The 72089-nt window shown below is 38.1% G+C and overlaps 1 protein-coding gene, 1 long non-coding RNA gene, 2 other non-coding genes and 1 pseudogene across 8 annotated transcripts; 2 read left to right on the top strand and 3 right to left on the bottom strand.

The window, feature by feature from the left end:
• Nucleotides 1–22643: 22643 nt before the first annotated feature.
• On the bottom strand, nucleotides 22644–33244 carry LOC140803207 (calmodulin-binding protein 60 A-like). Of its 5 annotated transcripts, none has more exons than XM_073158941.1 (6): nucleotides 31892–33244; nucleotides 26138–26181; nucleotides 25790–25978; nucleotides 25143–25440; nucleotides 24409–24569; nucleotides 22644–23771 (listed from the first exon to the last, which is right to left on the bottom strand). In XM_073158941.1, the coding sequence occupies exons 3-5, from the start codon at nucleotides 25886–25888 to the stop codon at nucleotides 24421–24423; spliced, it is 546 nt and encodes a 181-aa protein (XP_073015042.1). In that variant the 5' UTR covers nucleotides 25889–25978; nucleotides 26138–26181; nucleotides 31892–33244; the 3' UTR covers nucleotides 22644–23771; nucleotides 24409–24420. The 5 variants fall into 5 exon arrangements, with proteins under 5 accessions (XP_073015042.1, XP_073015040.1, XP_073015038.1 ...); XM_073158939.1 differs by lacking the exon at nucleotides 22644–23771 and adding an exon at nucleotides 23852–24066 and having other exon boundaries at nucleotides 31892–33243; XM_073158937.1 differs by lacking the exon at nucleotides 22644–23771 and having other exon boundaries at nucleotides 24074–24569; nucleotides 31892–33242.
• On the bottom strand, nucleotides 30057–30187 carry LOC140804128 (small nucleolar RNA Z247). Its single transcript, XR_012112086.1, has one exon. It is a non-coding gene; the product is annotated as a small nucleolar RNA Z247 (small nucleolar RNA).
• Nucleotides 33245–38684: 5440 nt separating the features above from the next.
• On the bottom strand, nucleotides 38685–39573 carry LOC140803034 (uncharacterized). The gene is made up of 3 exons (XR_012111735.1): nucleotides 39293–39573; nucleotides 39043–39213; nucleotides 38685–38962 (listed from the first exon to the last, which is right to left on the bottom strand). It is a non-coding gene; the product is annotated as an uncharacterized lncRNA (long non-coding RNA).
• Nucleotides 39574–59991: 20418 nt separating this feature from the next.
• LOC140804114 (small nucleolar RNA R71) lies at nucleotides 59992–60097 on the top strand. Its single transcript, XR_012112073.1, has one exon. It is a non-coding gene; the product is annotated as a small nucleolar RNA R71 (small nucleolar RNA).
• An 8340-nt stretch (nucleotides 60098–68437) lies between these two features.
• On the top strand, nucleotides 68438–70630 carry LOC140803206 (uncharacterized; annotated as a pseudogene).
• Nucleotides 70631–72089: the final 1459 nt, after the last annotated feature.

Below are 72089 nucleotides of genomic sequence, written 5' to 3'. Positions count from 1 at the left end.
ACACTTTCACCTACTAACCGATCTTTCACACTTTCGTGTTGTTCTCACACATACACACACACACACACCACCACTCAAATATAGTCTTGCACAAAGACGTTAAACTTGTGTATGTAGTCTTTGACACACAGACGTTAAACAAGTGTTGCTAGAAGGTGATGCCTTCAGTCTATGCTAGGAGTTCAGTTGAGACAGTTGTGTAAGTCCTAAGCTGAGTGGGTTTGTAGAAATAGTTGTATAAATCAAATTCTTCTAGTGGATCCTACGCGAGGTGGTAGAAGGGATGACGTAGGAGCAGTTGAAGTCTCTGAACATCTATAACATATCTTGTGTATTTAACTGATTAACTATTGTTTTCAAAATGACTTAATCAGCTAGAGCATCTGTCAGTTCAGTTTTCCCTATAACTTAATTGACATATGCGATAACTGTTGGGATCGATTAAGGGGGTAATTGTTGAGCTACAATAGCTCGGTTATTGAAATATTGAACACCGATGAATTAAATTGAGTTTGATTTTCAAACCAAGCGGAAGAAACTCGAAATAATCCTTTATAGAAACCGATTAAACATTTTGTAAATCATTTAAAATATATGAAAGTTGAATGAGTAAAAATATTTTAGTTGAAGCATTTTATAAAACACTTGATATCCAATATTTGATATTTGAAGAATACATAAAATGCTTCAAAAATGTGTCTTTAAAATAATGGAAATGATAAATAAATAAAATAAACAAATAGTCACCAATCTGTTTATGGATGTTCGGAGATTTCAGACACTCCTACGTCACCTCTTCTTCCCCTTGGGAAGGATTCACTAGAAGACTTTAATTAATACAGCTCTTTGTACAAACCCACTCAGCTAGGACTTACCTACTGCCTAAACTGAACTCCTATCACTCAAGTTGTAGGAATCACCTCACAATCAGCATATTGTTTAATGTCTCATATGCAAAGACTACAAACACATTGTTTTACGTCTTTGTGTGAAGACTCACTCAACTAAACTTTGAAGTTCAACTCTCTAGTATATGCGTGAGTGATTGTGTGTGAGGAATTTATCCTTTATAGTGTACATCTCAAATGTATCCTCACAAAAGGGGTTGTGCTATCAACTAGTTGATTTCTTCATGCTAACTGCCCATGCTTTGAATACACTTCAAAAGCTCTTGTTTGATCTTCAAGATGTTGTATTTATAAGCTCCAACAATGATATATACATCAGACACAAGAATATAACCGTTTGAAAAGTTTCTATACTGTTTCTATAATTGCAACGGTCAAATTCGCCTTGCTGGACATTTTCCCGACTGGTTAACTCTAGTCAACTCAACTGGTCATTCAGTTCAATTGGTTAGCAGCTGGTTCAGTTCAGTTGGTCAGCAGCTGGTTCAGTTCAGTTCAGTTGGTCAACTGCTGGTTCAGTTCAGTTCAGTTGGTGTGCTGAAATCAATCTAGCTGATTTCAGTTAGTGCAGAATCAGCAGCTTCATCATCTTTTATCAGCATCTTATGCTTCGATTAGGATTTTTACTTTTGAAGATGATTTGTATATCTTCTTCTTATCTTTCCAACGCATACTGAATCGCTTCATTCCAATAATCAAGCTGAGAGATATGACCAAAATAGAGCGGCTGCTCATTCCCAATTTATTGTTGTTTTCGTGCAATCAGTTCGGTAATCGAGCAATCAGTTCGGTAATTGAGCGATGAGTTAGACCTTGATAACATCCGAATTTGCCCAACTAAAATACGAATTGTTCCAAATTATGTTTTCTGATCAGTACAATTGGCGGAATGTCATTTGAATCCTCCAGTTGAGAGATATCAGCAAAATACCGAAGCTTGACAGAAATTCAGTTTGTGCAGAATTCAGTTTCAGGTTGCTTCTTGTTTTAATAACTTAACACTTGAGTAAGTATGTTAAAAACAAAATAACAAGTTTTGTTAATTTCAAAATCAAGATTGCGAACATGAAATATTCCAACAATAACTGATTCTTTTCTTTTCAGTTATTCAGTTTATATAAGTTATTTTTCTATATAACAGATTTCTTCACGAAGGTTTACTTCGAGTTTCTTCCGCTTGGTTTTTAAACCAAACTCGATTTCATTCATCGGTGTTAACATTCTTAGAACACGAGCTATTGCAGCTCATTGATTTATTGTGTGTGAAGCATCTTCGAATGTGCTAGCACACGATCCTTCAATTGATATCGGAGCAAGTTGTTCTAAGAAGAACATTTGAAAAAAAACTATGTTTTAAAATATTTTATTTAAAATAGTGTTAAAAGTTATTTAAAAGTAATTCATACTATTTTCATAACTATTTTAAAATGTTTATCTATCACTCACTGCGAAGGGTTGAGAGGATTAGCTCTGCAACTAACATTGTCGCCACTTCTCTAGACTCTGAGCTTTGGGGTTTTAATCAGCCTGCAGGGTTCTGAGCTTTACCTGCCAAGATGCATAGCTAAATTGTTCTGTAAAAAAGATTTCAGCTACAAAGCCTTCCAGGTCAGCTGCTCTTCAGACGAAACTCATCCATGGTGAGACGTTGGTTGATTTAATCACAAACTATATTCCGCTTGAGCCCAGTTTGAGTCAGCTCGACCAGTTGGGTAGTACAGAGATCAAGTTCAAGGCAAATTAGTTCGTTTCTCTATCAAATTGAACTCACGAACAATGCACCGTTTCAAGCAGTCAAGACAACCAGTTGTTGGCATATCCAGTTCTGTCATACATAAACCAACTAATAACTGATGTTATTTAAAATATGCTATTGTAGTAGCAATTTTCCTTACAACTGATGTATGTACTCAAATGTATAATACAATGAAGTTTATTTTATTTAATAAACATCATGTTTATCTAGTTGTGTTTCGCTATGACTGAATGGATATTTCCAAACTTCTTGTCTACATTGCTTGAATTATTATAATCTCTAAATGAGTGCTTAGTTAATTTCCTTAAAATAAGAGTTTTTAAATTCAGTTTTTGAGGAGGAGTTTTCTTACCCTCAAAATGAAGTTGTTTTTAAAATATTCTTAAATTCAGTTCTTGAGAGGGAACGTTTAAATGTACTAACCTTCGAACTTTAAAAGTGTTTTTATTTGTTGTTACCGCTTTAGCTGTTCAAGTTTTGAGATCATCAAAAAAGAGGAGATTGTTGGAACATTTCATGTTCGCAATCTTGATTTTGATGTTAACAAAACTTGTTATTTTGTTAATAATGGTTTATCATAGTGCGCAGGATATTGTTAGGCAATTCAGCAGAAGACTTTCAGAAGCCCGGCCATCTGATGAAGTGATCAACTGATGGAAAGTCCAACTGACCAGTTCAACTGAACTAGTGTAACCAGTTAAGCTGACGAGCTAACTAATTTCACCAGATCAGTTCAAGACCAGTTCAAAGCATTAGTCAGGAATCAATCAGTATGGAGAACATGACAAGCTTATTCAATGGAATCCAGCTGTGCGTACTCGATAAATTATCTGTACTATATGTTGTACAATGAATGGACGTTGTAGCAAAGATTAAAGTCGAGATATTCCTAGAGACTTGTCGGAAAAGTCGAGACACAAAGTTCTAGGTACAAATTCAAGCTGCAAGAGATACAATTATTGAGTCTCATTGTACGATCAGTTTTGAAACATCTGCCTTTCTTATTGTTTAAAAAGTACTAGGAATATTTTTTTAAAACACTAAATCTCGGCCAGTAACATAAATATATTATGCCAAATATTTTGCATCCTTTTAAAACCATAATTCAACCAACTAAGTATTTAAAAATCAAAGGGACTGCCAAAACATGAAATCTTCAACTATTTTACCAACCTAAAAAGCAATAGCCGTGAAATGTACCGTCCTCTCAAAAACCACTCTAAAGCATAAATAAATGGTCTTAAAATCTTTTAGCGTAAAATCGTAATCATGTATCACAAGTGCGGAATCCTCGGGTTGTGTGCACCTTCAGTCCAGCCAAATCAAGTGTCAAACCTCCCTCAACCTCACCTGCATCCATCACACCTAGTGGGTCTAAAAACTCAATACATCATGATAACAAGTATACGTATAAAAATCACATGCAACAGTGAAAATACTTATACGTAAAAATAACATTTTCATGACATGCAACATGAACCTTAACCTTTTCCTTTTTCCTCAACATAGCATGACATAAACTTTTTTCATGATCATAAATATTATCCTTTCATTTATTGAATTCAGATCGTTAATTATGACTTTCCTCAATCTTCAAAAAGTCGATGGATCCATCTACATGAAAGCACAGTACTGGGTGGAGGGGACATCAGCGACACAAGATCGTCAACTGAGCCTTAGCCTATCCTCAATCATATCCTCATATCCTCAATAGTCGATGGATCCATCTACATGAAACCACAGTACTGGGCGGCGGGGACATCAGAGACACAAGATCGTCAACTGAGCCTTGGCCTATCCTCAATCATATCCTCAATAGTTGATGGATCCATCTACATGAAACCACAGTACTGGGCGGCGGGGACATCATCGACACAAGATCGTCAACTGAGCCTTGGCCTATCCTTAATCATATCCTCATATCCTCAAAGTCACAATTACTTCACTTTCATCAATGGTTTAATATTTCCACCACTTTATAAAATCATGCAAGAATATCATTTTTCCTTTGAAACCAAGCATGCAACATGTATTTCAAATGTCAACTTTAAATCATAAAAATCCATGGACATTTAAAATCATAATACAACATGTAAAACTTCATAAACAATTAAAAATAATCGTAATAGCATAAGAACATCATTTAGAGCACTGCCATGACGTTTACTAATTTTTAGGTGTAAAAAGACTATTTTACCACGAGACGTAAAATTCCTCGACTTTGAATTTTTCTTGAATTCATTGACTCTAACATGTCCCAGATAATTATTTAAGCTTAAATTAAAATTACATTAATTTTATTTAGCTTAAAAACTAGGCTTTTAAATTAATCTTTAAATAGTCGTTTTGACGGTGTTTTAATCCCGAAAAATCCCAAACTTTAATATAAAATTCCTAAATTCGAAATTTAGTCTTTATATTATTTTAGTCCCCATGAACCACGATTCGACCCCCGTGAGCCGTTTTTCAAGTTCAGGAAACCCTAATGTGACACCTAATCTTTGACCCCAAGCCATCTTCCGATTTTCTCGAGTCACCCCCGAGCCATGTTGATCCAAAACCTTACCCACATCCAGAGTCACCTACTGGACCCTCATATCACTTAGAAACCTTTCCCAAAGCCAAAAACGAAGCACCAACCAACACCCCAAATCTGGCCGAGAGTTGCACTTTGAGTGGACTCTAACTTTGTGCACCTAGTTAGAGACCTAGCCGTCTACCCAGCACCCAAACCAAACACCAGTGCACCTTAACATGACCCTAATGAGTCACCCTTACCCAGCCCACGAGCCCTGGACCGAGCCTTTACCCCTCTGCAAGCCGCGCAACAATCTGCGCCAACCTGCACAAGCTCTTGAGGAGGACTCCTCCCAACCCTTCTAACCCGAGTCCTATCTTGGTTAGGACTATTCCTCGGCACAACCAAACCCTAGTCCAGCCCTGAACCCAACCCAAGACCAGCCCTCCCCTTAGAACATGAAAGCCGAACCCCTGATCTTCTTGACAGCAAAAAAAAAACAATTTTCTGTGCATAGCTTGTGGTGCAGCGATTTGAGTGAGTTTAGGACCTTTTAAATTTGTGTAAAAACATCTCTTGATCATGTCCTAACATCATGTTAGCCTCTTACATGCATGAAACAATTTATGGAATCCAAACTCATGGATTTATCCCCTATAAGTGCAATAATCCGAAAAATTCAGTAAATAAAATTCATGTTCTTCATGCATACAATCTTTAAAACAATATTATGATATGATGGATGAGAAAAGAAGATATATGGCGTGCCTTTGCGTTTTATACGCACGAATTAACGTTGACGACGAAGAACAGAGTTAAACCTTTGGCTTGATCTACCTTGAATCCTTCGAATTTCCTTCTACTTTATTGTGTATGTGTGTATCGTGTATGGGGGTGGTGGGGAGTGTTTCAGAATTTGTGGAGTGTGTGGCCGTGAATTGATGTTGCAACTGTAGGGTTTTAGGTGCTTTTATATATTATATACACTAATTAAATTACTAACTAGGCTTAGGCCTATTAAGCCAATCAAATTAAGCCCATTAGTCTCAATTAGGATTTAATTAAATCATAAAAATGGTTTTGATAAAATAGGTTTGTGAATTTAATAGCCGGGTTACTAAAAAATTCGTATTTTTCTTGAAAAATCAACACCGATAAAATTTACATCCCGGTGTATAAATCAACTCAAAACCCATTATTTTCAAAAATATGAAAAACCATCAACCATATTTTAAACAATTAAAAATAATTATAAAAACATTTTACGTCTTCAGCCCTCGGTCTCCGTTCCTCGATCGCAACTCGAATAACCTTTAAAAATATCTTTTAATTCAACCATGTAGAAAGATATAATTTAAAGATGCAAATATACACAACATAATTAATTCATGCAATTACAACATTTAATTAAATTACAAAATAATTTAATAATTGCATGCATGTGATTCGCGTGGACCTTAAAATTTTCGAAGCTTTACAATCTCCCCCCCTTAAATTGAATTTCGTCCTCGAAATTCGCTTATCCTTAATAACCCAAAGTTTTGACTTTGTTCTAGTATCCCAAAAATCCACGCTTCCGCTGCGCTACTCTGATAAAACTTAAAATCTAAATGTCCCTACGTCTCCTTGATCCCAAATAAAATTTTCCTTCTAAATCCTTATTTTGCAACTCGCAACTAAAAAAAAACCCATAATGATTTTGTGTTGTTACTATTATAACCTCGAATATCAAATTTTCTTACAATTCCCAATAATAAAAGATGGATGACCATACTTATCGTATGTTTCTTTTCTTATTTTATACCCAAAATATTCATCAACTTATCATATTTCAATCTTAAAATCTCAGATGCATTCGCTAACGCTTAAATATTCAAGCCTAATATTGTTTCATCCTTAAAAACCCATGTTTAACATTCCTTATAACGTTATAAATCAAGATATTTCAAGGTTTTAAATATCTTAAAGTCTAAATCATCAAAATTCTTACCATATAACACATTCAATTCACACTTATTGCTAAACTAGTCCCCAAATTCCCTAATATTTGCAAAATAAATTCTTAATTTCCTCAAAAATCGTCCTAATTATTCCTTAATTTCAAAAATCCTACGATTAACTCATAATTTTTGGCATTCTTATTCCTTTCTATAGGTTTCTCATAACATAAATTTCGAAAATTTAAACTTATTTACCCAAAAGTCAATTCTTATAACCAATCTTACTTTTCATCAAAACTTAAATCTCAATTTATACATTTCTATACTCCTAAAGTCTTTACAAATCCTCGAATCATTATTACTTATGAGTAATTCTCAAAAAATAATTGAACTGGTAACCACGAATCATAAATATTTTCTTAGAAAATCTACATGTCCCAAAAGCATTCATAATATTTACGATTAACTTATGGCCCAAAAAAATTGAACTTCAATACTAAAACCCAAAAACAACAATCCAATTCCACCACAAAACCAACAAGCGTTGAAATCAAATAATTTCTTATTTCATATTGTATCACGTATAAAAATTCTAAATCATATAAAACATATATTACCATGAAGCTATTAAACATGTGACGTGAACATATTATTCATGTAGTCATGCAGGTAACAACATTTAAATCATATAAAGCATGTAAAGCTTACAACTTTGAGGCTTGACGACTGATCTTTCCGACGCTGATGGTGGCACAACCCTTTACAGGACCTTTGCTGTGATACCAACTGAAACGTCTAGCTTTCTTCATGTTTAAAAATTACTAGAATTTTTTTTAAAACACTAAATCTCGGCCAGTAACATAAAAATATTATACCAAATATTTTGCATCCTTTTAAAACCATAATTCACCGAACTAAGAATTTAAAAATCAAAGGGACTGTCAAAACATGAAATCTTCAACTATTTTACCAACCTCAAAAGCAATAACCGTGAAATGTACCATCCTCTCAAAAACCACTCTAAAGCATAAATAAATGGTCTTAAAATCTTTTAATGTAAAATCGTAATCATGTATCATAAGTACGGAAATAGTAGAAGCGTTGGTCCTCGGGTTGTGTGCACCTCCAGTCCATCCAAATCAAGTGTCAAGACCTCCCTCAACCTCACCTGCATCCATCACACCTAGTGAGTCTAAAGACTCAACACATCATGATAACAAGTATACGTATAAAAATCACATGCAACAGTGAAAATTCTTTTACGTAAAAATAACATTTTCAAGACATGCAACGTGAACCTTAACCTTTTCCTTTTTCCTAAACATAACATGACATAAACCTTTTTCATGATCATAAACATTATCATTTCCTTTATTGAATTCGGATCGTTAATTGTGACTTTCCTCAATCCTCAAAAAGTCGATGGATCCTTCTACATGAAACCACAGTACTGGGCGGCGGGGACATCAGCGACACAAGATCTTCAACTGAGCCTTGGCTTATCCTCAATCATATCCTCATATCCTCAATAGTCGATGGATCCATCTACATGAAACCACAGTACTGAGCGGGGGGGACATCAGCGACACAAGATCGTCAACTGAGCCTTGGCCTATCCTCAATCATATCCTCATATCCTCGTATCCTCAAAGTCACAATTACTTCACTTTCATCAATTGTTCATATTTCCATCACTTTATAAAATCATTCAAGAATATCATTTTTCTTTGAAACTAAGCATGCAACATGTATTTCAAATGTCAACTTTAAATCATAAAAATCCATGGACATTTAAAATCATAATTCAACATGTAAAACTTCATAAACAATTAAAAATAATCGTAATAGCATAAGAACATCATTTAGAGCACTGCCATGACGTTTACTAATTTTAGGTGTAAAAAGACCGTTTTACCCCTAGACGTAAAATTCCTCGATTTTGACTTTTTCTTGAATTCATTGCCTCTTACATGTCCCAAATAATTATTTAAGCTTAAATTAAAATTGCCATAATTTTATTTAGCTTAAAAACTAGGCTTTTAAATTAATATTTAAATAGTCGTTTTGACGATGTTTTAATCCCGAAAAATCCCAAACTTTAATATAAAATTCTTAAGTTCGAAATTTAGTCTTTTTATATTATTTTAATCCCCATGAACCACGATTCGACACCCGTGAGCCTATTTTCAAGTTTTTTAAGTTCAGGAAACCCTATTGTGACACCTAATCTTCGACCCCGAGCCATCTTCCGATTTTCTCGAGTCACCCCCGAGCCATGTTGATCCAAAACCTGACCAACATCCTAGAGTACCCTACTGGACCCTTTTATCACCTAGAAACCTTTCCCAAAGCCAAAAACGAATCCCAAACCAACACCCCAAATCTGGCCGAGAGTTGCACTTTGAGTGGACTCTACCTTTGAGCACCTAGGGACCTAGACGTCTACCCAGCACCCGAACTGTAACGAATCGTATTCTTTACTACTTAAAATTTGCGGAAAAATTAAAAATTTTCTTTTAAACTAAATGAAATGCGGAAATGAAATCAAATACGGTCGTCACTACATCCTTCATCAATAAAAATATTTGAAATCGACATCACCAATAAAATTTGCTGAAAAGAAACACTGTTCCAAAAGTCTTGAAACGAAACATGACATCAGAGTATTTTAAACTTGCATAAAAAGAATCGTAAAATAACGTGGGCGGCCCTCGGGTTTAGCCTGCCGCTCAGTCCAAGCTTGCCCCTTGGTCACCACCTCCTGCCTCCTCGTCAACATACTCACCTGCATCGATCAAGTCTAGTGAGTCTAAAGACTCAACACGTATAAACTGGGATAACTAGTACTACGTAATAAAACCGCATGCAACTTCAAAATAGGACATACATAACTTGAAACCTGAACATACGTACATGCATAACTAGACGTGCCATCAACATAAACTTTCATAAACATACTGCATAAGTAAACACACATAACTTGATCATTTTGCGTAGAGGCATGTTTCAAAGCAAATGACCCGTAACATAATTGAGCCTGATCAGACTATACCACAGTACTGGGCTGACAGGGACGTATCCACTGCCGCATACATAAGATCCCCGTTCATAACTTAACGGGCTGGTTGGTCCCCGTTCATAATTTAACGCTTTCCAACCACGATCTAACCAGTTCATAATTTAACGGGCGGATTGGTCCCCGTTCATAATTTAACGCTTTCCAATCCTAACATAATTTGGTCACAAGACATTTAGCATACCTCAAAACTTAAAATATTTCCTTTCCACGTCATACATACTTACTTGGCGTTGAGGGATTCGTTGGTCTTCGACTGGGGCCGTTGCTGCGACGTACTAACATGAAATTGCATAACTTAAACGTAGGAATCATACTTACTCTCAAGTTCAATCATTACTTAGGGCATTCTAAAATTTCCCATAACATGACCTTGATAACCCTTGCACTAAACCATGACATCAAACCTCTAAACCATGACATCAAACCTCAAACATGCTATAATAATTTTCCCAATTTATGAAGGACACGGACCCCGTGCCTACATCCGTGTAGGGGTCCGGGTAGACTCGGGTAAAAAGGTTCGGAAAGAAGGGTGGACACGGACCCCGTGCCAGGGTCCGGGTGGAGGTCCGTGTAGACTCTGGAAAAAGTACATTTCGAATGATATAAAGGAACGGACCCCGTCTATAGGTCCGGGTCAGGGTCCGTGTAGATACTGTGAAGGGAATACTCGGAAAGGAGAGGGGCACGGACCCCGTGCCAGGGTCCGTGTACCTACTGGACGCCGAAACCTGCGAGAAGAAATCTTACACTATGCATATTCAACCCCACAAACAACATGGAACACAAGTGGACACCTCAAGACCCATCCTGGACTACCATAATATTGACTCAAACTTCTACATTTGTTCCCAACAATCACACATCCTAAGCGACACAATAAACTCGTGGACACGAATTTGGCATAACGATCAAACCCTATGACCACCATCGAATACAAGGGCCTAACGGCGCTAACCAACCCATTGAATATCAACCCAACATCATAACAATCATACTTAAATGCAGCAAAGAACGCCCGTCGATCCCCAACGAAGCCTGCAACCATAAAACTTTAGGAACACATCAATATCGTAAGTTTTCGGAAAAATGCAGTTTGAGCAGTCGCACGAAAAACGCCATAACACCCTCAATTTTTATCCAAATAACTCGAATTTTATATCAAATCGAAGGCATCAAAAAGTTCTACAATTTTCTAGTTGAAAGTTTTCTCAAAATCTTGACCCAAAAATCGCAGTATTTGACATGACAGCAAAAACGTGAATTTGGTGATCCAAAAATCGTTTCAAAATTGATCTAAACACGATTGCTCAAACTTCTACGCATCACACATGTATTTTTCGCATAAATAATAACACAACGCATAATATGACAAGATCGATGCATCAAGAACAGAATATACGTGCCTTTTCGATATTTAAAAGTACCGTAATAACGACACCGACGCGGGAAAGAAGCGAGGTTGATCCGGGACGACTTGCGGCTCGACTTTCTTGTAATAAAACTCTCGAAAATTTGCTAGAAGATGGAGAGGGAGGGGGCGGCTGCTCTCTAGAAATAACCCTAGGTTTTCACTCTTTCAAAATAATAAAACTGAATGTGTGTGTGTTATACGGTATTCAGTGTGTGTTTGTGTGTGTGAGTGTGGGTGTGTGAACATGTGTGTGTGCGTGTGTTAAAGAGTAGATTAGGGAATGATTTTTGCTTAATTAAAAATCATTAGCAATTAATTAAAATACTATCTATCCTCTCAACTAATTAAAAGCCCTTAGTGAATTGTACAAGTGATAGACTTTTAAAAGTTTAAAACTCCTAAAATTACTAAATACGTGATTTAAACTTAAAATGCTAAAACTCAATAAATTATTTAAACACCCCATTCCTGACTTAAAATAAAGTACCACATAAAATTTCCAAAATCGTCACCGGTCTCTTCCTCGATCCCGCCTCGAATAATCGCCTGAAATATGAAACTCGAAAGACATTTTAACGTGCATCACAATAAACATGAATTATTTAAAATAATGCATTTCATAATTTATGCATGGCATAAAACTCATTTAAAATTAATTAAATGATTTAATAGTTAAATAAATGCATGGGTAATACGTGTACTGAATTTGGGCACTACACGAACCAACCCCTAGTACACCGTAACAGGACCCTAATGAGTCACCCTCACCCAGCCCACGAGCCCTGGACCGAGCCTTTACCCCTCTGCAAGCCGCGCAACAATCCGCGCCAACCTGAACAAGCTCTCGGGTAGAAGTCCTTGATTTCAAGGACTCCTCCCAACCCTTCTAACCCGAGTCCTATCTTGGCTAGGACTCTCCCCTCGACACAACCAGACCCTAGGCCAGCCCTGAACCCAAGCCAAGACCAGCCCTCCCCTTAGAACATGAAAGCCAAACCACTAATCTTCTGGACAGAAAAAAAAAAAAGATTTTCTGTGCATAGTTTGTGGTGCAGCGATTTGAGTGAGTTTAGGACCTTTTAAATTCGTGTAAAAACATCTCTTGATCATGTCCTAACATCATGGCACCCTCTTACATGCATGAAACAATTTATGGAATCCAAACTCATGGATTTATCCCCTATAAGTGCAATAATCCGAAAAATTCAGTAAATATAATTCATGTTCTTCATGCATACAATCTTTAAAACAATATTATGATGCGATGGATGAGAAAAGGAGATATATGGCGTGCCCTTGCGTTTTATGCGCACGAATTAACGTTGACGACGAAGAACAGAGTGAAACCTTGGGCTTGATCTACCTGGAACCCTTCAAATTTCCTTCTACTTTGTTGTGTACGTGTGTATCGTGTATGGGGGTGGTGGGGAGTGTTTCAGAATTTGTGGAGTGTGTGGCCGTGAATTGATGTTGCAAGTGTAGGGTTTTAGGTGCTTTATATATTATATACACTAATTAAATTACTAACTAGGCTTTAGTCCTATTAAACCAATAAAATTAAGCCCATTAGTCTCAATTAGGATTTAATTAAATCCTAAAAATGGCTTTAATAAAATAGGTTTGTGAATTTAATAGCCGGGTTACTAAAAAGAATTCGTATTTTTCTTGAAAAACCAACACCGATAAAATTTACATCTCGGCATATAAATCACCTCAAAACCCCTTATTTTCAAAAATATGATAAACCATCAACCATATTTTAAATAATTAAAAATAATTATAAAAACATTTTACGTTTTCAGCCCTCGGTCTCCGTTCCTCGATCGCAACTCGAATAACCTTTAAAAATATCTTTTAATTCAACCATGTAGAAAGATATAATTTTAAAGATGCAAATATGCACAACATAAATAATTCATGCAATTACAACATTTAATTAAAATATAAAAGAATTGAATAATTGCATGCATGTGGTTCGCGTGGACCTAAATTTACGGAGCATTACAAGTTTCCCGCCTATAAATAGAAGATCAGTGAAGACCAACAAAAAAGAAGACATATATGAAGTGCGTGAAAAACAGACAGAAAGGGGACGCATATTGCTTATCAGCTTTCAAAAAACAATCAGCCCAGAGGGAGCACTTCATCGTGTTATCAGCTTTTATTAGAAGAACAATTCCCTCAGTGTGTGAGAACCCTTTCGTGTTCTTCACACACACACACACACACACACACCCCACCACTCAAATATAGTATTGCACAAAGATGTTAAACTTGTGTATGTAGTCTTTGACACACAGACGTTAAACAAGTATTGGCTGGAAGGCTTCAGTCTAGGCTAGGAGTTCAGTTGAGGCAGTAGTATAAGTTCTAAGCTGAGTGGATTTGTACAAATAGTTTTATAAATCAAAGTTTTCTAGTGGATCCTACCCGAGGTGGTATAAGGGGTGACATAGAAGCAGTTGAAGTATCTGAATATCCATAAATATATCTTGTATATCTAACTGTTTAGCTATTGTTTTCAAACTGACTTGATCAAGACCTCTATTAACATCAATCTCATACTCACCTGCATCGATCACACCTAATGAGTCTATTGACTCAGCAAAATTTAATCATGATAACAAATAATACATATACATTCACAAGCAAGAGTGAAAACACTTTTACATAAAATAACTTTTTATGACCATAAACTTTAACGTTTTCCTTTCAACATATCATTTCATATTTCCTTTCATCATATGCTTATATGTTTTCCTTTTTATTGAATTCAGATCCTTAATTATGACTTTCGTATTAGTTGTAGGTCGATAGATCTATCTACGTATTACCACGGTACCGGACGGCGGGGACATTAGTGTCACTCTCACCCGTCAACTGAGCCTTGGCCTTACATATCATCGTAGTAGTCACAATCAATTCACCTCATTCAACTTTTCATATTTCCATCCTAAAATTCCATAAATATTTAAAATAAAAATTCATGCATGTATAAATCATTTTTCTTTTAAACCAAGAATGCAACATATCTTTTAGCATTAACGTTTCATCCTAAAATTCCATAAATATTTAAAATAAATATTTTAACATTTAATACAGAACTCAGGGCACTGCCAAGACGTCTAACATTTTTCAGGTGTAAAATGATCATTTTGCCCCTGGAACTCTAACTTTCCGTATTTGTTCTTAGACTTTAAAACGATGACCCAATCATTCTAAACTTAACATTACCTTAAATTGTCATGCCCCGAGCCCGAGCCCGCGCCTGCATGACTGCACGATGGGCTCTATAGCAACTACTTCTTATTCGTCCTCGCTTTACGAAAATGATTAACCCAAGTTGCTATAGAAGTCCATTGTAAGCCATTATAAACTCATTTTAAATCTTTAATTTTTCAGATGTGGGACAAGGGTATCAAAATCACCCCTCCTTCAGAACGGGACGTCCTCATCGCAGCCTGACCCCTCGATCCACCAGCGCCAAGAATCTAGAGGTGGCTCCTATAAGTTCAAGAGGTGGCTACCGTCATGTAGCACTTTGTCCTGCATAGAACTTATTTCCCGGTGTTCCATGCCGGTGACCGGCTCTGATACCATTCTGTCACGCCCCGAGCCCGCGCCTGCGTGACTGCACAATGAGCTCTATAGCAACTACTTCGTATTCGTCCTCTCTTTACGAAAATGATTAACCCAAGTTGCTATAGAAGTCCATTGTAAGCCATTATAAACTCATTTTAAATCCTTAATTTTTCAGATGTGGGACAAGGGTATCACATAAACCATTCCCATAAATATTTATTAGATGTAAACTTAAGCCCCTCGACTAATTTCCCAGTTCGCTTTCAAAACTTAGACGTGCACCCCGATTTTGACACGTATTAACTCGAAACTCTACCAAACTTGCACTAAGACTTAATAACACCTAACTAAACCATATTCAACTCAATTCAATCCCACTAAAGCCTTTGAACAGTCTAGGACGGCTATTGAAGCCTTGCCCATATTTTCGAAACCCTAGTTCCTATGGCCATGCAAGCTTCGACCCTAGCCCTCAAGCAACCCGACCAGCCCCTAATTGACCACCCTAGGACCCTACTGGACCCCTATTGGACCGAACTTGAGAAGCCTAAACCCACAACCCCTTAAACCCGTCCCAAACGTATGCGCACGGCTCCCACACCTCACGCGATCGTCCTAGCCCTTCGAACCAACCATTGTGCAGCCACTCTAGGACTATCATCCAGCCCCCTTATGTCTCCTGGTCATGCCCTAACAACAGCTAAAAACCGTGGCAATCAAAGTGTCCCATGCAAACTCATTATTTTTGTTCAGTTGTGAAGCCTTCGCGTCCATCCCTTATGCCGGCTCCTATATAACTCCTAAACCCTCTGAAATTTGTCCCTTCAAGTTCCCTGCCATGTCAACCCCTTTGTGCATCATTAGGAAGTGGCCCCTGCACTGAACTGAACTGACCGGTAAGTGACCACCGGGTGAAGTAATGTTTGTCTGATCAGACTAATGCCATAGTATACTAGGTGGAACTGAACTGAACCGGTAAGTGACCACCGGGTGATACAATAATCCCATGATAGTGAAATGGCCACAAGCAATATCGCATAATTCTAAAAAAAATGAATATTTTATATTTTTATGCACGTAATATAATTAAATGACGTAATTAAATATCCTGTATTATTTTACCACATGGATTGGATCGTTCCCAGGCTCACTGCGACCTAAATTTAACATGAAAAATATGCAAATGATTTAACTTGACCAAACTTTGTAATTGAATCCAAAAACGAGACAATTACGTCCAATGACTTGGTATTTAATCATGACTCTGTGCCAACCCGAACCATCATTTAGTCATGATTAAAATACATCTAAAATGATGAAATAATGCTCCAAAAATGATGCAAGTCGAAATTTTGGTAAATGGAGACCAAAACATGAAACGCTCTTTCGAGAGTCAATTTGGCACATCACACCGTAAATTCTCGTACGACCTCTAAACTTAACTGAATCACAAACGGTCAAAATCACGACCTTCCTAACTCGATGAGGCACTGTCCAGTCCAAGTCCATAGGCTAAAAGCCAAGCAAGAACTCAAACGATCCTCTGAACCGATGCAGCAAGTTTCTGTCCAGAAATTCCAGCAACCGCACATGTACTTACATCGCTTCGTTTGCGAGACTATTGGTCATTGGGGCTTGAACCACCGACCAGAGCCTCTTCCCAACATCCTAAGGTGTGGCTTGAACCATGGCTAAGGGCCAGAGGCCAACCAAAGTCAACTCCAAACCACCAAAAACCGAGGGACACATGCAGAAATGAAATGGGGATCGAAGGGGCTGTTCTTGTTTTGATTTGAAAAACGATTCCACCATGGACCAAGCCTCGAAGGGGCGACTTGGTCACGTCTTAGTCATAACAAGGAGATGTTCTAACCATGGATATAGCCCCTAGGGCAGCCAAGATCAGATTCATTTCCCTTTGACAGCAACATGAGAAAATCGATCACAAAAAGGGGCATGCTTGGGGAGTTGCTGTCATTTCTGATTTCCAGCATGTATGTGGCTTGAACTAATGGACCAACATGGTCCTAACATATCCTAGCACATGTCTAGATGCAGCTTTGGGAGCCTGGACACGAGCCATCCACCTGAAACACCAAAAACAAGCAAACCGTGAAGCATGAAAGGAAGGGCCGAAAATCTGCACTTCATTTTTTTTTGAAAAAGTGGTCTTGTATTTCGGTTTTGCTTAAATAAAATCATGAGTATGTTGTTTTAAAATACTAATATGGCTTGATTGAAGAGAAAATAAAACCATATACATGCCTTGGTTTCGTTTTGAAAAGAAAACGAACGAATGTGACGACGCGGCGCGGAGGAGACGGAGTGATCTTCTTTTTCTTACTTCTACTCAATTTTCTCTCTTATAATTCCCCAGCTCACTCTCGATTTTTCTCTCTATATTGGCTCTGAAATTTCGAGATAATGGAGAGGGAGGGAATGGTTAGGAGTGATGAAGGGGAGTTGCAATATAGAAGGGATGGCAAGACCAAGTCTTTCTCTCTTTGAATTTGAAATGGTTTGATATCCAAGAGATTTTTGGAGGGATAATGAGGTGCAAATGACCGATTCTACCATGACACAACAAGGCAAGGGAGTTTATAATGGCTTACAATGGATTTCTATAGCAACTTGGGTTAATCAATTTCGTAAAGCGAGGACGAATACGAAGTAGTTGATATAGGGGCTCATTGTGCAGTCACACGGCTACGGGCCCGGGGCGTGACAGAATGGTATCGGAGCCGGTCACCGGCATGAAACATCAAGAAATCAGTGCTATGCGAGACAAAGTGCTACGTGCGTGGGAGCCACCTCTTGAACCTGCGGGGCAAAGTGCTACATGACGAGAGCCACCTCTTGAATCTATAGGAGTCACCTCTAGATTCTCTGCGCTGGTGGATCGAGAGGTCGGGCCATGACGAGGACGTCGCTTTCTGAAGGAGGGGTGATTGTGATACCCTTGTCCCACATCTTAAAAATAAAAGCTTTAAAATGAGTTTATAATGACTTACAATGGACTTCTATAGCAACTTGGGTTAATCATTTTCATAAAACGATGACGAATACGAAGTAGTTTCTATAGGGGCTCATTGTGCAGGCACGCAGCTGCGGCCCGGGATCAGGGCGTGACATTGCATATCTCCGTGTACAACCCTATGATTTGGGATGAGGGATGATCCTTCTAGATTTTTCTAGGAATGTTTTTCCCACTTTTGTTCACACCATATTCATTATCATGTGTTTCATTAATTTAATCATCATCATCGGATTCTTTCAGTCTTAGTGGGGGTGTTATCCTTGGTGTGACAACATCAGACACAACATATGTGTTGATCAACGACTCATATGTTTCAAGCAGGCAATCTACATCATCCTTGATGGTCTTTCTTGCTATATCTCGCACATCATCATGTTTTCTTATATTCTTCAATGCCTTGAAGTTTGTATGACCCAATTTTTTTATTACACAAATCTAGTTCACTTACCTTCGTATGTCTGTAAGCATATTCTTCTGAAATTTGATAGCAATTATTAGCAGATCTAGTACTTGTCATGATACAAGTGTTATTTTTATCAAATACTTCACAAGTCTTTTTGTCAAACTTAAATGCAAGTCATCATCACATAATTTACTAATACTTATTAAGTTTGAGTTAAATCCCTTAACATGAAGCACATTGTGAATTCTAGGAAGTTCATCAATGTTCAATATCCTTTTACCAGCAATCCTTCTTTTTGTGCCACCTCTATAGGTTACTCGGCCACTTCTTAGTTCAACATAATCAGAAAAATGGTCTTTTGGAACCTGTCATGTGGCATGAGCACCCACTATCGAAATATCAGATACCTGAAATATTAGTTTTTAAGGATATATAAACAACAGTACAATAAATTTCAACAATAGGTACCCAAATATTCTTCGCTGAAGGTTTCTTGACGAAGGTGTTGCGATTGGTGTTGTGCGACACTTGGTGCAAAATCAGACTTTCCTCCCAGCTCATTTTGTCGTCCCTCAACTTGAAATAGTAAGGTTGATATGACCATGCTTAAAATAATATTGAAATAAAAAGTGACGTCTTCTTGATTAGGCTTTTGAGCAGTGTCTTGTTTCTTTGTTGGTAGAATTTTGACCGAATGAGTCTCTTTTGGAAAAACGCTATCAACACTTTATTTCACAAAAAAAAGTTGGCTGAGATTTAGAGTTGGATGATTCTGTAACTTCAAACACACTATTGTTAAACCCCAGACCGGCTTTGCTATCCTTTCCCATCATCAGTATGGAGTCTGCTTGGTTGATCTTGAGTTGAACTTAGCAAAAGTTTGCGCCAATTTTTCGAGTTCAGCCTTGATATTTTCCATCTCCAGGTGCTTCTTACTTAAAAACACCTCAAGTTTAGCCACATAACTTTTCAACTCGATGTTTCCTTTGAGTTGATCGAGTTCGATTTGTTCCTTTTGATTCAAACATTATATAGTTCCTCATAGGGTTTCTGTACACTTTCTGAGGTCATTTCTTCTTCATCTACATCATGAATTTATAGATCACTTGGATTAGAGTAATTTGTCATCTGAGGCAGATATAACTTGATAAATTTGGAGAGGTGTTCTGTAACACCGGAAAATCAGTCCACGTAGACCGCATGCATGAAAATTATCAAATTGATAAAATATTTTAATTAAATAATTTTAGATGCATGAATGATATATTTTGAGTGAATAAATGATTAATTGTGTAAAAATTTGTTTGCTTTCATGATTTAAATATTTTCAGATGAATATCGGTGGTTGACCGGAACGGAGATGATTAAAGTGTTAAAGATTTAAAAGCTAAATTTTATTTTTTAGTTAAGAAAATATTTATTTTAATATTTTAAGAATTATTGCGTTTTTAAGATCAAATTTAAATTAATTAGTAGGGGCAAGAGATTTTGTGTATTTTATAAGGGAGTTTTTGGAAATATGTATTTTTAAATATTTTAATTTGAGGCATAATGATTTTATTAATCTTAATGAGCCTAATTAATTATTTAAAAACCAGGACTGATTAAGCCCATTAATTAAATAATTGAAAAACCTTTTTGTTTTTTTATTATTTAAACTTAAACCAAAAGACACACGTACCTAAACACCTACACACACCACGAAACACAAAAAAAACTCGTAAAAAATTTGGAAGGAAAACATCGGCCGAAAAAGGGAAGGAAGGCAAGGAAGTTTTCGATTTTTTTCTCTTTTGTCTTTCGTCTTTCTTACTCGTTATTCCTTCCAACAATGATCACTCGACTCCCTTGCATCTCAAGGTGTGTTTTTTGGTGGGGTTTTGACAAGAAAAAGGGTAGAAAAAATAGAAATTTTCATCCGTTCGTCACCGACTTCCACCCCTTCGGTATTCGTATTTCGAACGTTTTAAACGCAAAGACACGTTTCTAAACCTTATTTTTGCACCATTGAAATCATATTATGTGTGTTTAATCATGTTTACATGAAAAATATGAAATCATCCTTTTATTTTCGTTTTTGTGGCATATACATGATAAAACTTGATTTTTCATGCTTTTAAAATCATGATTATTATGCACAAAGGGGCTGCTATGATAGAGTAATGGGAAAGGACATTTTCCAACATGTTTAATGGTCCATAGATGCAAAGCTAAGGGTTGGACAAGGTGGGTAATAGGGTTGAACGAAAATTGGGTTGTAGAGGGCTATGGTTTCAGTTTGGGTGTCCTTGAAGAGTGTGGCTGCTGGCTGCTGTTAGAGCACGTCCAGGGTTCCTAAGGGGGCTGATTCATGGTCCTAGATAGGTTAAGGAACGGCTGCTGCAAGGGCTAGGGCATGAGACACTAGGCGTTGGCTTATACGTAGTCTGGTTTACGGGTTCTACAGAAGGTGCACACAACCTGAGGACCGTCGCTAGTTTTCCGTAAATATAATAAGTTTATGATTTATTATTACTTAAAGATTTTATTTTTATGATGCTTTTGAAAGGTTTTTGAGAGGATATTAGAGTTAAGTTTATTTTTAAAATAATGTTAAGTCAGGTTGGTTGACGTTTTATGACTTTGTGCTATTACTTTCTTTTGGATTTTCAAATAATAGTTGGTTGGTTTATTTTTAATTGTGCAAAAGTACTTTAAAACATAATTACGTATATTTCAGCCGAATGAATTGGAAAGAAAAAAATTATAGTACTTTTTAAGAAAAACGAGTAGTAGACGTTTCACGCTCTTACCATGATATGATAATTGCAATAAAAAATGAGTTCTGACATTCTTGATCAAGGATTTGATTAAAAGTAATAGGCTAAATTAGGGTTAGCTCGAATAAGAATAAATATTATTATTAATCACATGGAGATGTCAACCACGGCTTTCTATATTTCTGAACCATTGAGTATCACACAAATATCAGATTATGTGTTCCTGTTGAGATAATCAAAGTTCAAGGAGGATGAATTTAGCGACTGTAGTTTGATGGAGATCAAACAAGATACTTATAAAGGAATTTATAAGCTGATTAAATGAGATGGAAGAAATGAAAGTTAGCTTAATTGCTAATTGAGCAAGAAGAGTGAAAATGTCTGTTTTGGTGAAAGAGTTAACAAAACTGGTTGCTGCCAAACATGGACAGTGAAAATCTTGATCTTTTAATTTTTAATTTTCATTGTATGAACATGATTTATATACTTGATACATCGGCTCTTTCAGATCGTAGATCGAGGTTGTAATGACTTCAAAATCATTTATTTAGTGATTTTGAAATTTACTAATTAAATAATAGTAACATTAATGGTGACAACTAATATGCACAAAATTATCATAAATATTTTAGAGAGGTAGATAATTAATTAACTAATAAGTTAATTAAATAAATAGAATAATGATTATATAATTTAATTAATATATCTATACTTGTATTAAATGTGCATGTGTAAATATAGTTTATATATACACTTTATTATATATATATATATATAATGGATTATCAAAAGTTGATAAATACATAAAATAATAATAATATGAGAAATTTAATTAATGAAAATTAAGAGTCCTGATGACATTCAGCTTGTGTGTTTATAAATATGGTATCAAAAGTTGGTAAATATAACACACTGTCTGTATACACAAAATACACAACACAAAATTCCTCCTCTCTTCGATACCGAAAAAATTTTGGTGGTGACGTCTCAAGATTTTTGAAATTCAAGATTCTCAGTCTCCATAAGTTCGTTTGCGATTACTAGTGTAATCCAAACAAAGAATAAAGTTTCCGATCATGGACCCAATTTGACGATCAAAAGATAGAGATCCATTCGACGGGAGATATAATAAGAGCCATATCCGTTAATCTCGAACTGATTTGGAGTCCAACGTTTAAAACTCACATGTATACTATCTAAACGCTCTATGGATGTTTGAATAACATACGACGCCCAAAGAAAATTTCGAAAGTCGAAACTAAAATTTAAAAGTTCTGCTGCTCATTAGGTGCGAGAAATCGGTGCCCTAACAATGTGAAGACAACTAGACAACAAGGCTTGTAAGATGCAGATGTTTTCGGCACGAAGACAAAAGTGTTTATTGAAACAAATACAAGAGACTCCATAAAAGCTGCTATAATCCTGCACATTGATTGGTACACTGCTTCTTAACAATATTTAAGGCATGAATAGATCTTTATTTCCCAAAAGATGGTCCATATCTCTCTCCATTTACAAGTGCTTGCGTATCATAGATTTTGTTTCCCTGAGCCACGCCGATGTTTATGTGTGAATTGAATAGCAGTAGGCACGTCACTGCTTCCTGACTTCAAGATTTCTGACACAGCCTCGCGAGCCTACGCAATCACTCCTAACCAGGCATGAAAAAATGGTAGCATACTATTTAGTGAATTCCAAAGATCCATTTCCTACTGTTTGCCACATAATCAACACTTTATGCACCAATTTGGAAGATGGCAAACTTGACATGTACAAATGGACCAGTAACAGTATTACACTGACCCAGGCCTCAAATCTGGAGCAATTGTAAACCAGTTGGTCACCGCAGCTAAGCATTCTCTTTTCAATCCACCAAACGGTGCCACGCATCCTCGACGGTTCTATTGATAACGTTTCAACAATTGTTTGCTTGTGGCAATGCATCCACAGATCACTGCAACCGTGTTATGCTCTGTGTATAAGTTTAATAATATAACACTATCAGGCAACTAAATGAATATAAAGAGAGAACAAACGTGAAAGTGTTACTAATTACTCATGACACACGTATGTAACATTCAAATAATTGCCTCCAAGTTACAACTAGACACAAGTAAAGATGGATCACGTATTTGTTGCATTCTTTCTGAGCCAATACAGCTAAAATTGCTTGAAGGACACATAAAAGGACCGATTGTTAGAGATGAAGTATCTGGTTCTATTGTAGCATATGCATCATTACGTACAGAGTCTGTGGCAACACAAATATCATGGGATTCATAAGGAAATTGATGCACAACAGAAGTTTCATAATCAACAAAGGTTATGTCCTTTCGATTTTCAAATGCAAGTAAAAGCGACTTCCGTGCACTAGCCTGTTAGAAGACAAATTTCAATTAGTAAAACATGACCATTAACCTGAATTCAATCATACCTCTTAAATAAGATGAAAATTATATATAATAAAAGAAGAGTTCAACTTCAGATAGATTGTCAAGATGAACATAATGGGAGTTGCGGACTATCCCCATTAAAATTGGCCAACAGCATCAAATGCCACAACAAAATTAATTTAGAAGGAGAGCTATACAAATAGATCTTTTTATCATCAATAATGCATGTATGAGCATGGTCCACTACGGCCTTCCACACCTTAGAACCTTTGAAAATCTCCCACAAAGATTACACAGATCGTGCCAAAGGATGAAGACAGTTCAGGTATGCGAAATTTCCTTTTGAAAAAGAAGATGACAGATAACATAAACACCAACTTCATTGATTTAAAATGTCATGTATTTCCTTTTTCAGAAGTGACTCGCTAATCAGGAGCAGAAGTTCCAGAAAACTAAATTGCAATGAGTAAAAATTAAGAACTGATTATTGAACCACCTTTAGCTGACTAATATCTAGCACCCTTTACTCAATAATGTACGAAGGACAGACAAAAGGACTGCATTTATGATTTTACTCCAGGAAGTATAATGAAAAATAGGATAGTGCAGAGGTACTAACTCTCCCTAGCCTCTATCGATCAATAGAGAGTAAAAACCGAAAATCTTGTACTGTAATAATGTTTTCCTTGTACAAATCCTTACAGGGGCCACCGTCTCTGCCAATGTTTTCCAATCTCCAAATATCATCTAAAAGAGATGGTGGGTAGTGCTTTCCATACACTGCAAACAGGATACAGGAGTAACACAAATGTTCCATCAGCTGTCTTCTTAAATGTGGCCTGCTTGCACTTTAGTACAGTTGGGGACCATAACAGAATACTAGTAACATGAACCATATAGTCATTGCAAAAAGGAAGGCCATGAAAAGACGGTGCCAAAAAAATGGTAAGCTGAACTAAAAACATATTTGTCTTCATTCATTTAACTTACCCGTAACGCATGGTTTTCAGTATAATGTTAAAATTGAGGACATATAATATGGATGGAAGTGCCTAAAGGGCAGCTGGAAACAAAACTTTTTAAAAAAATGTCTGTTACTTGCAATATTCACTAAATTACATCCAAGGAATTTCGGGAAAAACAGGGAAATTCTATTATTTAGATTCTGCTTCCATTTGCCATCTACATTTTGATTTTGCGCCACACAATTCCTACTAGTTTCATATGGTTCTAATGTGAATAACATGTGAAGCACTCTAAACACCCAGATTGAGTCTACAACTCACGATTATGCAAAATGAAATTCTTAGAATGAACAGACAATAGCAAGAAAATAAAATGAGAGAGACTTACATTTCCCTCGGCGGTCTTCAACCATAAATGACTCTGTCCATGCTTCCTTCACCTTACTCCCATTAGAATTATCTACAAATCTTGCCCCAAGTCGGCACAAACAGCGCTTCTTCCAACTAGATCCATGTCCTAACTTGATATCAGATAAGATGCCCACCCCTTCCTTGAGGCGCACATACATACCCTTAGCAACACGAGGTTTCTCCTTTTCACTTTTCCTAATGATCTTATTATTGAAGTCTTCGGTGCTCCAATTATGTTCATTGTCATCATCTGCCTGAAGAAGTAATATCTCAACCTGATACCCCAGGGATGAACCCATCAAGATCCGGCCCAAACTCCCGGCCCATCTCTGAGGCCCACACGTGACTGACCCATGACAAGCCCAGGTATTCTCCTATAAATACCAGGTTTGAGCATATGATAAGGGATTCAATTCAATATTGTTTTCAGCAGCACCCTTAGCTGCTCCCCCATATATCCTCAGTCACTGACTTGAGCGTCGGAGGGGCTACGCCAGGACACCCTCCTGGCCCCCTCTTAACGGTCTTTTTCTTGATTTCAGGCTCAGGGTCATCTTAAAGGCCACGTCTGAACTAGTGACGCTCGTTGGGATCGGACCCTAGATTTCCCGTGAGTATCACAACCTTTTGCGAGGCTTCGGGACCGGAATTAATAATTTTCCCCGTCGTACTATCGACGACATCCAACCTCATGGCAGTGCCTCCTTTTCCTTCAATCTCCATGCCCGTCAGAACAGGACCAGAAACTCCATCTAAAAACTTCAGCTGTAAAGTTCTGCTTTCTGAGGCATAGTTGCTTCATGTGTACGGTTCCTAACGGATGCATAATGAGATTAGAATGGTTACAATCACCTCTGCATGCGCACGTCTTTCTATGTTACTGGTCTCACATAGTATATGTATTCCAGTTACACAATTTTCAGTTGGAAAAAGAAGATAAAGTGAATTCACTCATCATATAACTATACTCACCCAAAGCCATGAGTCATAAGTTGAGATTGAATTTCTTCTTTGACCTGGAAAAGAATAATGGGATGAGTACCAGTAAATCCAAGGGCCGAAGAATTTTGAACTTATGGGTAGAATTAGAGAAAACAAAAAGGAAAATTACGAATGGAATTTTATTCTCATTAGAAAAGTCTTAGATCACGAATACATTTATCCTAGATATAACCAATAAATCATTGACACATAGACTCTGTTTGTTACAACAAACTAAACAACTTTCTGTTATTTTTGGTGATGGGCTTCTTCATGACTTATGCTTTCTTCTTTGAGGGCTTGATCTGGTTTATGGGCTATTGGCCTTTTCTGATTGATGGGCTTCTGTTCCTCTCCTTTAACTGTCCCCCGCAAGCTCAGCAGCGGATGAGTTTCCACTCTGAGCTTGGTTCTAAGATGATTAAACGTGATAGCAGACAATGGCTTTGTAAATACATCAGCAACCTGAGCAGAAGATGGAACATACTGAACAAAGAGTTCCTTGAGTAACACCTTTTCTCTGACAAAGTGAATATCGAGCTCCAGATGTTTAGTTCGAGCATGTAGGACCGGATTGGAACTAAGCGCAATTGTGCTGATATTGTCACACCATAGGACTGGTGTACGCTTTAAAGGGATATGTAGTTCAGATAAGAGGGATTTAAGCCAAAGTAACTCTGCAGTAGCATTAGCAAGGCTGCGATATTCAGCCTCTGTGCTGGAACGGGAAACAACGGATTGCTTTTTAGAGCTCCATGATATCGGGGCGTTTCCAAGAAACCAACAGAATCCAGACATGGAACGGCGATCATCAGGGTCACTACCCCAATCAGCATCGCAATAGCCTTGCAGAGAAAGATCAGAGGAGGCTGTAAGAGAAATGCCAAAATGAAGTGTGCCATTCAAATATCGAAGAATGCGTTTGACAGCTTTCCAGTGAGAAAGAGATGGAGATTGCATAAACTAACAGACTTTGTTGACACTATAGGCTATGTCAGGACGAGTAATCGTCAAGTATTGAAGCGCCCCAACCGTACTCCGATAGAGAGTAGCATCAGGAAAATGATCATCATCGACCGAAGATAATTTAACACCAGTAGCCATTGGAGTAGGAAAGGGCTTGGCATCATTCATCTTTGTACGAAGGAGTAAGTCTCGAGCATATTTAGATTGTGTTAGAAGAAGAGAACCGCCTGAAGACTTGACAACTTCGATGCCCAAAAAGTAAGACAATTCACCAAGTTCTTTGAGAGAGAATTCAGAGTTCAATTTATGAATGATAGCATCAAGCTGCGTCTTGTTATTACCTGTAAGTAGGATGTCATCGACATAAACAAGTACATAGAGAGCCGAAGTAGCAGTAAATTTAATAAACAAGGACGCGTCAGCTTTAGACTCAGTAAATCCCATGAATAAAAGAGAGCGACGAAGTCTATCAAACCAAGCTCGCGGAGCTTGTTTGAGACCATAAAGTGCCTTGTGCAGTCTACACACGAGATGCTTGTTCGGATGATTGATTTCAAACCCTGGAGGTTGAGTCATGAATACTGATTCTGTTAAAGTACCATGTAGAAAAGCGTTATTGACATCAACTTGCTTCACAGTCCAACCTTGTGAGATAGCAATGGTTAGCACAATTCTGATAGTGGTTGGTTTAACCACTGGGCTAAAGGTTTCAGAAAAATCGAGTCCCGGAGTTTGAGAGTAACCTTTAGCAACTAAGCGAGCCTTGTGTCGAGCAACCGAGCCATCTGAATTGGTTTTAGTTTTGAACACCCATTTACAGCCGATGAGAGGTGTATTCAGGGGAGCTTCGACTAGAGACCATGTGTGGTTTTGCATCAAAGCAGCATATTCAGATTTCATAGCAGCAGACCATTCGGGACGGGATGTAGCATCCTTGAAGTTTATGGGCTCAGAATCTGCTGTGTTGGTAGTAACCAAGACCTTGGGTTTGTATATTCCATCTTTAGCACGAGTAATCATGGGATGGTGATTCACATGGGAGGGAGAAGCGATTGCCACTGGAGAAGGGGGAGCCGAAGAAACATCAGGTGATTGTATAGATTGTTGAGAGATTGGAGTTGAAGAGGATGAGGCAGTAGACTCAGGAGGAATAGGAAGGGATGCTGGTGAGTGAATATGTGGTAAGTATAAACAAGGAGAGTCAGAATTTGTATTAGGGGAAGTAGAGTGTTTAGAGTTCAATGAGGAAGCAAAAGGAAAAGTGAGTTCATCAAACTTGACATGGCGTGAGATATAAATTCTTCCTGAGCTATTTAGGCATTTGTACCCTTTATGAAGGTCACTGTACCCAAGGAAGGTGCATGGAGCTGATCGAAACTCAAGTTTATGGGCATTATATGGACGGAGGCAGGGAAAACAAAGACAGCCAAAGGTACGAAGAAGGGAATAGTTTGGGGCTTTGTTGTAAAGTTTTTGAAATGGGATGGCTCCATGAAGACCTGAAGTGGGAAGCCTATTAATGAGGTATACCGCAGTAGAAAAGGCATCTTCCCAGTAAGAGAGAGGTAGGGATGCATGAGCAAGGAGTGAAAGACCAATTTCGACGATGTGACGATGTTTTCGTTCAACAAGGCCATTTTGTTTAGAGGTGTAAGGGCAAGAAAAACGGTGAATGATACCACAATTTTGAAGAAAAAGAGTTAAACATTTAAACTCCCCACCTGAGTCAGATTGAATGCACTTGATTTTCCTATCAAACTGAAGTTCAACATGTTTCTTAAAACGCAAGAATATTTGTGCAACTTCAGATTTAAGTGTAAGAAAATATATCCAAGTGTAACGACTATGAGCATCAACAAAACTCAGGTAATAGCGAGAGCCATTTCTGGATGTGGTGTGAGCAGGTCCCCATACATCACAGCAGATTAATTCAAGGGGCATAGATACAGTAGTGTTAGAAGAAGGAAAGGGTAATTGATGGCTTTTTCCAAGTTCACAAGCATTGCAAAAGGTAACACTTTCATTTCTGGAGAAGGGAACATTACAATTACGTAAAACTTGCTTCACTACAGAGAGAGTGGGGTGTCCTAGTCTAAGATGCCATTGTGCTAATACTTGAGAAGACAGTTTATCAGTGAGTAAATCTTGATCCGAATTATTTGAAAGAAGAGCAGAGTTGCAACAAAATGCCCGTGAGGAAGGAACTGGGACAGGTCTTCCGAGATCAAATTTGTAGAGACCTTCATGCAAAGTCCCATGGAGAATGGTTGCTTGTGTTGCTAGATCCTTCACAAGGCAGAAACGAGGGTGAAACTCAAAGAAAACATGATTATCTTGAGCAAATTTGCTCACACTGAGAAGATTTTTAGTTATCATAGGAACTCTAAGAAGATTATTTAAAAAGAAAGCTCGAGAGGAAGAAGGGGAGAATAATCGGGACTTGCCGATGTGAGAGATGGACAAACCTGCACCATTTCCCATGTGTATCTTACCATCTCCAGTGTACTCGTTTTTGGTGGAAAGATTGGAAAGATCATGAGTAACATGGTGAGATGCTCCAGAATCTGGAAACCACCACTCTTCAGGTGAAGATTCAGACTTAGTGGTAGTACAGGCAGTTGCTGAAGGAGCTTGAGAGGGGCGAGGAGCTCCAGAATGTCGCTGAGTTGGAACAAACTCTTTGTCGAACCTGTGATAACACACTTCAGCAACATGACCCTGAATCCCACAAATTTGACATGTTGGTTTGCCATTGTTAGTGAACCATGGTTTTCGACCTCCTCCCCGACCAAATCTTCCTCTACCTCGGCTTCTCTGGGACGAAGAAAAGGATTGGCGTGGAGTGGTTTGATAGTCCATTTTCCGTTGATGAGGAAAAACAACAGTGTTTGCTGTGGGTAAGGATGCACTATTGAGGTTGTGAGAGTCAAGTCTTCCTTCATGAGACATGAGAAGAGCAGTAGCTTCAGAGAAAGTGAGAGATTCGGTTTTGGAGGTAATATGCACCACAACCGAATCATACTCAATTCCCACACCACCGAGGATATATAAAATCTGGTCCTCATCTGAAATGGGATGGCCGCAGGCGGCAATTAAATCCATGAAACCTTTCATTTTAATAATATAGTCTTTCATGCGCAAATCCCCTTTTTTGAAGGTTTGTAGTTGCAGCTTGTAGTGCATCACCCGAGCCTTTGAGCGTGTAGCAAAAAGAGTAGAAACTCGAGTCCATAGCTGGACGGAAGTATCACAACCAATCATTTGAGATTGGACACTTTCACTCATTGATGCCAAGAGAAAGGAAAACAGGAGTTGATCTTGACGGCACCAAACAATAAAAGCTGGGTTGACAGTTTCCGAAGCTCCATCAGTGAGGATGATGCGAGAAGGAACAGGTGGGTGGGTGGAAATGAAATTTTCAAGACCAAGTCCTCTTAGCCCAGCTAAGACTTGCAGATTCCACAGGAGATAGTTTTCATCGGTTAGCTTAACAGAGTTTATCTGATTTGTAGGATTAACAAGAAGAATATTTGGATTGGTAGATGCAATGTTTGGCGATGACATCGAGCCAGAATCAAGAGAGGCGTTAGCCATTTCTTGATGGCTCTGATACCAAATTAGAGAAAACAAAAAGGAAAATTACGAATGGAATTTTATTCTCATTAGAAAAGTCTTAGATCACGAATACATTTATCCTAGATATAACCAATAAATCATTGACACATAGACTCTGTTTGTTACAACAAACTAAACAACTTTCTGTTATTTTTGGTGATGGGCTTCTTCATGACTTAGGCTTTCTTCTTTGAGGGCTTGATCTGGTTTATGGGCTATTGGTCTTTTCTGATTGATGGGCTTCTGTTCCTCTCCTTTAACTGGTAGAATCATGATATCTCATGTAACTATCTGCTAACTCATGCCCTATTATGCAGAGTGATAAATTTTCAATAATTCTACAGAGATTTTTTAAATAAATTGCAGCATAAACATCAAAGGACAATTTTCTGAAAGGAAAGGAAGGTGATTGTAAAAAGTCTTGAAATTATATACATCTAATCTAGTAAAAAAAATAAGATTTCATTTGGATGGAGAAGTACATGACTTCAAATCATTAATAAAAATCCATATAACTTGTGTTGAGGCTATATTTTAATGAGGCTCAAAGTTTGTCAAGCCCAAGCCCTAGAAGTAAGAGGTGAAAGATTGGATAAGAACCCATCGGTAATTTAAATTGATTTGAATTAGTCAAATGGCGTACAAATAAGGGTAAATCAAGGGCTGCATAATGGGAAGATCGTGGATCATGGTCATAATTTTTTAAACAAAAGAATTCATCGGCAGAAGATGAAGGACACGGCACACATATCGCACCAATTCTTGCAACTCTCTCAAAAATCTTAGTCATAGTTCAAGCAATTTTCACGTTTTTCATTCTAGATTCCAGTAGTTCAAATCATTCTTATTAAAATTTCGCTCGAATAGTCGCACAAGGCTCATTGCACTCGCTAAATACTTTGGCTGATGGATTTCCACCTTAATTGCAATTTGCTCCCTTAACCCGCATGAGTAGCCATTGTTCGAATCGGCTCTGATATTTTCTTATGGTTCCTGTTTGGCATAACTTAGATAAATCTCCAAATTCATTGTTGCGGATCGTCGGCCAAATCAGATATTACATTGTGTCTAGAATTCTTCCCAAAGTAAGTTTGGCTTATCTCTCTCTAATTTTAATAACCACACTTGCGCTTCTTCTTCTATGTGAAAGGATGCTAACTCCACCTTTTCCTCTTCCAGTGTATGTTGATGTCGAAAAAACTGTTCGCACCTATGAATCAATCCCAACGGGCCTCCACGGCCATTGTAATTAGGAAATTCTAGTTTTGAGTATTTTGGAATATACCTACGACCTTCTCCCTCGTCGATGTGCTTCGAGTACTCGCGTGGTGGCATGCATGAGTCTTTGTAGCTAATTTCCCCACTGTGCTCACCTAGATTTTCAGAACGTATGTTTTTCAAGCTCAGTGAAAGTTCCTGGAAATGTGCGGCAATCTCTCACTGTCGTTGTTCGGTTGCACGTTATCCTCCTGATACATGTTCATGAATGCCTCGAATTGCTATTCCAGCTTGCTGATTTCCCAGTTTGAGATCGTGTTATGGGTCGTTGGACAATGAAATCTCTTAGTTCGGAATAGGATTCCTGCCGTTTTGATTTACGACCTTGAAGACCTATGATTAGTTGAAGAATTGGAGCTTGTGAAAACAATAGAACCATCTGATCTTGTGAAATAACTTTTTATTGATATTTTCTCTATACCTAATTCTTTTCACCAAGTTCTTACATATACCAACGTCGCAATCCAAAACAAACTGAAAGAAAATCCTACCAAATCTTAAAAGATGTGCTGAAATTTAAAAGAAAAGGAAATAATTATCCTTATTAACTAAGGAAAAAATCTTCTTGCTCCTCAATCTTTAACCCTAAATTTCCCATAAGTGAAACTTTGATACACCTTGGGCTTGTATGTTTCGTTCTTTACATTATTGCCCACAACCCCTTCTCGGCCCACGTCGTCTTCGCGGCTCGTGACAACATGCAATTTCAAGTAATCATCTTTCGCACAAGTGCAAATAATGTTATAATCAATTCTACGAAAACAGGGAACCAAATAGCATCACGTAGGACTCAAAAATAAGGGAAAGAGATTACAAATAGCTGTAGATGATGAAGAACTCATATGGGAAGCAGGTTGAGCTAAAGATTCAACGAGGGCCGGTGCAATCAGTGGTTGGTTGTAGATAGCAGAGGCTTGGGCTATAGGAAAAGTAGAAACAACACGAGGGAAATCTTGACTGACCGTGGTAGTCCCAAAAGCAGGGCTCATAGCGAGTAACATTTGCTCATTCCGGGAAGGGCAAACTAAAACCCGATTGGACAACGGTGGACAATCCAAAAGCAACAGCGAAGGGGTTAGGACCAGTAGCAAAATCGGTCGACGTGATTGGCAGCGAGACAGAGGCGACGACTTGGGTTGAAGCGGTGCTCGTGATATCCGATCCAGAGAGGTGCGCCGGAGAAGATTTTTGAACCATATTGTTTCTTCGAGTGGCAACAGCGAAGGGGAAAGGACGACAATGGCGAGCGGGCTCCATTTAATGAAAGACAACAGGTGAGATGGAAGCCTTCCATTTTGAAATCCAATCGGGGAATGGAGTTGGGCTTCAGTGGGGCCAATTAAAAAAATGGGATCCCCTCACGAAGGATTTAAAAAACAAGGAGTATGACTTTTTTTTTTTAAAAAAAAAGAAGGAGTTGACTCTTGATTAGTATGTTAACCTTAATTAAACTTATAACTTCTTAAATTAATTAATCTCTTTCTCTTTCTTCTAATTCGACGCACAAAATCCCCACAAAATTCCCCAATCGTAAGCTGCCTAAATTTAAAGAACTCATTTTCCCCATCTACCTCTTCCGCGTCACATTAAATCGAAATTGACACTGTTGTTGCTCAGGTGTTATTGCGCTCATTCCTCAGATCCAGATCTAAATCTACTCCCACATATTTTGGCCCCATTCTTTTGTATTTGAAGACCAATTCGTCTCTATTTGAAGAAAAATACAGTACGTTTGCTTCATTTTCTTTGAACCAGTTCATTGTTTTCTTCATTTCATAGTTTGTGTTGTTCATTGTTTTCTTCATCGACCAAAATTAAAATGAAGAATTTTTTCCAAACAAAATTAAGTTGGTCGATGAAGAAACATTCTACCTGGTCGACCAATGAAAAAAATTTCATGGTCGACCACACTCGTAATGGTCAATCGACAAATTAAGTCGGTCGACCGTGATGATCATGGTCGACCGATTTAATTTCATGGTCGACCAACAAATTTTTGTTCGACCATGTGCGGTTTTTTTTTAAATTTTGTTATTAAATAATTTTGCCCATTCTAATTATCATATTTGTTTGTGCACTTTGTAGATATGCCAACAATTATTGTTGTTCAATTTGATGGGAAATGGGAAGTGACGGAGGGGCTGGTTTATAAATGGAATCCAGGGGTCAATGCAAAGTTTGTTGCTATTCCAGTGGACGATGATATTTGTTATTTTTAAAATTTAAAAATTGAACTATATAGAGCTGGAAAAGTAGAAGACACTGCCAACTTGAGGTTGAGTTATCTTCTAGATTGGCGTGCAACATTCAACCAATTTATATAGAGAATGACCATGATTTGAAAGCATATTTGTATCTTGGTTGTCCGAGAAGTAGGCCAGTGCTTCAAGTTGAAATTGAATGTGTTGCTTCTGTTGATTCTTTTGATAATGTGCATGAGTATGGTATTGATGAAAACAATTTCAATATTAACGAACAGATGCATTTTGATGATTATTTTCACTTAAATATTGTTTCTGTGGATCGTAATAATAACAGTGATTTTATCGACGAAGCGCATAACTTGGATGCCATGCATGTGGATTGTAGTAACACAGACGAGTTATATGATGAAGCATGTAATGATGCAATTGAGGTAGAGGCAAATTTGGTTCAAAGAAATGACGCAAATTTGGATGCGGATGTGGATATTGATAGTGACACATTTTCATTCACGGATGGTTCAAACTTGTTTGTTGGTCAAGAGTTTCCAAACCGAGAAGCGGTGAAAAAAGAGCTAATTAGAATAAGTTTGGAAGCTTGCTTTGAATTTGAGACGGTTCAAAGTAGCCAAAAGGTGTACGCCATAAAATGTGAAGTGTCTGATTGTAAGTGGAGAATCTGGACCTCTTTGATTAAGAATGATTCACGTGCATTCTCCGTTCGAACATATTGTAATACACATACATGTGGTTTGACTGGGAAACAAAAGAGAATCCGTGGAGCAAGTTCTGATGTTGTTCGTGATATGTTAGTGGATAATTTCCAAGGTCATCCAGTGCCAATTGTACCAAAAGCAGTGATGGCGATTATGCGCAATAGAATGAATGCTGATATATCATACTACAAGGCTTGGAAAGGGAAAGAACTAGCAGACAATATAATGAAAGGTGATCCTACGCAGAGTTTTAATAAATTGAGTTGTTATTTGCACATGGTTGAGCAGATGAATCGAGGAAGCATAACAGACATATTTGTCGACGAGGAAAATCGATTCAAGTATATGTTTCTTGCTTTTGGTGCCTGCGTTAGAGGATATCGAAGTATGCGAAAAGTTGTATCAATTGATGGTACGTGGTTGAAGGGCAAATATAATGGTGTTTTACTAGTGGCATCGGCACAAGATGGAAATTATCACCAATATCCTTTGACGTGGGGAATCGTAGATGTCGAGTGTACTTCTTCGTGGAGTTGGTTTTTAACGAAGTTGTTAGAAGTAGTACCAGACGAGGATGAATTGGTGATAATTTCTGACAGACAATAGGAGATCATTAATGCGGTTTCTACTGTCTATAGAAATGCGCATCATAGTCATTGTACGTGGCATTTATCCCAAAACATGAAGACTACATGCAAAAAAAAGGGTGCAACCGAAATGTTTTTGCACATTGCAAAAATTTATAAAACTTTCGAGTTTGATATTGCATACAATGATTTTAGGAATAGATATCCTGAGGCAGCGCAATATTTGGACGAGAGAAACTCACTTGATAGATGGACTAGAGCGTATTGTCCGAAGACCCGTTACAATATTATGACGACAAACGGGGTTGAGTCGATCAATGCTAGACTACTTGAAGAAAGGAATCTGCCAATCATTGCATTCTTAGATTCTTTATAGAAACTGGCCTCATCTTGGTTTGCCCGATATCGCCAGGCATCAATTGCAAGTAACACTAACTTGACCCCGACGATCGAGGGGATTCTTCGTAGCAGGTTCACAGATGCCCAAGGAATGCAAGTTTTTGAATTAGGACGTCTGGAGTTTGATGTTAGGAGTCGTGGACATTCGGCCATAGTGGACCTCGAATCAAAAAGATGCATATGTCGAGTTTTTGATATTGATAGAATCCCATGTGCTCATGCCATCGCAGCTAGTTGGTTAGCGAATATTGATCTATATGATATGTGTTCACAGTACTATTCTACAATGTCATGGTGCATGGCTTACTCAGAGGCTGTGTATCCCGTTCCAGATGAAAATGAATGGCCACACAACATTAATTTTCCTTTGGTGTTGCCTCCTTTGCTAGAGAAGAGAGTTGGCAGAAGAAAACAAAACAGATTTCCTTCGATTGGTGAATTCAGCAAGAGATAGCTTGAGGGTCGACCATCAAGCTATCGGTAGGGTGATGGTCGACCATGAGCTTTCTTTGGTCGACCATCAATCTCATGGTCGACCAATAGCTTGATGGCCGACCAGTAGTTTTCTTTGATCGACCTTCAATCTCATGGTCGACCATTAGCTTGATGGTGTACCATTAGTTTTGTTTTTTTTTAAATATATATTAATAATTGTCCAAAATATGTAACATAATTTTGAAATTAATTAAGATAGTTGTGAGATAATGATTCCGTTATTCGTATGTAAATTAAAACATGTTTAGTTGTTTATTTTTGTTGACCAAAATACGTAAATTAAAATATATAACATAATCTTGAAATTACGATTTATATTTTTTTAAAAAAAAAATAGTTTGATTCCATGATTCACATTTAACTTAAAACATATAACATAATCCTGTTTTTTAGATCATGACAAAATGCTGAGATTGTGATGAAGTGATTCATACGTAAATTAAAATATATAACATAATCTTGAAATTACGATTTATATTTTTTTTAAAAATATAAAAAAATAGTTCGATTCCATGATTCATATTTAACTTAAAACATATAACATAATCCTGTTTTTTAGATCGTGACAAAATACTGAGATTGTGATGAAGTGACTCATACGTAAATTAAAATATATACCATAATCTTGAAATTACGATTTATATTTTTTTAAAAAATATAAAAAAATAGTTCGATTCCATGATTCACATTTAACTTAAAACATATAATATAATCCTGTTTTTTAGATCGTGACAAAATACTGAGATTGTGATGAAGTGGTTCATACGTAAATTAAAATATATAACATAATCTTGAAATTACGATTTATATTTTTTAAAAAAATATAAAAAAATAGTTCGATTCCATGATTCACATTTAACTTAAAACATATAACATAATCATTTTTTTAGATCGTGACAAAATACTGAGATTGTGATGAAGTGATTCATACGTAAATTAAAATATATGACATAATCTTGAAATTACGATTTATATTTTATTAAAAAATATAAAAAAATAGTTCGATTCCATGATTCATATTTAACTTAAAACATATAACATAATCATGTTTTTTAGATCGTGACAAAATACTGAGATTGTGATGAAGTGATTCATACGTAAATTAAAATATATAACATAATCTTGAAATTACGATTTATATTTTTTAAAAAAAATATAAAAAAATAGTTCGATTCTATGATTCACATTTAACTTAAAACATATAACATGATCATGTTTTTTAGATCGTGACAAAATACTGAGATTGTGATGAAGTGATTCATACATAAATTAAAATATATAACATAATCTTGAAATTACGATTTATATTTTTTCAAAAAATATAAAAAAATAGTTCGATTCCATGATTCACATTTAACATAAAACATATAACATAATCATGTCTTTTAGATCGTGACAAAATACTGAGATTGTGATGAAGTGATTCATACGTAAATTAAAATATATAACATAATCTTGAAATTACGATTTATATTTTTTTAAAAAAATATAAAAAAAATAGTTCGATTCCATGATTCACATTTAACTTAAAACATATAACATAATCCTGTTTTTTAGATCGTGACAAAATACTGAGATTGTGATGAAGTGATTCATACGTAAATTAAAATATATAACATAATCTTGAAATTACGATTTATATTTTTTAAAAAAATATAAAAAAATAATTTGATTCCATGATTCACATTTAACTTAAAACAAATAACATAATCCTATTTTTTAGATCGTGACAAAATACTGAGATTGTGATGAAAAACCCTAAACCCTAAAAAACCCTAACATAATCCCTAGCCAGATTATCATCCACACCTAAAAGCGCACATCAAACAAATTAAAATAATTATGAGAATTGTACTAAATCATTATATTACATAAACATAAATATAATAAATAAAATTAACTCACCAAAATCTGCCTCAGATGCTTTCCTCTTCTGCCCTCTGGTATAGAGTATGCTATAATCTCTGTCCTGCTGCACTGGCATGTTAGATCTCATCTCAGCAAAACCAGCTCTATTTGTTCAGTCAAACTCGATTTGAAGTCAACTAGAGCTTGATTTATACTCCTGATAGACGCTCTGGTCTCAATAAATTCTGATGTCATCTTCACATGCATGAACGTAACGGAATCCTCCAACACAGTCAATCGCCTCTCGAAATGATGCTCCAAGGGTGATGGGCGGCGGGAGGGATTGAGTCCAAAGTGGACTCTAGGACCCGTACGCATAGGAGAACTGGTCCTAGAGCGTGATCTATTGAGATCACCAGGACGGATGCCGGAAACGTCAGGAGATGCATGTGCAGGAGGCGTGTGCTGGACAGAGGGAGGTGAATGTCCAAAATGCATGGGCTGGTCAGAGGGAGGTGAATGTGCAGAATGTGTGGGCTGGACTGAGGGAGACTCCACAGGGTGCTCGCTACATATGACTGTCCGACCCTGCCTCCAGAGCTCGAGTACCCGAGTGATCACCGCATTAGGCGCAGAATCAACAAAATGCCCGGTCGTATAATACGGTGCAACTAGCACCTCAGGAGTAGGAGTCAAAAATCCCAGACAATCCTGCATATAATCAATAAAAGATCAAATTAATTAAAATTAATGTCCACGGTTATTTTACCAAATCAATTCATATTACTTACATCTATAGCACAATCACCGAAGGCTGCAGCGATTTCAACACCAGTTGGCGCATGGTTTGACGCCCACGTCTTAGTAACCCACTGAAACATCCTGGGCAACATCAAACCGTCCACATCTCTTCTCCTTGCTAACTTCTGTGCCACGCTCGGATAACATTCATAAGCGAAGATCTGTAACATAAATTTCAAACAGTGTTACTGGTACAAATAGAGATAACAAATCCACTATAACATTCAAAAAATAATATACCTGCAGAGGGAGAACAAAACCACCGACAAGGAAGCTGCCCTCAACTTCTTTCCGGCCCTGTGCCTCGGCGAGGTAATTATATCATCCTAAAAGATCCTTCTTCAGACATCGGACCGCATCCCGATAGGCTACTCTACCCCAGGGGTAATGGTTGAACCTATCCAAATCATCTACAAGCCTCAATTATTTAGGGTCGATCTTCGTCGTCTTTTTCCTAGTCGCCTCACCGAATACGGCACAACAAAAGTATAGACTAGCCATCTTTATCTTCTCCATGTCTAGAGCAGTCTCGTTATGCTCTTGGACAATAATCTTTCCCTCCAAATCACCCAAAACAATATCAGCCTTACCGGGAAAATGTGTGGTACCAAATACACCTCTATATGGTAAATCTTCGGGTTCTATAGCGCAATCGAGACCCGTTATTAAACAATACTCTAACAAAGAAAATCTAATAGGTCTTTTGCGCACCACCATCCACAAATCATCACTACTACTATCAAGTATCTGGTTACTCATTAAATACCATAGAATTTGGCTGGAAATTTTAAAATCTCTATAATACCTAACTAAATTACCAAAAGGCGAATGCTCGAAAAAATGGGTTCTCTCCTCGTTGTTCAAATAAAAATGAATCTTATCAGAAATCTCGTTATATCTCGATTGAATTGTCAACTTACATCGGAAAATGGCATCCATGCCTAGTTTTCTCGGCAAATAGACCCGTGACAAAAAAAAATTATTAGTAAGGTTAGGAAAAATTTTGTGGTCGACCATAAAACCACATTTGGTCGACCATACAAACAAATAAGGTCGACCATGTTTTATGGTCGATTTCGTCTTATGGTCGACCATAAGACGAAGTCGTCCATAGTATAAGGTCGACCATGTTTTATGGTCGACTTCGTCTTATGGTCGACCAATTATGGTCGACCATAAAATCTATACTTCCAATAAAACATGGTCGGCCATAAAATATTTACTTTTTATGGTCGACCACAAACAACGTATACTTTGTATGGTCGACCATGGTGGAAAACCATGGTCGATTACGCACACAGACGCAGCAAACATAACTAAAAAATACGACTAAAATTCAGAAGAAACAAATCAAAATAAACGCGAAAATTTCCACATTTTCGTCTGCCATTCCTTGACGGAGACGTTTTTCCAGGAACGGAGGGTTTAGGGTTCGGAATAAGGTCTCTGCTGGTTTTTGGCAAAAGAGTGCGTTTAATCGTGTGTTTCACAGATTTTAAACTTAAAACACAGGGACATAAAAGTAATTTTCATTATGGATCATTTTTTTAAAAAAAACACAACAGACTCCCTTTCCCCTAATTCTCCCGGCTTCAGTGTTACAGATAAATAAGCTTACGGCGCATTTATTGGGGCTATATTTTAATTAGGCCCAAAGTTTGTAAAGCTCAAACCCTGGGAATAAGAGGTAAAAGATTGGATATGAGTTCTTCTGTAATTTAAAATGATTTGAATTAATCAAATAAGGGAAGATCATGGGCTACATCGTGGGAAGAACGTTGATTATGGAAGAATGAGGGAACCGCTCGTAATTTTTTAAACAAAAGAATTCGTCGGCAGAAGATGAAAGACACAACACACATCACGTACGAATTCTTGCAAATCCATGTAGAAATCTTAGTAATAGTTCAAGCAGTTTTTATGTTTTACATTCTAGATTTCAGTAGTTGAAATCATTCTCGTTCAAATTTCAGCAACGTTCTTATGTTATATGTTAACATTTTGTTTAAAAAAATTGTAAACTTTGGAAAGAAAATAGAACAATTTACTGGAAAAAGAGTTAATTTTGGTCTGAATTAAAAAAATGTTTTAATTCTAAAAAATAGTAAAATTTTTATTTTTAACTTAATTTTTTGAACAAAATTTTACTTATAATAGTGATCTAAAAAGAGCTTGGTGGTAGGCGAGCAACAGCCTAGACGATTTTATTTAAGCTTATATCTCTAATTTTCTTTTTGTGCATCTCAATATTTCTTCTTACAAAAAAAAAAAAATATTTGCAACTCGCTGATTTCGTTACCCACGGTTTCGACAACCGTCACTACATCGGTCGCTAACTCCATGGAATCTCCCTCTTGTTCAATTTTTATATCACCATCTTCATCTCCAACATCAACAATCAACCCTTTTGTCCTAGTTATTGCACTAGTCTTGTTTAATTTTTTTAAAAATCCGATTTTTTAATATATATATATATATATATATATATATATATATATGCCTAGGTCAATTTTTGCAGCAATGTCCAAACGCGTCACCTTTATAAAAATCAAGACAATAAACGACCGCTCATTGCCTATATACTCCCCAGACAAACTCTAGGGGAAACATTTTAAAACACTTCTTACAAGATACAATAGATGGTCTTAGTTCAAATTGATATAGAATCGGAATTTTAATGTTTACATTTAAAAATTAACTAAATCTAATTATTTAATAATTATATTACTACTTATCGTGAATTTTGCTTTGGTTATAATTAGAAAAAGAATAAAAATAGGGATTCAAATCACGTTGTTTAACTATATATATATATTGTCTTTGTAAAAAAAGAAAAATCCTATATATAGTCTTAGAATTTAAAACCCAAAATAAATTTCACTGTACAACTCAGTTTAGTTTTTTCATTTATAAAGCATGAAAGAAAATCATGAAAATATAAATGACGTTTCATTCGATTTGATTGTGTTAAGCCTGCAATGATTACGTTAAATATATTCCAAAGTTTATTCAATATATATATATATATATATTGATACTCACGAAAAATTTAGGGTCCACTTCTAGCAAGTGTCACTAGTACAGACGCAGGGGTTTGAAATTGTCCCGAGCCTGAAATCACGAAAAAGACCGTTAAAAGGGGGCCAGGATGGTGTTTTGGCGTAGCCCCTCTGACGCTCAAGTCAGTGACTAAGGATATATGGGGGGAGCAGCTAAGGGTGCTGCTGAAAACAATATATTGAATGAATTATCATACGCCTAAACCTGATATTTATAGGAGAATACATGGGCCCTTGATGGGCCTGTCTTCCACTTGGGCTTGGGATGAGACCGGGGTAGTGGGCCCATTTTATTTCAGTCGTTCGTCAGTCTCCAAAATTTTGGAAATAAATTAAATCATATCGCAATCTTGTTCTGAAGGGAAGGAAATCAAATCAAAATATTGTCTTGAAAAGAAAAATTTGGGCTCCCCCTATAAGTATAGACTCATTCCTCACTTCATTTTCACTTCTCCCTGCAAAATTTCCTCTGTCGTCGCACCCACACCGGCTCGAGCCCTCGCACACACGTCGGATCGCCCTTGCGCACCTATACCTCGTCTACGCACCCTTGCATCGCCTCCCTCTCGCACGGCATCACCCTCAGCCTCGCCCCTACCCACCGCTTCGCCACGCTTGGCGCACCAGCCGAGCCCTCGCCCAGCCCACACGCTCACCCTCGCCCCCGCCCACATGCTCATCCTCGCCCAAGCCTCGCCCATGCCTCACCACGCTGCCCTCGCCGAGCCCCAAGCCTCTCCTCCTCGCCACATCCCTTGCATCGCCCCAAGAAACTGCCTCGCCCCAGCCTCGTCGAGCCCCTGCCCCCACGCTTACTCGCCTCGCCCCTGCCGGCACTCTCACCCTCGCCCTAGCCTCGCCCCTGCCCCCACGCTCACCTGCTTGCCCCTGTTGAGCCCTGCTGCACGCTCGCCCCTGCCGAGCGCCTTGCCCCAAACCTCACCTGCTTGCCCCCGCCGAGTCCTGCTGCACGCTCACCCCTGCCGAGTGCCTCGCCATGTTGCATGCTCGCTCCTGCCAAGCGCCTCGCCTTGCTACACGCTCGCCCCTGCCGAGCACCTATTCGCCCTCGCCGCTCTCGCCTCGCCCATCACGCCCTCGTCTTGTCCTTCACGCTCGCCCAGTTGCACGATCTCTTGGGCGCCTCTTACCCCGAATGAGTGCTCGCCCAGGGCGCCATAGCCCATTGCTCCTCGTCCGCTCATCTGCTCGTCCGACCCTGCGCTCGCCCGTCGCGCCTCTCCCCTCGCACGAGGGCTTACCAGCGAACCACAGCCTGGCATCAAGCTCCCCCGGCGTGCCTCTCGCCCCGCACGCCCCAGCACGCGCTCCTCACCTGCTCGCTCTTGTGGTCTTATCCCTCGAGCACTTTTTCCTCGTCCCGTCCGGGTAAGTTCTCTCTTTTTCCTGTTTGATTATCCAAAACACTTATGTCTTCTTCCGATTCCGATTTCGAGTCTAGCTCTTCGAGGGGTTCCGAGAGGTCCAGCGGGTCTAGTGAATGTAGTGAGTCTAGCCAGAGTAGGATTTTATAATGGCCCGAAATTCGTATTTGGAAATTTGCGGAAAAATTAAAATTTTATATTAAAATAAATTGATAAATAGAGTTTAATGTTCAAAATAGCACAGCGGAAATAATTATAGTTTGCAAAATAACAATTTAAAATAATCAACAACAGTCAAGTCTAGTGAGTCTAAAGACTCAGCATGCCTATATCATAAATAACAAGTAATAATAATAAAATTGCATGCATGGTAAAAATATTATGAGTCTGGCGTAACGTAAAAATATCATGCCATGAGTAATTATAATACGTGCATAACTGAACTGAAAATCATAAGTAAACTGTTGCTCGATAGAGCCTTGTCATGAAATAACATGCCATAATTTTTATGTTGAGAATATGTTTTACGCAAGTGGCCCTTGAACTGAATTGAACTGGATCGCCTGATTAGACTAAACCAAAGTATACTGGGCGGTAGAGAACATCGCAGCCCTTGGACTGGATATCCGTACTAATAAATGAACTGAACTGAACCGGTAAATGACCACCGGGTGAAGTAATAATCCCATGATAATGAAGTGGGAGATATTTCGTCTCCGTAGCATGGAGAGCAAAAACTTTTCCTTGGGTAGGCAGATTCCTCTGAGGGCACTGTGGCAGCAAGTGGTCTGGACTACCACACTTGTAACACTTCCCTGAGCCACACATACACGCTCCAGCATGGCGGCGTGTGCACTTAGGACAGACTGGATGCTCAAAAGTCTTCGGGGCTAGGCGTCCCCGCTGCTGCTGAGCTCTATTTCTAGGCGGGCCCTGAAAAGGCCTCTTATTCTGATGCTGCTGCTGAGGAGGAGGAGGGCGGTGTGGTATTGGGACTGGTCGCTTACCCTGACTATCCCTCTCAATTTCATGCTGGTCCTGCTCTGCAGCTAGAGCTCTGGAGACGGCAACATCATAAGTAGTAGGGCCAGCCACCCTAATATCACGGCCCAAGATCGGCCGCAGACCATCCAGAAAGTGCCTCAGCTTGGCACCGACATCGTTCGCAATTAGGGGCACAAAATGGCAACCCCTCTCAAACTTACGGATGAACTCCGTAACAGTCGAGTCTCCCTGCCTCAGGGTCATGAACTCCCTGGTCAATCTAGATCGCACTTTGTTAGTAAAATATTTGGAGTAAAATACCTCCGTGAAGCGCGTCCAGCTCATAGTAGCCAAGTTCAAAGCTACTGATGCTCCTTCCCACCATAAGCGGGCATCTCTTCCAAATAGGTATGTCGTTGTGGGGACCCGGACGCTAATCAAGTTTTTAATCATCATTGGGACTAATTAATCAATTATAAACAGGGTCTAAATTTTTTTTTTTAAATGCGGAACGTAGTGAAATCAAACTAATATACAACTCAGTATATAAAAGTACAAATCCTGTACTACAAACATACATTCAACTAAGGTTTAAACAACTAATGTCAAGTGTCCAACCCTATCTACAATCCAAGTCCGGAGCCTCCACTCTAATCACGATCTCTCCTCATCTCCTGGACCCTGATCCTGTCCCACCTGTTGTCAAGTACACATACAGACAAGACAACAGCCAGATAACTCCGGTGAGAATAAATTCAAGTATAAATCAACGAAACATGCAATCATATAAACAAATATAAAGCATGTAATCAGGTAACAGAATATGTAACAAATCTGAAACATAATCAATGTCATGCTGTCGACAATACTCGTAGATCAACAATTCAGACTAGACTCAATCCTAGTCTAGGGATCCCGGTTTCCAGATGTGGTATTCCTATATCGAATTCCGTAAAGGATGGAACCATAATCTCTATTACTCGATATAACCAGTGCCCCGGTATTCCTATATCGAATTCCGTAATAGAAGAATTCCAACCCCTTTACTCGATATAACCAAATATGGTGTTCCTATATCGAATTCCGTAATAGATTCTATTACTCGATATAACCATACGTCCAGTGTCCTGACCTAACCGTCATGGACTGTAGCTCTATCGCTAGCATCCTATCTTGTGACATCGTGCAATGTGCCGTGGCGATACCACCACTATCCGGCACTTCTGTCACAAGATAACTCGTCTAATACCTGTCATCTAAATTCAAGAGAACAAGTACATTAATCAATGTAATGCAAATATCCATGCAATAAAATAAAGTATGTGATTTAGGGAAACCCAAGTCTAAACCGACTCAAGTCCATCTCCCAATACTACATTGACTTATACCTTTCTTTCGTCGGTTTCTGGCTCAGTCGATGTCCTGAACTCACAGTCTGTCTGGCAATGACAATATCAATAATCTCATGTCAATATACCATTCAAATTGATAACAATCTGATCAATCTGGATTTAATTCAAAATCAACAGTATAACGGTACAATTCCACTATCCCCGTTAATACTATATCACCAGATAATAGTTACAATCCATAACCCATATCCAATACAGTCCGTAATCTAATCACGATTCAAATCTGTCTGGTATAAATCAATATACCACAGAAAATTCATAACAATTCCATAATCAGTCCGTTTCTTAATCTGACTTCGATTTTATGATGTCTACTATGTCAAGAACGACATATATGAGTTCCATTCAATTATGACAATAGCATAATTTCAAAGCATGTCAAAACGTAGAAAAACTTACGTCAAGTTGTATCCTACGTCGCTAGGAACTCGGTACCGAAGTCGGATTCAAAATCAGACGGACGGATTTCTCATAAAAGGCGTAAGGATTTTTCACTCTTTTCCCCTGACCCTTTTCTCGATTCCTTCTTTGTTTTCTTATCAAAGAACAAACGTATATATGTATATATATACTTACGTTGCATGTTTCAGCAACGTGTCACATTCTTGAATCTCGGCTGGCGCTCGAGCGGTAACAAACTACCGCTCGAGCGCGGCATTTTCTGTCCGATTCCTTTCGGGTTTATACATTGGCGCTCGGGCGGTCATAAATTACCGCCCGGGCGCCATCTCTTCTGCCCGAAGCCTTCCCCTACAGAACATTGGCGCTCGGGCGGTCGTAATCTACCGCTCGGGCGCCACTACTTCTGTCCAGAACTTACACAAGTTATATGAACTCTTATTTCGTGTCCCGATTAATCCTTTAATAATCATATCAAATTATATTTCAATAATTAGAGATTATTAGGATCAAATTTCTCAGGCATTACAATCCTCCCCCCCTAAGATACGATTTCGTCCTCGAAATCACAAGCAATCTATCATATCAAAAAGGAGTATATATACAGAAACTGTATCAAAAATTTACATCAGTGAAACAATGCTGGAAATTCTTGTCTCATATCAGATTCAGTCTCCCAAGTGGCTTCTTCAACGCCATGACGAGTCCATTGAACTTTCACAAGAGGAATCGTCTTGGTTCTGAGCTGTTTTTCTTTACGATCAATAATCCTGATCGGTTTCTCGACATAACTCAATGTCTCATCCAGCTCAGTCTCGTCTGGTTGAATCACGTGAGAATCATCAGGGAGATATTTCCGCAGCATCGATACATGAAAGACATCATGTATCCCAGATAATGAAGGCGGCAAGGCAAGTCGATAGGCACGATCTCCTATCTTTTCAAGAATCTCATATGGGCCGACATATCATGGAGACAATTTCCCTTTCTTGCCAAATCTGACAACACCTCTGAAAGGAGAAATCTTCAGGAATACTCGATCTCCAGCCTCAAATACCAACGGTCGTCGTCTGAGGTTGGCATATTTGGCTTGTCGGTCTTGTGCTGCCTTCATTTTCCTCTGAATCAATTTCACTTTCTCAGTCATATCTCTGATCATATCAGGTCCAGTCTCAGGAACTTCACAGATATCATCCCAATAAAGTGGGGATCGACACTTCTTTCCGTACAACGCTTCGAATGGAGCCATCTCAATACTCGTTTGATAGCTATTGTTGTACGAAAATTCACAAAGTGGCAATGCTTCTTGCCAATTAGTGCTAAAATCCAGCACTATAGTTCTCAGCATATCTTCCAGGGTCTGGATAGTCCGCTCTGACTGTCCATCGGTCTGTGGATGATATGCGGTACTTAGATGTAACTTCGTACCGAGAGCTTGTTGCAAACTCTGCCAGAAGTGCGAAGTAAACCGAGGATCATGGTCTGAAACAATCGACTTCGGCACTCCATGCAATCTAACCACTTCTCGGACATAAACATCAGCCATCTGATCATATCGATAGGTCATCTTGTATGGAATAAAATATGCAGATTTGGTCAATCGATCAATCACGACCCAAATCGCATCACAACCTCGGGAGGATCTCGGTAACTGCGTCACAAAATCCATGGAAATGTGATCCCATTTCCATTCAGGAATGGACAAACTCTGTAATAATCCTCCTGGTTTCTTTCTTTCAGCCTTCACCTGTTGGCAATTCAGACACTTGGCCACAAATTCAGTCACATCAGATTTCATTTGTTTCCACCAATACTGTGTTTTTAAATCATTATACATTTTTCTGCCACCAGGATGAATGCTAAAACGACTGTTGTGCGCTTCTGTCAGTATTCGCTGTCTCAATTCTGAAACATTTGGCACAACCATCCGATTATTCACATACAAGACATTGTCACGAACCTGATATTCCGATTGATGTCCAGTTCTGATCATCGCAATCGAATTCTGTACATTCTGATCAACTTTCTGAGCTTCTTTAATTTTCAAAAGTAGCTCTGGTTCAGCTCGAACAGCACACAATCTCAGAGGCTGACGATCTATTTCAAAAGCTAATCCAGACAAACAGCAGTCCTCTATCAAATTCGAGACACCTATCGTCGATAAGGATAGTGCACATACCTTTCGACTCAGTGCATCTGCTGCTGCATTGGACTTCCCTGGATAATACTTGATTTCACAATCGAAGTCTTTCAATAAATCCAACCATCTCCGTTGTCTCATATTCAGCTCTGATTGCGAAAATAGATATTTCAAGCTTTTATGATCAGAATAAATCTCAAATTTCTCACCGTATAAATAATGTCGTCATATCTTCAGTGCAAAGACTATGGCTGCCAATTCAAGATCATGAATTGGGTAACGAGTTTCATGGGGTTTCAGCTGTCTCGAGGCATAAGCAATCACATGCCCTCGCTGCATTAAAACACAACCCAATCCTCGGTGAGATGCATCACAATAGACCACAAATCCACCAGTGCCTGAAGGAATCATCAACACAGGCGCACTGGTCAGTTTCTTTTTCAACTCAAGAAAACTGAATTCACAGTCTTCTGTCCACACAAATGGAGCATTCTTCTGGGTCAATTGTGTAATCGGTTTGGCAATACTCGAAAAATCTTTAATGAATCGGCGATAATATCCTGCCAAACCCATAAAACTGCGAATTTCTGGCACAGATGTAGGTCTCGGCCAAGAAATCACTGCCTCAATTTTACTGGGATCAACTGATATACCGTCTCTGGATATAATATGACCCAGAAATATCACCTGTTTCAACCAGAACTCGCATTTCGACAGTTTAGCATACAGCTTCTCAGCCCTCAAAATTCTCAGCACAGTCCTCAGATGATTTGCATGCTCAATCATATTCTTTGAATAAATCAATATATCATCAATGAATATGATAACAAAATCATCTAAGTATTTCTGAAAGACGCGGTTCATCAATCCCATAAATACCGCCGGTGCATTCGTCAAACCAAAGGGCATGACAATAAATTCATAGTGTCCATACCTGGTTCTGAATGTTGTCTTTGAGATATCAGAGTCTCTGACTCTCAATTGATGGTATCCAGATCTCAAGTCGATCTTGGAATACACCGAAGAACCCTGCAACTGATCAAATAAATCATCAATACGAGGCAAGGGGTATTTATTCTTTACCGTTGCCTTGTTCAGCTACCTGTAGTCGATACAAAGTCTCATCGACCCGTCTTTCTTCCTCACGAACAGTACTGGAGCACCCCAAGGAGATACACTCGGTCTAATGTAACCCTTGGCCAGTAAATCCTTCAACTGTTCTTTCAACTCCTTCAATTCGATCGGTGCCATTCGATATGGAGCTCTCGAAATCGGAACTGTCCCTGGCATCAACTCAATGCTGAAGTCTATTTCTCGAATCGGAGGCAATCCCGGAATCTCATCTGGAAAGACATCAGCAAACTCACACACCACTGGAAAATCCGCCAATGATGGGCTCGTCTTCAGTAAATCAACTGAATATACCAGGAATCCATCCGCTCCCTTCTGCAATAATCGAGTCATGTTTATTGCAGATATCAAAGGAATTCTAGCTCTAGAACCCTTACCATAAAATTTCCACTCCTCTGCCATTTCAGGTCTGAATCGAACAATCTTGTGGAAACAATCGACTGTAGCTCGGTACTTGGCCAACATATCGATACCGATAATGCAATCAAAATCAGATAAACCAAGCACAATACAGTCTAGCTCAATCGTATGTCCATCGTACTGCAGTATACAAGGTTTCACAGATTTCACTGATATCAAACCTGTTCCTAACGGGGAAGACACAGACACTACTGCAGACAATGACTCAATTGGTAATGCACGACTCAATGCAAACTTCTCAGAAATAAAAGTATGCGATGCACCAGTATCAATCAATACATATGCAGGATAACCAGAAATAAAACAGTTACCTGCTACAACATCATCAGGTGCATCCTGTGCCTGCTCCTCGGTCAAAGCAAACAATCGGGCCTGCTGTCTAGGAGGCTGGCTCGCGGTCTGGCCCCCTCCTGGCCTCTGCTATGACAGAGTAGACGGTACTGGCTGAAAAGTATGCACGGCAGACGGTCGTCTATCTGCCTGAGCCACTGATCCAGATGACTCAGCTGCCTGCGATCCATGGGCACCTCGCTGTGGACACACTCGGGCAAAGTGTCCCTGCTGTCTACAGATACGACAGCTGCCAACTACTCCTCGGCACTGATCTGTGGAATGCCTCCCTCCACAAGTACCACAGTACGGTCCTGCATAGCTCTGGCCCTGACCGGTCTGTCTAGAGCCGCTCGAACTGGAAGAGGTAGTCCCTGATTTCTTGAATTGCTTCCCTCTAGCCTTCAAGAAATCCTTCTTCCTATCACTGCTGCTGCCACCTTCAAATCTAGGAGGTGGTTGCTGTCCCGGTGCTGGAAGCACAAACGAAGCCTCTCTCTGTCTCATCAGGCCTGCCTCGGCTCCCTTGGCTCTATTCAGGGCATCGGTGAAATTGTTTGGCCTTCCAGTATTCACCAAAGTAAAAATCTCAGGATTTAGGCCATTAATAAACTGGTCCGCAACGGCCTCATCATGTTCAGCTACGTGGGGAGCAAATCGGAGCAGTGTCGAAAACTTAGCCACATAATCCTCAATGTTCAACTGGCCTTGTTTCATGTTTGCAAACTCAGCTCCTTTGTCCTTCCTTTAAGATACTGGAAAGAACCGTAGATAAAATTCAGATTTGAACACATTCCAGTTAATGGCCGTACCTCTCTGTTCCAATGCCCTTCTAGTCGTGATCCACCAGTGTTTAGCAACGTCATGCAACTGGTGTATTATCAGTTTCACCCTCTTTTCCTCAGTATACTCCAAGGATTCAAACAGTGATTCGATGTCGTCCAACCAACTTTCACATTCCACGGAGTTCTCCGTTCCTTTCAAAGTCGGTGGATGAAATGACTGAAACCTTTTCAGCAATTTCTCCATTGTTGTAGGTGTCACATCCATGGGAGGATTCGAGGTACTCCCTTGTTCTGGCATTCTCCTCGGAGGCATATCTGAAATCAGAAGGATTAGCAATCCCAAACCCAAAGTCTATTTCAGTCCTCCTCCGATCATCTTACTGCTGATCCAGAATCGGTTCTGATTCAATCTCAATAATACATGTTTTCAAATCAAATCAGATAAACAGATAAACATGCATTATAAAGCAGTAAATCATGCTAGCAATCAAAAGCAGGAAAGAAAACACATTCTACCCCGCTCACCAGCTCCTATCTCAATCTCAAGGATCTATCGCTCTGATACCACCTGTTGTGGGGACCCGGACGCTAATCAAGTTTTTAATCATCATTGGGACTAATTAATCAATTATAAACAGGGTCTAAATTTTATTTTTTTTTAAAATGCGGAACGTAGTGAAATCAAACTAATATACAACTCAGTATATAAAAGTAAAAATCCTGTACTACAAACATACATTCAACTAAGGTTTAAACAACTAATGTCAAGTGTCCAACCCTATCTACAATCCAAGTCCGGAACCTCCACTCTAATCACGATCTCTCTTCATCTCCTGGACCCTGATCCTGTCCCACCTGTTGTCAAGTACACATACAGACAAGACAACAGCCGGATAACTCCGGTGAGAATAAATCCCAGTATAAATCAACAAAACATGCAATCATATAAACAAATATAAAGCATGTAATCAGGTAACAGAATATGTAACAAATCTGAAACATAATCAATGTCATGCTGTCGAAAATACTCGTAGATCTACAATTCAGACTAGACTCAATCCTAGTCTAGGGATCCCGGTTTCCAGATGTGGTATTCCTATATCGAATTCCGTAAAGGATGGAACCATAATCTCTATTACTCGATATAACCAGTGCCCCGGTATTCCTATATCGAATTCCGTAATAGAAGAATTCCAACCCCTTTACTCGATATAACCAAATATGGTGTTCCTATATCGAATTCCGTAATAGATTCTATTACTCGATATAACCATACATCCAGTGTCCTGACCTAACCGTCATGGACTGTAGCTCTATCGCTAGCATCCTATCTTGTGACATCGTGCAATGTGCCGTGGCGATACCACCACTATCCGGCACTTCTGTCACAAGATAACTCGTCTAATACCTGTCATCTAAATTCAAGAGAACAAGTACATTAATCAATGTAATGCAAATATCCATGCAATAAAATAAAGTATGTGATTTAGGGAAACCCAAGTCTAAACCGACTCAAGTCCATCTCCCAATACCACATTGACTTATACCTTTCTTTCGTCGGTTTCTGGCTCAGTCGATGTCCTGAACTCACAGTCTATCTGGCAATGACAATATCAATAATCTCATGTCAATATATCATTCAAATTGATAACAATCTGATCAATCTAGATTTAATTCAAAATCAACAGTATAACGGTACAATTCCACTATCCCCGTTAATACTATATCACCAGATAATAGTTACAATCCATAACCCATATCCAATACAGTCCGTAATCTAATCACGATTCAAATCTGTCTGGTATAAATCAATATACCCCAGAAAATTCATAACAATTCCATAATCAGTCCGTTTCTTAATCTGACTTCGATTCTATGATGTCTACTATGTCAAGAACGACATATATGAGTTCCATTCAATTATGACAATAGCATAATTTCAAAGCATGTCAAAACGTAGCAAAACTTACGTCAAGTTGTAGCCTACGTCGCTAGGAACTCGGTACCGAAGTCGGATTCAAAATCAGACGGACGGATTTCTCATAAAAGGCGTAAGGATTTTTCACTCTTTTCCCCTGACCCTTTTCTCGATTCCTTCTTTGTTTTCTTATCAAAGAACAAACGTATATATGTATATATATACTTACGTTGCATGTTTCAGCAACGTGTCACATTCTTGAATCTCGGCTGGCGCTCGAGCGGTAATAAACTACCGCTCGAGCGCGGCAGTTTCTGTCCGATTCCTTTCGGGTTTATACATTGGCGCTCGGGCGGTCATAAATTACCGCCCGGGCGCCATCTCTTCTGCCCGAAGCCTTCCCCTACAGAACATTGGCGCTCGGGCGGTCGTAATCTACCGCTCGGGCGCCACTACTTCTGTCCAGTACTTACACAAGTTATATGAACTCTTATTTCGTGTCCCGATTAATCCTTTAATAATCATATCAAATTATATTTCAATAATTAGAGATTATTAGGATCAAATTTCTCGGGCATTACAGTCGTACAACGAACTCGGTCTGCGTCCCCAAGCTACATGAACTCGAAGATAACCTCGAGGGACTTAATCCAACCCTCGGCAATTATGGGATCTGTCGTCCCTGAAAACTCCTTCGGACCCATCTTCATGAAGCGCTCATAAGTAGCCTCGGGCCCTGTCGGCCTGGCTGCCACAGCATTGTTCCCCGCAAACTGTGCGAAGAACTGAGTCATCCAACTAGCATCTGGGCATTCATGTCAGGTGGAGGGGTGGAGGTATATTCCTCTCCTGCCTTAGATCTTCCCTGTCCTCCTGGCAAGGCTCATCATCTCTCGTACGCTCAAGAATTCGTCTAGGAGGCATACTGTTCAATACATAACACATACGTAACCAACATGCATAATTCCATAATTTATTTAAATTATGGGACAGAGGAGGCTCCCAAATCAGTTGAAAAGAAGAAGACTATTCCGAAGAAAACAATCAAGCGCAAGCTGATTGTTAACCAAACCGATTCTCAGAAGACTCCTTCTCCCAAAGTTGTGAAGAAGCCAAGAACTTTGAAAACCGAGCCTACTGCTGCAGTTGGAACCATCCCAACTGATCGACTGATGCAGTCAGGAGCTGAATATGACACTGAAGGCTATTCCAACTGAACCCTCAACTGAGGATTAGTTGCATATATCTGCCTTCATGCCAAAGAAGAAAGTCACTGAATCTAGTGACAAGAAGAAGCTTGTTGGAGTTAAGGCTCCACTGATCACCATTGTTGGATACACTTCCCTTCCTACTGCAAGACCTAAGGGAATAGTGATCAGAGAGAATATTGATGCGACTACCTCAGGACTAAGCATTTCTCATGCCCTAACTAATTCTAAGGGCAAAGGAAAGATGCAAGAAGAGCTCAGGCCAACTAATGCGATACAAACACATATTGATCTCATCTGGCAAGAGATCAATGAATTTGCAGAAAATATGCTCAAGGCCTACACTGAATGGGTGAAGTTTAGAACAGAAGTCTTCGCCAAACAGCTTCAGAAGAAATCCAAACTGCTAAAATTTATTAAACTGGAGTCTGTAGTTATGAGAGTAGTCAAGACATCAACAGTTGTTGAGGCTCTAGAGCCCAAGAATTACTTCTTCAATCAGCTGAGAGCCAAGAGACTTCAAAAGATAGTTGCTGAATTGCGACAAAATTTTGATCCTACCAGTCCCACTGCTTTTATTGATACAGCTGTGCATGACCAGTTGGACTCGGATCTTCTCTCTTTACATATGGAAATCAAGAACTAGGAAATGGATCAAGAACTGATCATTCAAGCGGCTCCCCAAGACTCGTCATCTGAAGAAAAGCTAGCTGAACAGTAAGTTCAAGAGCCACCCAAAGACTTACCTGCTGAAGCTACTCAACAAGCAACTGAACCTTCCATTTCAGGTGCCCAACCTACATCTCCATCTTCAGCACCTCAATCTTCCACTCCTGATCCAAAGCTATATACTGAAGCTGAACTATCACTGGCAAATCTTGATGAGGTCATCAAATCAGTAACCTCTGATATTCAGCTGGACAATTCTAGATCAGTTGAAGATGTGATTGATCGAGCAAAACTTGCACTATGGAATCCTCAATAAAAATATGATTTTGTATGCTCAAAATTAATCGCAAGTGCACGATGTCAAGTAATAGTATAATGTACCGGAGTACGAGTATCGTTCCACTGAAGACTGTATTTAACAATTATTCTTTTCCAGTTATTAGATCTTTAGCAACGAAAATTGATTGAGTGATTAATAATACTATGCTCAAATAAAGATGCAAATAAAATGATTCAATAAGCAATGAATAAAAATTAATATCTAAAATGTTGAGTAAAATTCAATGAGAAATGAATTTGTTGGGAATATCGGTTCACCTACCCCTCGTTAATTTATTAATTCGTTCGATAGTGATTATATGCTTCCGACAGGATTTCCTATTCAATTGAACACGCTCTCTCGAGCTACGCCAAACTAATTCGATTCAATTGAATTAATTAAATGTCTTTAATTATTTATCAAGAGTGAATCGCATTTCGATTTATCAAATCCCTTAGTTTTCGACCCTAAGGACTATGACTATCGGCGCGTATCCAATTTCATATATCTATGTAAATTGTAGATCCACGGATTATACTACTCGTTCCTATCACAAGTTATTCTCTCGAACTCACTCGCAATATAAAAATGTTGTTAAAGTTAGCTACGCTCTAACATCACAATCAAAAAATAGTATAATCAAGAATAACGCATCAATCGAATATAAATTAATTCAAATCAAATTTTGGGGTAGGCTCCCCTTAAATCCTAACAAATATTAAGTTTAGCTACTAGAATTCATAGTAAGATAGACTCAACAATGTTTAAAAGATGAAAACCAAGATAGAAATACTAGAATAGATGAAAAACGCGAAGAACGGTGCCCGGAATTCTTCGAATCTTCAACTTCGGCGCGAAAACGCTCCTCCCAGCTTCTAGCCGCCTTCAATAATCTCCCAATATGTCTGAATAATCTCAAAATCTCGTCCCTAGCCTTCCCTTATCAGCCTCCTCCAGAAAATTAGGGAAGAAATCGACCAGCAAATCTTTCCAAAATTTCGAGTGCGCCCGGGCGGACATAAGTTTCCGCCCGGGCGGATGGTCTTCGCAAATCTTGTATTTTTATTCTTCTTTGGCGCGCCCGGGCGGACATAAGTTTCCGCCCGGGCGGATGGTCTTCGCAAAATTTCTTTTTCCTACATCTTGGAAGCGCCCGGGTGGATGACTTTCGAATTTTTTCTTTAAATCTTTAGTTTATTCCCAACTCATCTGCATTTTCACTAACTAAACTCATAAATAACCAGAAACATAAATAATGCTAAAATAACACAAAATGCATGAAATCTAAATGATAAATGCAACACAATGCGACATAACAAGATACGCAAAAACACGTAAAATCCACCTCTATCAACCCCACAATACTAACCTTTTGCTCGCCCTCGAGTAAAACAGGTGACAAGATAAAATGGAACGAGACACAAAGTAGCTCGACAGTGAATTCATAGTCATCAACTAGCCTCAGCGAAACTCAACATATTCCCTTGTCAATCAACACAAAAACACAATTCTTCGCACTTCCCTTGGTCTAGACCTTGTTTCAAATAAAGCCTGAACGTGTGTGTGTTGTTAGTCCTAGCATCACAAATGATAGAGGGATCCATTCTCAACCATTGTCAGAGATTTAAATCAGCGTGTTAGTGTAAATATCATTCTCCTTTATTCCTTTGCACTCAGTATCCATCAGCAACTTTTTTTTCTCTGAATAAGAATACAGTAATGAAAGGGCTATATTAGAACTTTTCATTTCAGATTCAAATCCATGTGTTTTGCATTTTTAGCCAGGAATAGGATATCATTTCTTTATTCGGCTCCTCAACACCTTACATCTCCAACTTTAGTCAGGAATAGGATTTCATTCCTTTATTCGGCTCCCCCACACCTTACATCTCCATCTTTATCTCTTTTTTTTTCTTTTTTTTATATATGCTGATAGATACCTCGATTCAAGAGAATGTCATCAAGTTCAATTTACGCCTTCAAACATCTTCGTTCCCCACTTTAGTTTTAAAATTTTCACCATTTTATCATACATGCTTCTAGTTCTAACATTTGTGCAAAGAGAGTTCAATGTTTTAAATAAAACTTTATGTCTTTACCATAGTAGTGCTAAAGGTGTGCGAATATACGACAGACAGGGCATGTCTCATCACCTCCTCATCCTTGGCTAATAATGTACTACTCCAAACACTGTCGGCTGACACACAAACATATACAAAACAACTAAAACTACATGCCAACGAATATAACCGACAAGACACCAAAAATAAACACACGAAACAATACCCATCCAACCCCCAATACTAAAGTCGAGCATTGTCCCCAATGCAACAGACGATAGAAAAAAAGACAGATAGGGCACAACAAAATGGATGCAATATACCCTAACCATGTAATAGAAACATAAATTAATAAAATGAACGAAACGAAATGCAATAAATAAAAGAAGAGATAGAAGTGACTCCCCTCTCACTGATCCTCCTTCACGTGCTCCTCCGGGGGGAATGATGCCTAAAACTAACATTAAAATAAGAAGAATGACTAACTCAAAAAATAAAAATAAATAAATAAATAATAATAATAATAAAATCGAATTAAATGCAAGATAAGGGAGAGAGGGTAGTTCTCAATTTATAGTCGAGAGCTTGACTGTCGGTTCCTCTCAGCTCTGATTGTTTTGGAATCGAGTGACTCCAACTTGTGGCTCCACTGCACCACCCAAATAATGCTTCAGTCGTTGAGCATGGACTGTGAACGGCTCATTTTTCCCATCTCGCACAGTTAATACTCCCGAGGGTAGTACCTTGGTGATCTTGTAAGGGCCTGTCCATCTTGACTTGCGCTTGTCAGGAAATAAGCGCAACTTGGAGTTGTGTAGGAGCACCGCTTTGCCTTCTTTAAATTCTCTTGGTGTAATGCGATTGTCGGGTGCTAGCTTTTTACGCTCTACGTACACATACTTCAGGTGTGGAGGCAGTGGTTCGAACTCACATGTCGGCGGTTCCTCAACGCTTGACTTCCGAGGGGTCAGGTCCCTTCGAGTTCCCAAATCATCCAATTTCATTCTCACTGGCTTCGTCCATGGATGGTTGGCATTAAAGTATGCCCCTCTTTCAGATATTTCGTCATCAAGTTCATCCTTTAATTCAGTGGTGGGGGTGACTTTCAATGAATCCTTCATAGCATCCTGCACAAATTGACACACAAGTGAATCCGATGAATCAACTATAAAACAATCATTAGTGTGCAGTGTGTGCTTAAGAGGGTTAAAAACATTAAAAGTGATTTCTTCCTTTCCCACTCTCAATCTCAACTTCCCTTCTTACACTTCAATCACGGCCTTGCCAGTTGCAAGGAACGGTCTCCCTAAAATCAAAGGCATCTCCCTATCCTCTTCCATGTCAAGCACCACAAAATCTGTAGGAAATGTAAACTTTCCCACTTTCACCAACACATCTTCTTTGACTCCTCGTGGATGTTTGACCGATCCTCAGCTAGTTGCAAGGACATCTGTGTCGGTTTAGGCTCGCCCAATCCAAGTTTCCTGAATACAGATAAAGGCATAAGATTTATGCTCGCACCAAGATCACACGAAGCTTTGAGAAAAACAAAATAACCAATCATGCAAGGAATAGTAAAACTCCCCGGGTCTTTTAGTTTCGGTGGGATTTTGTTTTGCACCAAAGCAGAGCAATTTTCAGTTAAGTTCACCGTCATGTGATCCCCCAACTTTCTCTTGTTAACTAATATGTCTTTCAAAAATTTAGCATAACTAGGCATTTGCATCAAAGTATCGGCAAAAGGAATATTGATGTGCAATTTTTTAAATACCTCAAGAAACTTACCGAATTGTGCATCAAGTTTTGCTTTTTTCAATGCTGCAGGAAAAGGAGGGGGTATAACGATTTTGGATTGTGCAGTGGGTGCTGGTGCAGTGTTAGAAGATTTACCTTTAGATGTCTCAGTCAGTTCATCCGGCACTTGATTTTTTCCTTTTTCTCTCGACTCTAAAATTTTCTCACTCTTCAACTCGATGGCCTTCACTTGCTCTTTTGGCTTTGTCTCTGTGTTACTTGGCAAGGTGCCTGGCTCTCTACTTGCTATCATCTTTGCTAACTGCCCAATCTGATTTTCCAGCCCCTTTATCGATGCATCCTGATTCTGTAGTCTAGTCTCGGTAGACGAGATGAACTTAGACATCATTTGCTCCAAATTGGACTTCTCTTCTCTAGGAGAATCATATTAGTACATCGGTTGTTTCCCATATGATTGTCCTCCTTGTGGTCGATTCTGGCTGTTTTGACCACCCCATGAGAAGTTTGGATGTTGTCTCCACCACGGATTGTATGTGTTCGAATAAGGGTCATTCCTTGGGCGGTTTTGGACTCCCACTTGATTTATTGGTGCCCCTTCTTGCACATAAAATGGATTGTCATCTTGACAGTCCTTCACATAGTGTTCCCCTCCACACTTTTCACAGAATATCTCTTGAAGACGCATAGCCGTGCCACCCACATTCAAGCTGTCTAGTTTCCTGTTTAAAGCATCAAGTTGTGCAGTAATAGTAGAAAAATCGGTTACCTGGTGAACTCCTGCACTCCTCCGCTGGTTGTTTCTTTCTGATTGAGGATGATAGCTGCTAGCAGCCATCTCCTCCAACAACTCATATCCTTCTTCCGCAGTTTTTCTCAACAAATTTCCACAAGCAGCAGCATATATCAAAGTACGGTTAGGAGTAAGCAAACCATAATAAAATGTTTGAACGACTAACCCAAGTGGTAATTCGTGATGTGGGCATCTTCATAGTAGATCCTTGAAGCGTTCTCATGCCTCATACAACGACTCCTGCTCGAATTGAGCAAAGGTGGTGATGTCTGCCCGAAGCTTCATGGTCTTAGATGAAGGAAAATATTTGATGAGAAACGCTTTCGCCATATCCTCTCATGTGGTGATCGAACCTACAGGCAAACAATTTAACCATGTTTTAGCTTTATCACGTAAAGAGAAAGGAAACAAACGCAACCTAACAGCATCATCAGAAACTCTATTGAATTTAAAAGTATCGCAAATTTCAAGAAAATCTGCGATGTGCGTGTTTGGGTCATCTACTGCAGATCCTCCAAACTGGACTGTGTTCTGAATCATCTGAATTATAGCTGGTTTGATTTCGAACTGGTTTTCTTGCACCATAGGTCTCACAATGCTGGGGCATGCTTCATCCAAAGAAGGTTGGGCATACTCCAGCATCGGTATGCGACGTGGTATCTCAACTTGTCTATCTTCACGATGTTCCTCCTCACGTTCTTTCTCGTGTCTCTCCATCAGTTCTTTAAGTCTCTGCTGTTGTCGTCTCCTGCGGAAGGTTCTTTCAATATCGGGATCGAATATCTCTAGTTCAGACTCTAGAGACTTTAGCATGCACAAAAGAGATACCTGCGAAGAAGTCGAAGGTGCCAAACAAAGTAAACTAGAAAATTCTAAAGTAAATAATTGAAAATAAAATTGTGAATTAACAGTCCCCGGCAATGGCGCCAAAAACTTGATCGAGCAAAACTTGCACTATGGAATCCTCAATAAAAATATGATTTTGTATGCTCAAAATTAATCGCAAGTGCACGATGTCAAGTAATAGTATAATGTACCAGAGTACGAGTATCGTTCCACTGAAGACTGTATTTAACAATTATTCTTTTCCAGTTATTAGATCTTTAGCAACGAAAATTGATTGAGTGATTAATACTACTATGCTCAAATAAATATGCAAATAAAATGATTCAATAAGCAATGAATGAAAATTAATAACTAAAATGTTGAGTAAAATTCAATGAGAAATGAATTTGTTGGGAATATCGGTTCACCTACCCCTCGTTAATTTATTAATCGTTCGATAGTGATTATATGCTTCCGACAGGATTTCCTATTCAATTGAACACGCTCTCTCGAGCTATGCCAAACTAATTCGACTCAATGAAGTAATTAAATGTCTTTAATTATTTATCAAGAGTGAATCGCATTTCGATTTATGAAATCCCCTAGTTTTCGACCCTAAGGACTATGTTGTAGATCCACGGATTATACTACTCGTTCCTATCACAATTTATTCTCTCGAACTCACTCGCAATATAAAAACATTGTTAAAGTTAGCTACGCTTTAACAACACAATCAAACAATAGTATAATCAAGAATAACGCAACAATCGAATATAAATTAATTCAAATCAAAGTTTGGGGTAGGCTCCCCTTAAATCCCAACAAATATTAAGTTTAGCTACTAGAATTCATAGTAAGATAGACTCAACAATGTTTAAAAGATGAAAACCAAGATAGAAATACTAGAATAGATGAAAAACGCGAAGAACGGTGCCCGGAATTCTTCGAATCTTCAACTTCGGCACGAAAACGCTCCTCCCAGCTTCTAGCCGCCTTCAATAATCTCCCAATATGGCTGAATAATTTCAAAATCTCGTCCCTAGCCTTCCCTTATCAGCCTCCTCCAGAAAATTAGGAAAGAAATCGACCAGCAAATCTTTCCAAAATTTCGAGCGCGCCCGGGCGGACATAAGTTTCCGCCCGGGCGGATGGTCTTCGCAAAATTTCTTTTTCCAAAATCTTGGAAGCGCCCGGGCAGACATAAATGTGCGCCCGGGCGGATGACTTTCGAATTTTTTCTTTAAATCTTCAGTTTATTCCCAACTCATTTGCATTTTCACCAACTAAACTCATAAATAACCAGAAACATAAATAATGCTAAAATAACACAAAATGCATGAAGTCTAAATGATAAATACAACACAATGCGACATAACAAGATACGCAAAAACACGTAAAATCCACCTCTATCAGTGATTATGACTGAAGAACCACCTGTTCAAGCTGTCTATTTTGAAGAACCAGCTAAGGAGCCCATTTTTTATCAACCTGAAGGGCCAGTTCAGTAAGAAGTTGTGACTGAGCAGGCAATTTTGGATCAAACTGTACAGGCAGTCTCTCAACCAACTGAATAGGAAGTTCTCCAACAAACTGAAGAATCAGTTGTTAAACCAACTAAAGAACCAGTTGTTGAACCAATTGAATAAGCAGTTGTCGAATCAATCGAATAACCTTCCTCTACTTCTGCTCTTCCATCTGTCTCGTCTCCTCCACAGGAACCTACAACTGAAGATATTTCAGAAATAGTAGTGCAAGAAACAGAACCAACTGACAATGTGATGGTTGTATTTACTCAAGAAGAAAATAGGACAGATTCCAGAAACTTGCGGAGCCATGTCTCATGGAATTTCAGACACTGATGCCCTATTTGAAGAACTTCAAACCGTTCAGACGAACCTTGCCAATATGATGACTGTTATTTCTGCTATACAGTCTACTCAGCTTGCACATACCTTGAAGCTCAACTCGAACTATGAGTTTACAATAGACATGCTGAATCAACTTAACAAGAGTGTGACTGCTCTTTATCTCCAAACTAAAGAAATCAAGAAAGACAGACTGTCGGCTGAATCTCACTTCCAAACTCAAGCATTAGTCGGCTGGAGATTTGAATTTCTTGAAGAAAAAGTTACTAAAATGATTGACTTCCTGCAGAACATTATGATGAATGTCGTATCATATATTGCAACAGATGTCCGCATGTTAACAAGGAAAGTGGATGTGCTTGACAAAAAAGGAGAAATTGTTACAGAGACAGAAGAAGACAAAAGAAAGAAGAAGAATGTATGAAGATCAACTGACTTCATTTTAATGGTTGAAGACTTGAAGATTCTTTATTCTTTTTACGAATCTTTACATAGGATTAGATATTACTTCATTCTTTGTACGAATATGTACATTAAAAGAACTATTTTATCTAAAATGAATTCGAAGATTATTTTAAGTTTAGTTGATCAGTTCATACTTTACAAGTTTTTTCAAACACGAAAAAGGGGGAAATTGTTGGAAACTTAATTTCCATGGTTTGACAAACTAAGAGAACAATTTGTTGGACTAAATGATCACGAACTGACAGTTGCCTAACTGAATATTAATGTGCAGTTTATTAAAAGCAACTGAAACCATTCGAACTGAATTTTACAGAGTCAACTGACTGATCAGTTGGAAACTGTTCAGTTGATATATTCAGTTGAGAGCTTATCAGCGTCTTCATATCAGCTGACCACTCAGCTGTACACGTCATCAATTGAAAAAGACATTCAACAGACAACAGTACAAAGCAGACTGCAACTCGTAGCGGAACGCCGCATTTCAGAGTTTACACTGTACGATTGTCAGAAGAATATTGACGTGACAATCAACGGATATAAAGATTCAAATATTATTTAATGTTAACGTTGAAGGGAATCCTATAATAGGTGAGGAGAGCAGTTGAGAAACAACTCTTGAACAACTAAGTGATCTATCTATTCTCAAGCTTGTCGTTACTCTGCTAATATTATAGCTCACACTCAAGAATCAAAAGCTCACTCTTATTCGATTTATCTGTAGCATTTGAGGCTACCTTTTGAGCTTAATAGCACAAATCATTGTATTGCTTATTGATCTTAACTAGATCAGTTGTGCTATGTTCAGTTGAGAACTGTGAGAAAGTTGGCAAACTAAGAGTTTCAGTTTTGGCAGTGTTAAGTCTAAACTGAAGTGGGTCTGTACAAGTTTTTGTATTGATCAAGGTCTTTTAGTGCATATCCTATCATTGTGATAGAAGGGGTGACGTAGGAGTTATCGAATCTCCGAACATCCATAAATCTTTCGTGTTAATCTTTCAGTTATTTATTCTATCTTTCAGTCAGTTTATTTCCGCAATTGTATTTAGTTATACTGATTTTTATCGACTGACAAGATTCCTAGTATCAGTTTGTCACAGAACTGACACTTAATTCGAAAAGATTACAAAAAGTGTGTTTATTGAACCCCCTTCTAAACACATTTCAACCTTTCAACCGATCCTATCAACTTGTTATCAAGATTATGGTTTGTTGAGTATTTAGACTCATTAGGTGTGATTGATGCAGGTGAATATGATAATAATGATAATGAAAGTCTTGATTGTTGATCTAATTGGACTGAAGGTGCACATAACCCGAGGACCCACGCTTGTTTTCCGCACTTATGTTTAAGATTTTGGATTTTACGTTTATGCTAAAGTTATTTTTATGAATTCGATTATAATTTTGAGAGGATGTTAGTTTTAGCAATTTTCGTAAGTTAGGATATGCAAACGATTGACGATTTTATATTCTTAAACTATTTCTTTGATTTTCAAATATAACTGATTGTTTCATTTTTAAAATAGTGAAAGGTATATATATAATATCATTCCGCCGAGAGTAATTGTAGTGCCCAAATTCAGTACACGTATAACCCATGCATTTGTTTAATCATTAAAACATTTTAATTAATTTTAAAACGAGTCTTAGTATTGCATGAATTATTTAACTGCATTATTTTAATTATTCATGTGTATGTGATGCACGTTAGAATGTTTTTCAAGTTTCATATTTCAGGCGATTATTCGAGGCGGGATCGAGGAAGAGACCGGTGACGATTTTGAAAATTTTATGCGGTATTTTATTTTAAGTCAGGAATGGGGCGTTTTAAATAATTTATTGAGTTTTAGCATTTTCAAGCTTAAATCACTTATTTAGTAATTTTGAGACTTTAAGACTTTTAAACTTTTTATTTTGTGGGTGTTATTTTAATTAAGAAATTAAGGAGCTATTTAAAAATTAATGTGTATTTTTATTTAGTTAGGGCAGTATTAGCATTCTTAAATGAGCATGTTAATTATTGAATTAAGCATAATTTACTTCCTAATTACTAAATCACACGCACACACACTTGTACACGATAAACACATAACACACCCTACACATCTCATTTTTTCAAATTTTAAAAGAAAGAATCCTAGGGTTCTTACTCCTTCAAGCAGCCGCCCCCTTCCCCTTATTTTCCATCAAGTTTTTGGTGGATTTTATTGCAAGACAATCGAGCCACGATCGTCCTGAATCAACTTCTCTTCCATCTCCGCTTCGGTGACGTCGTTTCGGTAAAGTTTGATATAAAAAAGGCACGTATATTCTGTTCTTGATGCATCGATCATGTCATATTATGCGTGCGTTGTTATTTATGCGTAAAACCATGTGTACGATGTGTAGAAGTTCGAGCAATTGTGTTGGGATCACTTTTGAAACCATTTTAGGGATCAAAAATCACGTTTTTACTGTTCTAGTTGAAACTGCGAATTTTCAGTCGAGATTTTGAGAAAACTTTCAACTAGAGAATTGTAGAACGTTTTGATGCCTTCGATTTGATATAATATTAGAGATTTTTGGATGAAAATTGAGTGAGTTATGACGTTTTTCGTGGGACTGCTCAAACCGTGTTTTCAGAAAATCATGTTCTTGATAAGTTCTTGAAGTTTTTGTGTTGCAAGCTTCGTTGGAAATCGCCGGGCGATCGTTGCTGCATTTAGACAGTGTGTCGTTTAGTGTCGCTAAGTGATTGGATTCATTAAAAGTCGTAAGATACGATTTGGTGTCAAATTCTGTGCTTGAGTCGTTGGTTGTCAATCGTTGCTTTTGGGAACGATTTCTTTCTGATTGTTGGGGGTTAGTATAAAGCCTTGGTGTCCTAGGGAGTGTCTTGGGGTGTCAATTCGTAGCCATGGAGTTGGATGAGGAGGAGGAAACATCATGTAAAAATTTTCCCGCAAGTTTCGTCGTGTAGTAGGTAGACGGACCAGTACACGGACCCTGACACGGGGTCCGTGCCTTTGTTCTTCCGGAGTGCCTTTTTCCAGAGTCTGCACGGACCCCTACATGGACCTAAGCACGGGGTCCGTGTCTTCCCTTTTCTACACATGCATTTTACAGTACCTACACGGACCCGGAGCCGGACCTGGGCACGGGGTCCGTGTACTTCATATTTTGGGGAAAATTATGGTATGCTTTGAGGTTTGAGGTCAATGTTTAGTACAATGATTTACAAAGTCGAGTCATGGGAACTTTAGAACGTCCTAAGGAATTGATTTAACTCGTAAGGGAGCATGATTACTTACGTCTAAGTTATGCGAGTTAAGCATGTTAAATCATGGTCAGTATGTGCAGCAAGGGCCCCGATCGAAGTCCAACGAATCCCTCAACGCCAAGTAAGTATGTGTGACGTGCAAGAAAATATTTTAAGTTTTTGAGGTATGCTAAATGTCTTGTGACCAAATCATGTTTAGGATTGGAAAGCGTTAAATTATGAACGGGGACCAATCCGTCCGTTAAATTATGAACGGGTTAGATCGAGGTTGGAAGCGTTAAATTATGAACGGGGACCAACCAGCCCGTTAAATTATGAACGTGGATCTCATGTATGTGGCAGTGGATACGTCCCTGTCAGTCCAGTACTGTGGTTTTTCTGATCAGGCATTTATTATGTTATGGGTCACTTGCTTTGAAACATGCCTCTACGCAAAATAATGAAGTTATGTATGTTCTAGTATGCAGTATGTTTATGACAAGTTTTCACGTTATGGCACGTCTATGTTATGTACGCATGTTCAAGTTTTAGTACGCAAATTCAAGTTCAAGTATGTATGTTCTATTTTAAAGTTGCAAGCGGTTTTATTATTTAGTACTCGGTATTTCCCAGTTTATACGTGTTGAGTCTTTAGACTCACTAGACTTGATCGATGCAGGTGAGTATGTTGATGAGGAGACAGGAGGTGGCGACCAAGGGGCAGGCTTGGACTGAGCGGGAGGCTAACCCGAGGACCGCAATGTTTATGTTTTTATGCAAATGTTAATTTACTCTGATTTCATGTTTTGAGGGAAACACTTTGAGCAAACCTTTTGTGAGCAAATTTTATTGTAGTTATTTTGGACAACCATGTCTTATGGGGGACTTGGTTGAGATATTTTATGGCAAACTTTGAATGTTATTTTATGTTTAAGAAAATTTTTAATTTTTCCGCAAATTTTGAGTATGAAAAGTACGGTACGTTACAGTAATGAGTAAAAAAAAATGTAGTACTTTTTAAGAAAACGAGTAATGAACGTTTCAACCTTAGTATTATAGGTCAATTAGAATGTAGGAAAAATATCTCGTTTATGAAAGTTTTTGAAATATTAATCGAGCATCCAAAAAGTCGTGGTTTTCGTCAAAAATCGTAAACCGATTTAAAATACGACTCGACATGTAAAAATACTCAAAAGACACCATTTTCAAAATTTACATATTAATTATACCATGTATTAAATAATTATTTAATAAAAAAATTCCTTTACCATTCTCATCTTCGTCCTCGGTCGAGTCTCGAATAACCTCTGAAAACACTGTTTTATGCATTCTCATATGAATTCATATTTTGACATGTAAACATGCATACCACATTTAATTAATACAATTAAAATAATTTAACTAAGCATTTTTCATTTTTCTTAAATTTGTATACATTTAAATTATATTATTATATTTTGGACCATAACCCCTGACCTAACAAGCATCCAATCGGATTCTGTAACATTTGGTATGTATTTGGTTGAGTGGATTAAATAAAGATAGATTAATAGTCAAACACTTATCCAATATTTGGTTAAAATTTTAAGATGTTTTAATAATCATTTGACCCGGTTTAAGATCCATTTTTTGGACAACTATTTGATTATTGATATAATAAATCACGTGGGTTACACTATCAAAACTCAATAAATTATTTTTTTCTCCTCTTATTTCTTAGAGTGCATTGTTATTTATTGAATTAAAAGTTTATTTTAGAGTGTTGTACGTCAGAAGTAAATATCATTATTCTTAATTTAATTTCAACTTTAAAAAATATAAATACATATTTTTAGTTTGAAAAGATAATTTATTTGTATATATTTTAATAACATTATTATTATTATTATTTAATATTATGTATTGTTTTCAGATATGTACAACAAATAAGCAAACTTAATAAGGGTATATAATAAATTTATTAATATTTAAAAACTAATCAAATATTCAAAATATGAACCAAACAATCATAATAGCATCACATCATATTTGATTAATAATATATCAATCTTGTAATCTATAAAATAATTAATTATTTATTTATTCCATCACTTGTATCAAACATACTTTTAAAAAATTATAATTATATCGGTCAAACGGGTGGACGGCACGTACTTTTCTTTTCAGAATCGTGTGGGCCGGTTGCGAAACATCATCTATCGTTATATCCTGCGGCCGTTATTACGGACGTTTTCTTTAACGGAACCAGTAACTATTTGCTTTCGCGTTTTTATCTCAATCTGAATTCGCTTCAGCTTCTTCTCCTCTCCCCTAGGTTGTAAATATTTCGAGAAAATTGCTTGCACAGATGGTGGATTCACAAGCTAATCCTCGGCGAAAAGGTGATTTTCTGAGATCTTAATCCTTGTAATTATTCCCCTTTTCGCTTCTTTCTTTCTTGTGGCCTTTTGTTGACTGTATAGATTCTTTGATCTTTTTGGAGTTCATAAATTTGAGTCTCCTTTTAATTGAAATAGATTGGCGGCGTTCGGTGACGTTATCGATTTTCAGTTCAAATCGGTGCTTCATTATTTTTGTAGGGTTCCTTGCTAACGGAGTTTTTGTGAGTTTGGTGGGTGTTGGGTACTGGAACTAGGTAGATTGGTTTAATATATTTCCATAAACTGTTGGAGGATAACATTTTTGAAGATGGGGGAAGATTTGCTGACAGGTTTAACTATTGAGAATTATCCATCGACATTTTTGTCAATGGATTCAATTGCTATCTCTCACGAAGAGGCCGTACTCCATAGGCTGGTTGATCTTTCGGGCCCCCCAGATATTAATCTCCCATTGTCAGTAGAGCGTAGTCCTCCACCACCTGCCCAGTCTTGGAACCATGACTCTTTTGATATGCTCGAGGTTGGGCTCGGGCACCAAGTTAATGATTCTGATAAGCTTCTTGACTTGCCTAAAATAGTGCGGAAATGTGCCAAGAAATTGGATAGTATGTGGGGTGCTTGGTTCTTCTTTACTTTCTATTTCAAGCCTGTTTTAAAGGATAAATCAAAGTGCAACATAGTTCGGGACAGTAATGGGGTTTCTGGCTATGATAAGTCCGATCTGCAACTCGATGTCTTCTTGGTACAGCATGATATGGAAAATATGTATATGTGGGTTTTTAAGGATAAACCTGAAAATTCGTTGGGTAAAATGCAGTTGAGAAGTTACATGAATGGGAACTCACGCCATGGGGAACATCCATTTCCATTCAGCGTCGAAAAAGGTTTTGTTCGGTCTCATAAAATGCAGCGGAAGCACTACAGAGGACTCTCCAATCCACAGTGTGTTCATGGTATTGAACTCGTCTCATCACCCAAACTTTTGAGCCTCGATGAGGAAGAACAAAAGAAGTGGATGGAACTGACTGGTCGAGAACTAAACTTTTGTGTCCCACCTGAAGCTAAAGAATTCAGTTCATGGAGGAACCTACCAAATACAGATTTTGAGCTCGAAAGACCACTTCCTCCATTGAAAAACAACCATGCGAAGAAACTTCTTAACGGATCGGGTTTCAATTTATCAACACATCCATCAAACCATGTAAATGGTGATGGAATGGATCTTTCTGTTTGCAACAAGAAAGGAAAGATCTATTCACACATGGAAATGATGAAGATTGTTCCCTTACTAATAACATTAATGGAGATCTGCATCAAGATGCCGACTTCAATCCCATCGAACCTTCTTGGTTGAGTGAGTTCAGTGGGGTGATGAGAAATGTGTATGGTCCAGTTACAGCTGCTAAATCCATCTACGAGGACAATAAAGGATACTTGATACTCATTACGTTGCCTTTTGCGGATCCTGAAAGGGTGAAAGTCCATTGGTGGAACAATCTCACTCATTGTGTGGTGAAGATTTCTTCTGTCAGCACAGCATGCCTGCCATTTATTCAAAGAAATTATCGAACTTTCAAGCTTACGGATCCAGCACCGGAGCATTGCCCTCCTGGAGAATTCAAAAGGGAGATCCCACTACCCGCCCGGATTCCTGATGATGCGAAGCTAGAAGCGTACTTCGACAAGAGCAGAACCGTTCTTGAGATCAAAGTGCCTAAACATCCTCTAAGACCAGAGGAGCATGAGGTTCTTGTTAGCCTTCGCCCCCCGAATGAATTTGTCTTATCTTGAATAAGGTATTAACATATTTATTTTTACTGATCTTTTCAAGGGGTGGCATAGTGATTAAGCAGATCAAATTTAGGAAAATTGTAGACAATTATGTTATTCCTTCTACTTCAGCTCATATGAGAATGGTTCCTTCTGAATCTTGAATTGCTCCTGTATAATGCCAAAGCGATAGGGGCTGATATATTAGTTGGATTGTTAATACCTCATTATTATAATTTTCAATGAAAAACGTATCTATTAATTTGTTTATGTTGTTTTCTTTGCACCATCTTATTTGTAATTTATTTTTAGGTAAAATGTGTTGATTGCTGGAGGTTTACAAATGTTTAGCTTCTTGATATGAGAAAAATGCAGGGGGTAAAAATTCAACGTATTAATTACTTGATAAGCAAACGGGCCAATTAATGGGCTAGAAATCCCATCTCAAGGTGGGTTGTGGGTTAGGCGGATAGACAGACAAAAAAGTCATTATAATAATTAAAAAATTTAATTTATTTCATTGGAAATAAATATTTATAAAAAATATCAGTATATTTTTAATTATTTATTTCACGTCTAGGTTTTATACAAAATAGTTAATATAAAAAAATTCACAATTTTTCATTAAAAAAAATACATACATCACTCTAAATTTATAATGTAAAAAATATTTTTTTATTTTCTTTCCAGACCCGCACGTTAACCCAAACCACCCTCGGGCTAGCCCGTCTAGGCACGTAACACGCATGGATTGGTTCATCTAGGTACGTCATTAAATGGGTTGAAAAAATTCTCACTTAAATTGTGTGGTGGGACGGGTCGACAAGGATATTGTTAAAAATTACTACACTACAATAAAATACAATCAAGCCAAATTAAGGATATATATAAAAATTACTGCACCATTATCAATCGAATCAAAATTTCAAATTAATTAATTTGATGAACTAGTTTATGTTCTCCTCGAGAAGCCCTCCCAACGATCGCAGCTCTAGCGCCGCACCTGAAAGGTATGAAGATCGTTTTGCTCATATAAAATATTTTTTTTTTTTATAAACACGGGAGTTGCTATATAGGTGTAATCACGGCTGAAGCTAAAGGGACGCCCGACTCAAGAGGCTTCCGTCGCAGACAAACTCAAGTGGGGCTATGTGTGTGTGTTAGGGGTGTTCAAACTTCGGAAAAAACCGAAAAAATCGAATGTTATAATTCGGATATAAATGTTAAAACCGAAATTAATTTGGTTCGGTTTCGGATTACAAATGTCAAAACCGAACCGACCGAAAAAACCGAAATTTAATTAAATTAATAATGTTATTTTTATTTTATATTATTTATTGAGATGATATTAGTGAATGAAGAATTATTTTGAATAATACTTAGTTGATTGTTGTTTATGTAATTCATTTGTACTTTATATTTAAATATTATACTAAGAAATCATTTAAAAAGATAACATATTATATTTTATAATATATTTATATTATTAATTTAAATAATTGTATCAAAACCGAAATAACCGACCGAAATAACCGAACCATTTCGGTAGAAACCGTATAGTGGCCAAATTCGGTACACGTATAACCCATGCATTTATTTAATTATTAGATCATTTATATATTTTTTTTTAAATGAGTTTTATGCCATGCATAAATTATGAAATGCATTATTTTAAATTATGCATGTTCATTGTGGTACACGTTAAAATGTCTTTTTCAAATTTTATGTT

This window comes from Primulina eburnea, chromosome 10 (assembly GCF_022965805.1).
Source record: "Primulina eburnea isolate SZY01 chromosome 10, ASM2296580v1, whole genome shotgun sequence".
Taxonomy (NCBI): domain Eukaryota; kingdom Viridiplantae; phylum Streptophyta; class Magnoliopsida; order Lamiales; family Gesneriaceae; genus Primulina; species Primulina eburnea.
This window is presented reverse-complemented; position numbering and strand designations above follow the sequence as displayed.

Excerpts from the sequence above, each read along its gene's own strand:
- LOC140803207 (XM_073158941.1), bottom strand. The coding sequence starts at position 25,888 with ATGGAGATTGAAGGAAAAGGAGGCACTGCCATGAGGTTGGATGTCGTC. Across the intron at positions 25,441-25,789 it reads GTCCCGAAGCCTCGCAAAAG|GTTGAGATATTACTTCTTCA; the intron begins GTTGTGATACTC and ends CTGGGGTATCAG. Across the intron at positions 24,570-25,142 it reads TGAAGACCGCCGAGGGAAAT|TGTATGGAAAGCACTACCCA; the intron begins GTAAGTCTCTCT and ends TCCTGTTTGCAG.